Consider the following 72,089-nt stretch of genomic DNA (forward strand, 5'->3'; position numbering starts at 1 on the left):
TGACCCGAGCGACCTGAAAAACTTCTGCCCCATCTCTCTTCTGCCTTTCCCAGCCAAGGTAATAGAGAAGACCGTCAACAAACAGCTGACCACCTTCCTGGAAAACAACAACCTGCTCGACCCTTCACAAACCAGATTCCGAACCAACCACAGCACGGAAACCGCCCTCATCTCAGTCACTGACGACATCAGAACCCTGATGGACAACGGTGAAACAGTCGCCCTCATTCTCCTCGACCTCTCGGCTGCCTTCGACACCGTCTGTCACCGCACCCTAATCACCCGCCTCCGCTCCACAGGGATCCAAGGCCAGGCCCTGGACTGGATCGCCTCCTTCCTCTCAAACCGTTCCCGAAGAGTTTACCTCCCTCCGTTTTGCTCAGAACCCACCGAGATCATCTGCGGCGTACCTCAAGGGTCATCGCTCAGCCCGACACTCTTCAATGTCTACATGAGCCCCCTCGCCAACATCGTTCGCAAGCACGACATCATCATCACCTCCTACGCCGACGACACCCAACTTATACTCTCCCTCACCAAGGACCCCGCCAGCGCCAAGACCAACCTACAAGAGGGTATGAAGGACGTCGCAGATTGGATGAGGCTCAGCCGCCTAAAGCTGAACTCTGAAAAAACGGAAGTCCTCATCCTCGGCAACACCCCATCCGCCTGGGACGTTTCCTGGTGGCCCACGGCCCTCGGCACCGCACCGACCCCCACAGACCACGCCCGCAACCTCGGCTTCATCTTGGACCCTCTTCTCACCATGACCAAGCAAGTCAACGCCGTGTCCTCCGCCTGCTTCCTCACCCTCCGCATGCTCCGCAAGTTCTTCCGCTGGATCCCCACCGACACTAGAAAAACCGTGACCCACGCCCTCGTCACGAGCCGCCTGGACTACGGCAACACCCTCTACGCCGGGACCACAGCCAAACTCCAAAATCGCCTGCAACACATTCAAAACGCATCGGCACGCCTCATCCTTGACGTACCCCGCAACAGCCACATCTCCGCACACCTGAGACACCTGCATTGGCTCCCAGTCAGCTAAAGGATCACCTTTCGACTTCTCACCCATGCACACAAAGCCCTCCACAACAAGGGACCGGAATACCTCAACCAACGCCTCAGCTTCTACGTCCCCACCCGCCTCCTCCGTTCCTCTGGTCTCGCACTCGCTGCCGTCCCTTGCATCCGCCGCTCCACGGCGGGTGGGAGATCTTTCTCCTTCCTGGCGGCGAAGACCTGGAACTCCCTCCCCACCAGCCTCAGGACCACCCAGGACCACTCCGCTTTCAGGAGACTCCTAAAAACCTGCCTATTCGAGCAGCAGTAACCCCCCTTTTCCCCTAGCGCCTTGAGACCCGCACGGGTGAGTAGCGCGCTTTATAAATGTTAATGTTAATGTTAATGTTTAGCCACTCAACAGCTTTCTCCTTTCTCTGGGGTATTAGGATAAGGGTAAGAATTTGTCAGTTCTGTTGTGAAGGGATCTGTTGAGTATCATGCAATTCTATGTTGCTAAATTGTTAAAACTGTATTCTGCCAAGACAATATGCCAAATCAAAAGAGCAGGTAGCCCCTAGGCACCAATCTCCTCTCGACAACCTCCCACCTGGCACTCCTCCTGTTGGTGGACCTGACGGTCACATCTAAGGCAATCCCAGGCAGAGGGGGCTAGCAGATGTTCATGGTGGACAGTAGGAGGTGGATTTTTTCCAACAGCAGGTTGATGTGAGCCAGGAAATTCATGCCATTGAGGCTACTCTGGCTGACATGTCAGACTCACTACAGGACATGTGCTAACTCCCAAAATATCCACAGAATGACTGAGGTATTGTAGAGGATGGATATTTCCTGGTAATGCATGGGAAAAAAGGTAAATTACATCATGGTCGTACATATGGAAGAGAGTGCACGACACCATGCATTGGACGTTACGATGATGGAGGGCATACTGAAACTGATCCAAAGTCAGCCTTCACAGTCAATACATGGAAGGGAACCAACACATCTACCTGCACCATTTCACACCCAGCCCCTGGTATCAAAATCTTCAAAGGCACTCGCCCAATCTTCAAAGGGAACACTCACCATGCACATGCACCCCACTGCACAGTCACATGCACCACCTATAAAGCCACAATCACCCCCTATCCAGGCACCTCCCCACCTGTAGAGCCCTCATCACTTCTTGTCCAGGCACCTTCCCGACCTGTGCAGCCACTATCACCCCCTATCCAGGCACACCCCTCACAAATGCCTTTTTTTTTCTTAACTAGAAAAAATTAATGCAATTAAGTAACCATTCATTGGAAAGGGAAAAATGAATTCAAATATTGGTCTTCCTACAGAATGGGCAAGGGGACTTGGAAGGGGTTGGACAAAATAAGCAAAACGTCAGGAAACAACAGGGGAATCAGTCCATATACAATGAGTAGAAAAAAATGTCCACTGTCCAAACATAGTCCAGCCACTGGTCATCCTGGCCATTCTCCTTTGGTATGACGAGGGGATCCTCTGCCTCTGTGGCCTCCTCCTGGTTGGCAAGTGTAGTACCAGACACCCCATGTGAGTGTGATTCATGGGGAATACAAGGGGCACAAGAGGTACGAGGGGAAACAGTGTGAGTAGATGGACAGAGAAACACATGGAGGGTGGCATGGGAGGGACGCTGTGAAACGTCAGACAACATGGCTGCAACCAAGGAAGTGATGTTGCATTGAGGGTGGCCATGTCTCTAGCATGTTCCTCTTAGAACCTAAGCGGTTCATCATAGATCCATAGTAAGATCTTAGAGGACATATCTGGCTACCCCCCCAGATATCACCATCACTTCCTGGGATGCATCCCAAGGAGTGACAATACAGGGAGGGGTTTGGGTCACATGAGGAGTGTGGGGTTTTAGGGACAGAAATTTCCCTCGGGTCCTTTGGGCAGACACTTGGAGGGGGACTAGTGGCAGGAGGTGCAGATGGAGCCCCCCAAAAAAATGGGGGTCTCAAGAGACAGGGAGGGGGTCAGTGGCAGGCCCAAGTAGTGATAGGGTCTGCTCTGGGGACACCTCAGCAGAGTCCAGTTCTTGTGTGTTAGGGAGAGAGTCAAATTTCTCCCCTCCAGCCACAGGTGTCCAGATCGGTACGACTTGCTCAGTGTCTTCAGCCTCCACCTGATCTGTTGCGTATGTTAGTGACTCTGTCTGGGTGAGGGCACTACCCTTGCCTGATGATGTTCCAGGTCCCTCCTCCTCCTTCTCCTCCTCTTCAGCGGAGGAAAGAGGCTGTGCCCGCCATATCCAGAGGATGCCTTGCTCTGCCCCTGGTCCTATTCCTGGTGTTCCTGGCCAGGTCAGCTGAAATAGAAGAAAAAACATTGGGGGTCATTCTGACCCCGGTGGTCATGGACCGCTGGGGCCAGGGTTGGAGGGAGCACCGCCAACAGGCTGGCGGTGCTCCACAGGGTATTCTGACCGTGGCGGTTCAGCCGCGGCCAGAAAGGGAAAACCGGCGGTCTCCCGCCGGTTTTCCGCTGCCCTGTAGAATCCTCCATGGCGGCGCAGCTCGCTGCGCCGTCATGGGGATTCTGACACCCCATACCGCCATCCTGTTCATGGCGGTATGGGGTGTCGTGGGGCCCCTGGGGGCCCCACTTTGTATTTCAGTGTCTGCTTTGCAGACACTGAAATACGCGACGGGTGCCACTGCAGCCGTCGCACCTTCCCACTCCGCCGGCTCAATTCTGAGCCGGCGTCCTTGTGGGAAGGCCGTTTTGCACTGGGCTGGCGGGCGGCCTTTTGGCGGTCGCCCGCCAGCCCAGTGCAAGACCCAAAATACCCTCAGCGGTCTTTCGACCGCGGAGCGGTATTTTGGAGGGGGGAACTCTGGCGGGCGGCCTCCGCCGCCCGCCAGGGTGAGAATCACCCCCATTATGTAGTTGGTGTACTGTAGGAGGCTGGCCTGGTTTGTAATGGGTATCAGGGGTACTTACACCTTATACCAGGTCCAGTTATCCCTTATTAGTGAAATGTAGTGGTATTCTAGCAGCTTAGGCTGATAGAGGTAGCTATAGCAGAGCAGCTTAGGCTGAACTGGGAGACATGCAAACCTCGTGCAGTACCACTTATAGTTACACAGTACTTATACACAAGTAAAGCCAATACTCAGTGTTACCAAAAATAAAAGTAATTTATTTGGTTGACACAGTACCAAAAATATCTTAGAGGTAATACTCCTTCTGGGGGTAAGCATTATACACAATATGTACACTAGACACCAAAATAAGGCAAGTCATTAGTCATAGGCTAGTGCAAACAATAGGAAATGCTATAGAATGCAACCGGAGAAAATAGGTCTGGGGGCCACACAAACCATATACTAAGAAAGTGGAATGCAATCACGAATTCCCTCCTAGACAAGTGTAGTGTGTGCAGAATCTCTGGGAGAGAAAGAATAGAGTAAAGGTAAGTAAATTACCCCACCCCAGAGCCCAGAAAAGCAGGAGTAAAGAACTGCTAGTTTCCTTAGGACACACTACTCCTCGTGATTGGGATAAGTGCAAAAACCAACAGTGGATTCCTAGATCTGAAGACCTGCAAAAGAAAGAGACCAAGTCAAGAAGTCGAAAGAAGTTTCAGCAAGGACAGGAGCCCCTGCCAACACAGAAGAGGGTGCAAAAAAAGAGTCCTGGTTGGACGAAGACTGCAGAAATGCACCCTAGGAAGATGTCAGCGGTTTCCTGCATGATGCAAAGGATGTCCCACGTTGTGAAGTTGGATGCAGGCAAGTTTTGGTGCTGGATTCCTCCAACAAGCCTTGGTTCTAGCAAAGTTGTTTTTTTCATCAGCTAGGTGCTATCCGGACCCAGGCGGGACCTGGGGGCCTCAACTCTGTGTGAGGAGGAAGAGGGGGCTCTCAGCAATTCAAAGAGCCCTCAGGCCACCAGATAGCACCCACGGATGTCCCAGGACACGGGGACAAAGAAGGTGCAAAATGCGGTCAGTGCAGCACTACAAAGGTCCCATGTCGCTGGAGAACAACTCAGTGCTGGGAACCTGGACCAGGCTGTGCATGAAGGAATTTTGCAAATAGCCCACAGAGGCCTCAGGAGGTGAAGAAGACGTGATGCACAGGGGTACTATCGTTCTGGGGGAAGACAAGGTCTTACCTCCTCCAAATTGCGACAGCAGGACCTCAGGTCATTCTGTGTCGATGAGGTCCACCCTCTGTGTTCCAAGGAGCATGCTCATCGCTGTGAGAGGAGTCCAAGAGAACCGGTTGCCGACTTAGAAGGTGCCTGCGTGAGCAGGGGAGTGACTCCGTCACCCCACGGGAGATTTCTTCGGTCCTTCAGGTGCAGGGTGAAGACAGGGAGTCCTCAGAGCGTACATACCATGGAAACTGTTGCAGTTGCTGACTGGAGCTGATGTTGCAGAGGAAAAGTATCCTTTCTGGATACTTTGTTGCTATTACAGAGATTCCTGGAGCCGTCCGCGGTTGATCCAAGGTCAGAGGCTGATGTAGTAGTTGCAGAAGAATTCCTGCTGGAAACGTGCAAGTAGAATATGAAGAGAACCCACGGGAGAGACCCTAAATAGCCCAGAGAGGGGGATTGACTACCTTATCAGCTAAGGACCTATCAAGAGGGGTCTCTGATGCCACCTGCTGGCACTGGCCACTCAGATCCCTCCAGAGTGCCCCCACACCTTGCAAAGAAAGATGGCTGAAGTCTGGGACACACTGGAGGAGCTCTGGGCACCACCCCTAAGGTGGTGATTGACTGGGGAGTGGTCACTCCTCTTTCCTTTGTCCAGTTTCACGCCAGAGCAGGGGACAAGCGGTCCCTGAACCAGTGTATACTGGCTTATGTGAGGAAGGCACCATCTGTACCCTTCAAAGCATTTCCAGAGGCCCGGGGAGGCAACCCCTCCCCAGCCTGTAACAGCTATTTCCAAAGGGAGAGTGTGTAACATCCTGCTCCCAAATGAAATGCTTTGTTCTGCCTTCCTGGGACTGAACTGGTCAGACCCCAGGAAGGCAGAACCCTGTCTGTGAGGTGGCAGCCACTGTAGCTGCAGTACTGGGGGTCAATAGTGAAGCCCCCAGGATGCATGGAATTGGCTATCCAATACCAGATTTGGAATGGGGGACAATTCCATGATCTTAGACACCTTACATGGCCATATTCGGAGATACCATTGTGAAGCTACATATAGGTATTGACCCATATGTAGTGTACGCTTTCAATGGCGTCCCCACACTCACAAAGTCCCGGGAAAATGCCCGAACTATATGGTGGCACCTTTGCTAGTGCAAGGGTGCCCTCACACTTTGTAACTTTGCTCCTAACCTTCAGCAAGTGAAGGTTAGCCATATAGGTGACTTATACATTACTTAAGTGCAGTGAAAATGGCTGTGAAATAACATGTAAGTTATTTCATGCTGGCTGTAGAGGCAGTCCTGTGAAAGGGTTTGTCTGAGCTCCTTATGGGTGGAAGAGAAATGTTGCAGCTGATAGGGATCTCCTGGAACCCCAATGCCCTGGGTACCTAGGTACTATATTCAAGGGACTTATACGGGGGGTCCAATTTGCCAATTGAAATTGGTAAATTAAATCACTAGCCTATAGTTACACATTTAAAAGAAGATAGAGCATAAGCGCTGAGGTTCTGGTTAGCCGAGCCTCAGTGACACAGTCAAGCACTACTGACAAAACACACATTAGGCCACAAACTATGAGCACTGGGGTCCTGGCTAGCAGGATCCCAGTAAGACAGGCAAAACACACAGACATATAGGTTTTTATCTATGAGCACTGGGGTCCTGGCTAGCAGGATCCCAGTGACACAGTAAAAACACACTGACACACACTCACAAACAGGCCAAAAGTGGGGGTAACCATGCAAGAAAGAAGCTAATTTCTCACATGTACAATTCATGACAAAGCATGTAAGTACCTAAGGCAAGTGCTGACTTTGTTCTCCTTTGATCTCACTAACCAATTAGGTGTGCCTTGGAGCCAAAATGTATAAGAACTATTGCTGTGATGTCCTGAAATAACTCACATATTGATGTATGTCACAATTATGGGAAGGATACACTTTTGTACTGGCCCATTCTCACCTTCGGCATTATTGCAATCAGTGTTTCCTGACCTTGCTACCTAGCCATCTTTCAATGTCAGTCTACAAGTGGAGAGGGGACACAGTCTGGATGGATATGTCCGCTCCTAAGCATGGATCCAGGATCATCCTGGAAATTGCAGTCTTAACAGTCTTAAACTTACTAGCAAATGTCATCTAATGTGTAGCATGGTCTGATAATACACAAATGCTGGATTGGGGGTACATATACAAACAAGCCCTTGGATATGACCTTTGCTAATATGTGAATCTATGTATTGGAATAACCCTGACATCAGACAATCTATATGGCAAGTGCCACATTTAGCATTTCAAGACTGCTTGTTGACACTACACACTGGTTGGCACATGTGCATAGTTAGCGCAGCTAGCTAGACATTGCATATGACATATGAGCCACTGTTGGGAAGATGTGTGCATTTGGTCCCTTTTGACAATGTTGTGTGAGACAAGCATCCCACAGTCAACCTTTACTCCAAGGCACATGAAACAATATTTTACACTGATAAAACACACACAAGACATGCATGATACAGCATCCAACATCCAAAGTCTATTTGTCCCCACACTGTGCTTTGACTGGCCCATTCCTTTGCCTTTGCACACAACAGTTATAAGGCCCTTGGTTCACCAGTCATGGTGTTCACATTGCATTTATTCATTCACATGCAAGTTTGAGGTTTATTTCCTCAGTTGTCTTCAGACCACTACAAGTCAGAGGATGCCCTCCATTAGTGCATACAATGTGCTCCAATGAGGCATTGGCCTTGTAAGTACTGCAGCAATTACCCAGATTATGTGAATGATAACATGAGACCCATGATGGTATAGGTCTGTCACCACTCACATTATAGTACCAGACACATAATTCAGGCCATGCACTTATCAGGTCTCTACTGCTCATACTCCTCCAGCTAGGTGTGGAGGGTCAGCCAGGTTGACCTCAGGACCCCATGTACTGTGGTGTAAGGCAGGGTCTATGCACGTGGAGCTGGGAGGACTGGCTCAATAATTCCTGTGCCTTCAGAAGGGCCAAGCATTTCAGGTCCTCCCAGCACTTGTGGCATGTTCTGGACTGCCGGTGGTAGACGTCCACGGCACTGCAGCACTCTGCAATGTTGACCCAGAGTCGGGCTCACACTTCATTGTTCTTATCAGGTCCCTCAGCCATGTTGGGGGCAGCTTGGATAAACAGAGCAGCAGGATGTCAGAGGAGGTGAGGATGACTCAGAAAGACCATATAATGGCTGCCTGCAACTTCCTGCCATTAAATTTCTTCCTTGTGTTTCTTCTTTGTAATTTCCTGTACGAAAACATTGGGTTTCAGCCTGTGTTTGGGATCACCACCCCAGCGCAGAGTTTCCACACCTGGGTCATACTCTCCGAACCCAAGGCATAGACTGCACACTGGGGGTTGAGATTCAACACTTGGGACGGAAAACAAGGATTAATCTGTGCAAAATCTGAAAACATGTGGAAGAAGAGCAGGAAGTCCAATTCAGGGAGGGAAAACTGCTGAGGTACACACTACGTACATCCCAGCACAGTTTGCCCCTTTGCATTATGGTACATGCGGTCCACATTAGGCACTTATATCAAAGCAGATTGTAGTGTTTCACCAAATTGGAGCAGGTAGTGCTGTTTATCCCTAGACACATAGGGCCTGATTCACAAATGGTCTCTGCACTAGTGGGAGAGGCCCCACAGTCATGGGGGAGTCATTGCACTTGTGCAGAAACTCTACAATGAGATTTCCAAGTGTGAGGCCCATTGTGAATCATGCCAAGAAATGTAGGGAGCAGCAATCCCAACTCCCTTCAACACATAGAGGAGAAGACATCCTTTTTATGTTTATTCTGAGTCAGCCTCACCACAAAGCAGGATCCTCTGCAGGCATCTGCACTGTTGAATCCACCTATCCCAACCTGGCTGAGGGACCTTAGGACAAGGCACCCACACATTCTGTGGTACTGACATTAGCAGTCTAACTGAGGGGGTGCTACATAGTTAGTCTCTGCATCATGTGGGTGCAGAGGAACAGATGAGTGCCGCTGCATACAATGAGATCTGGGGGCTTATTACACATAAGGCACACTTCATTTGTTTGCACCATGGCAGAGCCTGCACTGCTTTGGGGCAAGCACAGTCAAGTGAAAAATGGAGCAACCTTAAAGTATCCACTCTGTGTACCACTGTGAAGGCATCAACCTGCATGCATATTTAAGGGATATTAGAGATGCTCTTTCAGGCAGGTGCAGTGGATGACTACACCCACCTGCAAGAGGATGTCTGGGGATCCATAGGACCACCTTTCTACCCTCCAGAGGGCTGCCATCAGGGGATACACTGACAGTGCCCCACCTTTTATGTGGCACACTGTCAGTGCACCTCCTGACCACTTATTTGCCTCTGCGCCTGCATCTAATATATGGCGCTGGTCCAGAGGCAAAGGGATTCCCTCATTTTCATGGGGCAATGTCCCCATGCAAATGCGTGGACAGCCGCTGGTGATAGTGCAGGTACTATATGTACGCCAGTGCTACCTATATACCATAAAGGGTAGCACAAGCGACTGTGGCCCTTTCTGTGTTTAAAAAAGTGCCCTAAGAGTGCACAGAGTGGGTGCACATTCCCGTTGCACACCTGGGGCACTTTGAGAGAACAGCCAATGGATTTTACTCACTGTGTGCTGCAGGGTAGTGACTTTGTACCTGCAATTGGTCTAGATGTGCCTTTAGAGTGTGTGTTTGTGTTAGTACAACAGACCATGGCAGACACTCCATGTGATATATCTTACAAGGTACCTGTTACATTAACATGAGACAGTGACATATCATCATAGGATTGTTTTAGACCTGCATGTGGGATGCATTCTGCATTTCACACAATACAAACTGCCTAGCCTTTTTTGAATGAGACCAATAGGTGTTAGTCTTATTCACGAGCATGACTGTTGCTAATCACACAGCCCTAACAAGTCTCCTAGGTTCATTCATGATGTGCTGATTCAGGCCAGATGCTCAGGATGAATTCTGGGACTTGTAGTCTTTTTCATTCCATAGTGAAGCAGGAACACAAGTTCCAGTTTCTACTATAATCAACCACAGGCCTGGAGTGGCACATCACATTAGCAGCTGCCAACAATGGCAGCTATGAGCATGGACTGCCCATGTCTTTACACTGGTCCACTTGTACCATGGTGTACATATGGCAGATAAGTGGCCACACTGCCACATGATTTTCAGTACATGCACTTGAAAAAGGCCTGATTCACAAATGGCCTCTACCATCTTGGCGGAGGCCCCCCAGTTGTGGGGAAGTCTCCGCACTTGGGGCAGGATATCTGCACTGTGAAATCTCATTGCAGCGATACCACCTTGAGTACAGAAACTTCCACTCTAATGTGGCACCTCTGCCCCAAGGGCAGAGGCCCTTTGTGAATCAGACCCATATTGTGAAACTCTCCAGGGAGGTCTCACACATGAACTGACATTTAAACCTCTGAGTCAATGGAGCCCTTAGATGCATTGCCCATGCTAATCAATGAGATGTGCACATAACGTGTTGCCTGGCTAATCTTTTGACTCTTCTCGCCGGCTGTTGTTTACCGACATCATGTATGGCTTACAAAGTAGTCTCAGGATGGAATCAGAATACCAAAACTGTGCTCAATGATGGCTCACACACACATTTGTGCCTTATTGTACCTCCGCTAAGGAACAGTGGTTGCACATCTGTATGGTGTGAAGAGATGCGGGATAGTACATATGCAGCATCACCAGAGGAGGAAAATGAAGTAATATTTGTACATGTCCCTCTTGCATCTGTACAGTATATGATGTATGAAATGGTGCACGCTGTGTCTGTGTGGCAGCATGTTTGTGGCATGAGGGTTAGTGTTGTATAATGATAGTGTATACTATAAAATAATTATACATATCATACTTATGTGGTGCTTGGTATTTAACCAATACCCACATGGTGCCAAATTCTCCTGCTGTCATCCCCAGGGCAAGAGGAGAACTGCAGAATATATAGCTGTCATGGGTTCTGTCTGGGAACACAGCATGCACATCAATAAAGCTGCCGCTGGCATCACAGACACCCTGCACGTTGATAGAGGCCCGCTAGTGTCTGTTACAGAAGAAGTGTGTATTGTGGCGAGGTCGCTGAAGAGACACATGAGTGCAATCAATATCACCTAGCACACACTGGAAGCAGGAAATAAGGCAGAAATCCTTAGCGACCCTTTGCCTTCTAGCCAGTGTATGGGGCATTCGTATGTGGAAATGAGCTCTCCTTTTGATGCAGCTCAGTATCATATGCAAGCACCAGGCTTGGGTTGCCTGAGAGATGCCCACAGGCTCACCAGAGACCCTCTGGAATTACCCCATGGCAAAAAATGGAGAACTGTTAGGATATTAACATAGGCTGGGATGGCGTGAGAGCGACCGGTCACAGAGTCCAGATCCTGCTCCAACTCACAAACCATTGCCAAGATGACATCAAGGGGAAAATGGTATCTGGCCAAGACTTCTTGACTGAACATGCGAACAAGGTTTATCCTTTGTTTAAAAATCCTACCTACTCCCCTCCTCCTCCACCTCTTTCTCCTCAAATCCTCCTGTCACATGGCAAGAGGCAAACCAACAAACACATTCAGAGACTTTGAAAGGTCTGAAAGTATTTGTTTGTGGTAGCTCTGCATTTAAGTGTGCAGCAAGGCTGAGATTGGCTGTTGGGCTAAGGAGTTTCAGCTGGAGTGGTGTGGGGGTGATGGTAGGCACTGACACAGGTGTGTCGTGATGAAAGATTACTTCCTCCAAGCGCAGAGATTCCATGTGGAGTCCCCACCCTGAGAATCTACCCCAAGTGCAGACATAAAGATACTACTCATAACTTACCTTTGTGAATGCCGAAAGTTGTCAACTTAGACTTTTGGTCTAAGTTTACCTTTGTGAATTTGGCCCTAAGTTTTTAACATCTCCCTGAAAATGTCATGATCCTCAGTAAGCCAAATGTCAAGCTGCAGTAAATTCCAGTGAGCAACAGCTAGATGGGAAAACCTTTCTTTTTTAAACCACTGTGTTTTAGCAAGAGCTAGATTCTGAGATCTCAGTTTCCGGGAAGGTTTGTAGAACTAACGTTTGGAACAAAGAATCACTAGGCCAACATTTTGAAGTGCCTTAGACGCATAGCAGAGCATTTTAAACTTTGCTCGTTCAAGCATAGTCATGCCAGTGTAAAGTTTTTAAGTGAGCCGATGATGAACTAAATTTGTCCTTATTACAAATGAGTCTGGCTCCTGCATTTTAAATTACTTGAAGGTGGGAAAACAAATATACCCTCTTTACGACGCTGGAGGTAGGGGATAAAGTGGCGGCAATATCGCAAATATGAAATTATGAACACGGCGGAAACCGCTCAGACAGACAGCCACTTTAACACACCGACCACCAGGGTGAAACCAACAGGCACCACGGTGGTAACCGCCTACAGCCGGGCGGAACACAATGTTCCGCCCACTGTATTATGAGACACCAATCCACCACCTTTTCCGGGGTGGTTCCAACAACATCAAAAGCCTGGCAGAAACAGAACACAAAAGGGAAAGGACTTACCTCTGGAGACTCTGCGAAGAACCACGCCACCATGGAGCCCGAGTTGCATGTGTTCCCCATGCTCTTCTACCTTCTGCTCCATTACGAACACCGATGCCGGCGAAGATGACCACGGTGAGTACTGCCGCCTAGCACGCACTGGGAGGGGGGAGAAAAAAGAGGGTGACACACACACGCAACACACAAACCCCCAAGACTATGCACGCAAACAGATGCAGTAACATTACATATTTACCCCGTACCCCTCAGTAATAATGCAAGGACAAAAGGAATTGATTAAAGTGAGTGTAATAAGATAAAATAGTATAAATATGTGCATCCAAATCAAAAAGTGTATACATATGTACAAATGTAGGGACACTGCCCAGTCCTCAATGTCCGTGGGCCACAGGGCCACATCATATAGTCCAAGGCCCCACTTTACTCCTGCAACAACACGGAGAGAACACTGCAGGGGCATCAGGTCGAAAATAGCCAGACACTGTGGTTGATCCTGGGGAGTGCAAGGCCACAGTCTCTGAAGTGGGTTATTTGCCCACTGCTTGGTTCTGGGGAGTGCAAGGCCACAGTCTCTCAAGTGGGTGATTTGCCCACTGCTTGGTCCTGGGGAGTGCAAGGCCACAGTCTTTCAAGTGGGTGATTTGCCCACTGCTTGGTCCTGGGGAGTGCAAGGCCACAGTCTCCCCAGTGGGTGACTTTTTCCATTGGTTCTGCAGGGGGAATTGTGCCCAGTGAGCTTCATCTTGTGGAGGATGGGGTGAGTGGATGGCTTCTCCACTGGTTCAGGAGGGGGCATTGTGCCCAGTGAGCTTCATCCTGTGGAGGATGGGGTGAGTGGATGGCTTCTCCACTGGTTCTGGAGTGGTCATCATGCCCTTTGATGCAGATCGTGAGTGCAGGGTCACAGTCTCTCACCTTGCTGTCAGACCCACAGGATTTGCATAGGCCAGGCCGCACAACAGCCCATGGACACAGGACTACACATTGTCCACCGGCGGTGAAGGCTGCTCAGTGGTGGGAGTGGTGCTGCTAATGGTGGAGATGGCAGTGGTGGGTGGAGGCTTCAGTCCTTCCCATGCAGCCTCAGATGGCTGCCCACTGGGGCTGCTACTGCTGGCAGTGGTGCTGGGAGGCTACAGCCCTTCCCCTGCAGCCTCAGATGGCTGAATCACCATAGTTGGTGGTGTGGGCCCGACTGATTCCCAGCACCAGGCCTCTTGTCCTTTCTGCTGCTGGTGCAGGTCCCTTGCCCTTCCTGCCAGCAGCTGCTGATGGCTCCTTGCTCCTTTTGGCAGCAGCTGGGGACTGCTCCTTGCCCTTCCTTTCAGCAGCCAGAGGTTGTTCCTTGCCCTTCCTTTTAGCAGCTGGGGGTGCTTCCTGGCCCTTCCTCGCAGCAGCTGGGGGTGCCTCCTTGCCCTTCCTTGCAGCAGCTGGGTATGCCTCCTTGACCTTCCTTGCAGCACCTGGTGCAGGCACCCTTTCAGTGTGGCTGCCTGGTGCCCGGGATCCTCTCCCACCTGGAGTAGCTGTGGACACTACTGTGCCCATGGACTGGGTGGCTGAAGTGCTTGCCTGGGTTTTGACCACCTTGGTCTGATGTGAGGGACGGGGGAGGGCTAGGTAAGAGGTCAATGTTGGGGAGGAAGGGGAGATGGTTTGGGAGTGGATGAAGAGGGAGTGGTTGTAGGAGGTGTCAGTCTGCTGTGTTTGGGTGCAGGTGCATGGGCTGAATGCTGTTGTGAGATGGATGGCTGTTGGGTGTCTGAGTACTTGCGTTTGTGTACTTTGGGAGGAGGGATCACAGACACAGTGGGAGATGACACATGGGACGTGTGAATGGATGTGGGGGTGGTGACTGCCTGTGAGGGACGTGTACTGATAGGTGTGCTGGTGATGGTGGTAGTGGGTGAGGATGTAGTGCATGCAAGGTGTGAGTGGAGATGCAACTGGGATGAGGAGGAGGAGGGGGCCACAGTGGAGGCAGTGGATGTTGGTATGTCTGCTTCTGGATGGAGTTTGTGTGAGTGCCTGTGGGATGAAGTGTGATGCTTGTGTTTGCCATGTTCACTCTTGTGTGTTGTCCTGGGTGCATGCTGGTCTGACTGTGTGTTTGGGATAGGTTGGGGTTGAGGGGAATGGGATTAGGAAGAGGAAGTTGGAGGGGGAATGCTTGAAACAGGGACAATGACTGCCATCAGAGAGTAGGCCAGAGCCTGGATTGATCTATCTTGGGCTGCCAAGCCAGTGTGAATGCCCTCCAGGAATGCATTTGTCTGTTGCAATTGGGCTGCCAGCCCCTGGATGGTATTCACAATATTTGACTGCCCAACAGAGATGGATCACATGAGGTCAATAGCCTCCTCACTCAGGGCAGCAGGGCTAACTGGGGCAGGGCCTGAGGTGCCTGGGGCGAAGGAGATACCCACTCTTCTGGGTGAGCGGGCACGGGAAACTTGCTGAGGGGCTGCTGGGAGGACGGCGCTGGTATGGGGGTGGTGGATGTACCAGTAGCTGGGGTGGTCACAGAGGTGTGCGCCACCACCAGGGAGCTTCCATCGGAGGAGGTATCCATGTCAGAACTGTCCCCTCCTGTCTCTGCCGTGGTGCTCCCCTCGCCCTCCATCCCACTGGTGCCCTTACCGTCGGTGGATACAGCCTCCTGGGTCCTGTGCGATGCAGCTCCCTCCGACGCCGGTGACCCGGCTCCTCCGCCAGATGATGCTAATGCACATAAGGAAAGGGTGACAAAACAAAAAGGGGGGAGAGACAGAGGATACACTTGGTCAATGGCGCCACCAATACCACGGTTGGCGTACACAACACACTCACACACAGGGATCAGCCCTACTCACTAGGCAATGCACTACCAGTCACAATGCTAGTCACCAGCCCATGGATAGAGACACCGAACGCAAATTGCAGCATACCTGAGACCCACAGACCCCTGCCCAGTAGTGGATGCCTACTAGCTTGGTAGGTGTACTTTCACATCAGAACCCTTCCCTACATGGGACCTACCCTGCAATGCCAGGCCTGGCCTAGAGCCACCCACAGGGCCCACACCCCACACCCGGATACCACTCCACCCGGCGTAAGTTGTAATGATCGGCACTGTACTCACCCCCTTGTGGCTGCTATGATACCCAAAAGCGCTCATCTAGCTCCGGACAGGCCACCACCAGTATGAGGGCCATCAGGGATGTCAGGGTTCGATTGGCACACCTTCCTCGTTGGGAGGCCATCCCCAGCTGGGCACCTGCCATCTTCAGTGCCCAGCATCTCAGGTCCTCAGATCGTTTCCGACAGTGGGTGCTCTGCCTGCCGTAGACCCCCAAGGTCCGCATGTCCTTGGTGATGGCACACTATATACCCTTCTTTTGATGGGCGCTGACCTGCAGGGAAATAGACACAGGGAAAGGTATTAGTCCGACCATCCCGCCTGTTACACTTATGGCCCACCAGGCCCCTTACCATCCCCATTAGCACAGACATGCCCCAGCATACATGCTGCACGCTGCCCAGGGCCCATCCACCAACTCCCCCCTACACGAGGCCTTCACACACACCACTCCATGGATTCACACCTCATGCATTATGCTCACAGTGTACTCACCTGTTGGTCTGGAGGCCCATACAGCAGTCGGTACTGGTGTAGGACCCCATCCACTAGTCTCTGCAACTCTGCTGAGGTGAAGGCAGGGGCCCTTTCCCCAGTCATACAAGCCATGGTCGGTTCCAGACACAGGTCACGCAGCACTTGCAATGTAGGTCCTCTCCTGTTGAAGGTCAGGTAGCAAGTGAGTGCACAGATAGAAAATTGAAGTCACGTCCACAGCGGTGCGTACCGTCACGCCCGGCGTACATCACCATTGACCACTGTACCCCATAGGGCCCAATTATAACCAAAGAGGAGTTGCACTGCGGTTCTCGACCGCCTCCCGCAACGGTGCACAACGTCAGCGGAATTACCTCATTTCCACCTGTCCCTCCATACAGGACAGGTGGACGCCATTTCAGGGGGGTGCGGGCCATGGATCCTAACTGTGTCAGTACACAAATGCACCATTTGGTTATCTCCAACAAATTACTGTTATAATCACAACATGCATTGAACTGTAGTGGTTGAAACGTAGAGATAATGCCCAGCTGCTCACTCTTTTGCTCCCTAGATTGCAACCGTTGCTGATGAGTAGTAGATGGAGACATCCCCCGTGTATAGACCCCTGGTGGACTTGGCAACAATGGAGGACAGGCACATTATCCTCACCTATAGACTTGACAGGGCCACAATCACGGAGCTGTGTGCCCAATTGGAGCCTGACCTAATCTCTGCTATCCGTCACCCCACCATGATCCCCCCTCTTGTGCAAGTGCTATCTGTGCTCCATTTCCTGGCAACTGGCTCCTTCCAAGTGACAGTGGGCTTGGCAGCAGGAATGTCTCAGCCAATGTTCTCAATAGTGCTGACCAGAGTGTTGTCTGCCCTGATTAAACACATGTGCAGCTACATCGCTTTCCCCCAGGTGGAGTATTTGGCCACATTAAAAACAGATTTCTGTGCAGTGGGACAGATCCCCAACATTATTGGTACTATTGATGGAACACAAATTGCATTTGACCCCCCCCCCGGCAAAATGAACAGGTGTTCAGAAATCGAAAGAGCTTTCACTCTATGAATCTGCAGATGGTGTGCCTGGCAGACCAGTACATCTCCCACGTCAATGCAAAGTGTTCTGGGTCTGTGAATGATGCTTTTATCCTAAGAAATAGACCAAATGCAGCTATACAGAGGTGACAAATATGTATATATTCTTTTATCACAGTGAAATTATCATTTAGTCACTGGAATTGTTTTTTACTTCTTTCCTTCTTTTTATTTTTGTTTGTCTCTCTTTCTCTCACACTCTTAATTTATGACATAAAACATAAAAAAGACATATCTTATTTAAGACAATCAATACAAATAACAGAATTAACAAAGTACTCCTCTGACAGATAGTCAACGCTTTTCGGCCTTTCAACTTCTGGCCTCCTCAGGACATAGGAAACAGTGCCTATATCTACAATGTTACAGCATATTACTCCCCAATTCTAAATGCCTTAGAGCCATAACCGACTTTACCACCAGGGTCTTTACAAACCCTGCTCACCATTATCTCATTAGCACCTTTAATCACCAAAAACTTTTTTCATCCTTGCCTCAGGGGCTCGCTTCCAGGTGCACTTCATTATCTTTGTACTTATAGGTAATTTGTTGTGGCAGCACTCTTTTTAGAAACTTCACTACCCACCCAGTGGATACATGCATTATACTCCAGTGTCTCGTATTTTGCCTCTTTTCGTGTACTTTCTGTTCTTTTTACTCCCCTTGTTTTATTTAATTTAATCATAAACATGCTTCTTTCCTGACCTTATACTTGTATCCAAATGGTCAGTTATTTCTTTCACGAGATTTCAAACAACTCAAGTACCATTGTTCAATTGGCTAACTGTTAACATTATTACCATCAGGTAACCAAAAAATGTCAACATCATCATTTCATATTCTCTATCTCTATGATTATCCATAAGTCCAAAAACATTTTTCACTTACATGTTGCGTTTAGTATAAACAACCATGAGTAGTATTGTTCAAAACCTCTCATCTCGCTAGAAAGCCTCTCACTTCTACCATCAGCGTGTGTTCTATGTTTCAGCATCCATTCAAATGGTCCGCTTCTGTCGAGTTCAAGGGAATCTCGCTAGAAAGCCTCTCACTTCTACCATCAGCGTGTGTTCTATGTTTCAGCGTCCATTCAAATGGTCCACTTCTCTCGAGTTCAAAGGGAAGGCTGCTCCCTTCCCATGTGACTCAATTCACTATTTCGGTGGCGGCCATCTTCAAATGCCTAACGATCCACTAATGAAGCCCTCCTATCAGGCCTCATTCTTTTCATATAATTTATAAAACGTACATAGCCCTCGCTACTTCAAACAATAGGGCTAAATGTTGTAAATGCATGCACCCGGTCTAATCTTTTCACGTAGTCTCAATTATATGAAATCTCTAACTGCAAGCTGATATGTGAAAGGGCTATTACCTTTATATGTCACTTCATTAGCTGTTTTTTTGTTTTTTGGTGGCCGTCTTACCATTTCCTTCTGTAATGTAGTGACGGAATGGAATCATTGTATCAAGCCACTTTTATTCATTATTTACTATATATATATTTATATATATATATATATATATATATATATATATATATATATAGATAGATATACCAGACCTCACATTATCATTAGATCTTATCGACGCATGTCGGCCCATGAAAAGAAGTTCTTTTATCAGCATCAAAAAAATTATTATTATTTACCGATCAAATCCCACGTTTCATTGAGGTCATTCAAACCTTGTCTTGCTGTACCATAATTTTCAATAAGTCTCGCCTCCATTCTATCTAGAATGGAAGTACACTTATTTGATGTTTGTGTTGCTTCTGCTACATACAAAATAGACCACCATATGTCTTCATCTTTATGACTTTTTTCTATATAAAGTTCTACCATAGGTGCACCACGTACTTTACATCTGATCCTTGACATATGATGTAGAATCCTCACTTTTACCGGTTGCACTGTCTGTCCTATATATATATGTCAATGTACAGGGACATTTAATACAGTAAATCACGTTTCTTGTGTTTCAATTTGGAAAACGAAGTTGTTGATGTGTTTTTCCATTCACTTCTATGTTCTTGGTATTTTCTGTGTATTTAAATGCCGTGCAATTATTACATTTAAAATGGCCAGTCAACGGAGGAAGATCTAACATTTCTCTAAGATCATTTTTACACTTTCTGACATCAGGGGAAGAGGCTTGTACCAAGGCATCCCATATATATTGTCCTCTTTTAAATGAAAACAAAGGGTTCTGTATCCCTAATGGATGTCGTATTTTCCCATACTTTTCTATAATGGACTTAGGGGGTCATTCCGACTCCGGCGGGCGCCGCCCGCCGGGCGGAAACCGCCCAAACACCGCACCGCGGTCAAATGACCGCGGCGGTGATCACAACTTTCCCGCTGGGCCGGCGGGTGATCTCAAGCAGATCGCCCGCCGGCCCAGTGGGAAAGCCACAGCAAAGATGAAGCCGGCTCTGAATGGAGCCGGCGGATTTGCTGGGGTGCGACGGGTGCAGTGGCACCCGTCGCGATTTTCAGTGTCTGCTTTGCAGACACTAAAAATCTTAATTGAGGCCCTGTTAGGGGGCCCCACGACACCCGTTCCCGCCAGCCTCTTCCTGGCGGTGTAAACCGCCAGGAACAGGCTGGCGGGAAGGGGGTCGGAATCCCCATGGCGGCGCTGCATGCAGCGCCGCCATGGAGGATTCCCTGGGCCGCGGCTTTACCGCCAGGGTCAGAATGAGGGCCTTAATCCTATTGGCTTAGGGTGATACGTCAAAACACAAGTAAGAGGAATGTCCTTTTTCTTTTCTCTTGGGGCAAGTAAACATTCTTTAGGATTGTACCATGCCCTCTTGCATACTCCTTTAATCCTGAGGAATAGCAGCATTCCAAATGTGTTGGCCCAACTACAGGGGCACAGGGTGTGGCTATTAGGTGAGCACTGGTTCCCACCCAGTATATGTTGGTGTATGGATATGGTGTGGGCCCTAAGGGTTAGTGTGTGGCTAACAGTGGTCCCTTGATATTTGAGGTGACTCTGGTTACCCCAACCTCTCATGGCTACTGACCACTGTGAGGAATCCCTGGACAAGGGCTAAGGAACCTTACAATGAGGCACAAGGGCAAACAAGGATTATAGAGAGGACCTTTGGCCTCCTGAAGGCCAGATTTTGTTGCCTCTATCTGACAAGTGGATCCCTATGCTACTCACCCAAGAAGGTTTGCCAGATCATCGTGGCATGCTGTATTTTGCACAACTTTGCCTTGCATCGCCAGGTGCCTTTTCTGCAGGAGGAGGAGGCTAAAGATGGCTCTGTGGCAGAAGTCGATCCTGTGGACAATGAAGATGAGGAGGCAGAGGATGAGGATGAAGACAACAGAAGTGCAATTATACGTCAATTCTTCCAATGAGAAACAGGTAAGACAGTGTTGATACACATATAATTGACAGTTTGATGTGTGACATTGTCACTGGCAGGCTGTGTATTTCTACTTCTATGCCCACTCACTGTACCCTTTGGCATCTCTTTTTGCAGATATTGGTTCCCCACTATTGCTCCTGGTGTGTTCTGTGCAGCCAACTACAGGTCTTTCCAATGTAAACATTACTGTACAGTTGAATTGCAATGTTTAAACCTTGTTAAACGAATACATACTTGAATCAATTGACATGTTCCATACTTGTATTTTATTAAAGGGTGTTTATTTAGGTGCTAAGAAGTAGAGAGGCAAGTGCAATGGGCTGGGGTGATTATGGAGGAAAGTCCAGGTTGGAGTCCAGTCTATTTGTATCACAGGTGCATTGTCCAAGGAGGCATAGGAAGAGGAGCGTTGGAAAATAGGTTATTGGTAAGGGCAGCTAGGTACCTACACTTAGCAATAGGCCACTAACCTCCACTTAGGTCCAGTTAGGTCTCAGTAAATTAAACCCAGCTCAACCCTTGGTAGCTTGGCAACAAGCGAGAAGGCTTAACTTAGGAGACAGAGTGTAAAGCATTCAAATATCACAAAACAGTAATTAAATAAAACAGAGGAAATAGTTTAAAAATCCGAAACCAATTTATAAAAATAGATTATATTTTTATCGTTAAAATGACACAAAAACAAATAAAATTGGATAAGGGGAACCGTAGATATGAATTTTTTAAGAATTGTTTTTTTTAGCGCCTAGAAACAAAAAGCGCCAATCGGGTCATCTGGTTGCACCTCGACCGGGGCAAAGTCAAAGTTTAAGGCCGACCGCGATAGAGCTCGGCTCAGCTACAGGCCGCGGGAGGCCTCGGTCAAAAGCTTACCTCCGCACTTAGTCGTTTTTTGAAAGATTTTCTTCAGCGGGACGAACCTGCCAGTCCAATCCGACCTCCTGGAACTCTTCTCCGGATACGCGTCGTGGGAATCCTCAGTGGAGATTTTTACCTTCGGACGTAGTCATTTTTCGAGGTGAAAATCCTTCGACTGGGGTAAACCTGGATCTTGATCCGAAGTTCTTGGAGAAATCCTCGGATACGCTGGCTAGGAGGTCCCGGTCAACTTTGTACGTTTGGACTTAGTCTCTTTTTTAGAGATTTTCTTCACCAGGACGAACCTGCAAATCAGGCCGGGTCGCGGTTGAGGCAAGCCGGCTAGAGTTGCCGTGGCGGGTCGTCCCTCTATGGAGCTTTGTTTCAAAAGTTCTCCAAACTTCTCCAAACTTCTGGATCTTCTCCCAGATGTTCCTATAGGGTTCTTTTGGGGTCCACAGATCACCCCAAGGGTCCAGAAGCTCTGAGATGATCCTTGAGGGTGTGGATTACAACTCCCAGAATACACCTGGAACAAACTCCTTTTTGGCCACTGGGCAGTGGTCAGCTGGTTGATTTCTTCAGGAGTTGGTGCAGGGGACTCTGGTTAGCAATTTTTCCCCTGTAGCAAACAGGGAGTACCTCCTTGAACCAGTTGAAGCCAGGCAAAGTCCTTCTTGTGGTGAAGCCCAAGTGTGCAGCTGGTGCAGTCCTTCAGAGTGCAGGTTCCAGGTGCAGGCCAGGGGTCCAGCAGGGCAGTCCTTCTTCTCCTTTGGTTCTTCCTTGTTGGAATCTGATGGTGATCTGAGGTATGAGTGCGGGTCTGCCAGTTTTATCCTTGTTCCTGGGTGAAAAACAGGGGGGTCCTGGTTCTCCAATCAGGGGCACGGTCCTTCCCCCTGTGATGACCACTTCCTGGGAAGTGTGACAAAAATCAATCCCAGGAGGCAATATTCCTCAAAAATCCATCATGGCTGAAAGTGATTTTTGGAGGTTACATCTGGCTGGGCCCACCAACTGGTGTGGCTAAAAATCATAAACACTCCCCTCTCCTGCCCTCTCCTAATCTAATCAAGGGGGCACCTAGTTTTCTGGGGTTACAGGATGTGGGGGTGTTGCTGGGTTGCTCCAAATGTCCTTCTCTGACTTTGAAGACCAGTTTTGCAGCCCTCCCCCTTCCTGCTTCACCATCTGTTGGTTGAGGGGAGATCCCCTCCCACAGGCACATCTCTTTGTGTGAAGCCAGGCCACTTCACACCTCATCAAGGCAACCTGGCCAGGCTGCCAGAGGCTGGCCAATTAGAGCACAGCAGCAAAAACACTGCAGGGCTGAAGTTGGCAACTTTTTAGGTAAAGTTTAAAAGTCTTTACCTGAACAAGTTATATTAAATCCCACAACTGGAAGTTGTGGGATTTATTATACCAATTAATTTGATACCAAGCTCTTGGTATCTGTTACTTAAGGGGACTTTTAAAATTAAAATAAAGTCTCTGCATTCTAGACTATGGAGGCCATTCACTACAATGAGGGAAAAACGAATTTGGATGTTTTACCTCACCAGGGCTTATAAAACTATTTTTAGAAGGTCCCTGCTTATAGTTACATGGCACCCAGCCCTAGGAGCACATAGAGCACACCTTAGGGGTGACTTATATGTAAAAATAAGATAGTTTAAGACTTTGGAACTACTTTTAATTCCAAAGTTGAATTTGCATATAACTTTAATTAAAAGCAGCCAGCAAGGCAGGCCTGCCTTTAAAATGACACTGGACACCTCAGCGGTGCACCTATGGGTGCATTACCTATGCTGGGGTCCCTAAACCTACATACCCTACCATATACTAGGGACTTATAGGTAGGTTGACTTAACCAATTATAATTGGCCTAATTTGCATACTGATTTTACACAGAGCACAGGCCCTGGGACTGGTTAGCAGTACCCAGGGCACCATCAGAGTCAGGAAAACACCAGCAAAAATTGGTAAATGGGGGCAAAATGTTAGGGGGCCTCTGCAATCAGCCCTGTTCTCTCACAAGGAGAAATTGCAGTTAAAGGTGGACAGGGTGACAGAGTGGGACACAAGGGTGACATTCAGGAGAGTCTTATTTACTGGGGGGGGGGTCTTGGCAATAGTCTCTGGCTTCTGCCTGGATCACAGGGAATGTTTGTGGGGTGTTTCTCCTTTCGCAGGGGGATGGGTGCTGGTGGCCTCTTGTGCCTGTGGCGGGGCCTCCTGTCCGCTAGCGGCAGCGGAGGTGGAGGGCTGTCCAGCGGTTTGTCTAGTGTCAGGGGCCCGGTGGTGTGCCACTGACTCCCTCATTGTGTTGGCCATGACTGCCAGCACCACTGCAATAGAGACTGGGGTGGTGTTGATGTCTTTCAAGTCCTCCCTGATCCCCAGGTACTGTCCCTCTTGCAGCCACATGTTCTTCTGCAACTTGGCAAGTATCTGGCCCAGCGTGTCCTGGGAATGTTGGTATGCTCCCAGGATCACAGTGAGTGCCTCCTGGAGAGTCGGTTCCCTGGGCCTGGCCTTCCCCTGTCGCAGAGCAGTCCTTCCAGCTTCCCTGTTGTCCTGTGCCGCTGCCCCTGACCCCGGGTCCCTGATCGTCCTGTGTTTGTGGGGTGCTCTGGGGTCCCTGTAGTGGTGGACACACTGCTGATTGAGGTGTCCAGGGAACAGAGGTATGGGCCCGCTGGGTGGGTGCAGTGGTGGTGTTTCCTGAGGGGGGAGGCTCTTTGGTGGTGTGAGACTGTAGTGAATCCTAGTTTGTTTTAATGGGATAACAGGAATTAGCCTAGCCTTTGGCTTGCGGACTCGTGCCCCGTCACCTAGTGACTTTTAACCTACTTAGCTTGCTCTGTCTTAGACCATTTATTTAATTAATTCTTCTAAGACGGCTGCCTTGTTTATAGTTAGGCCCTTTTGTTTAGAGTTATGTTATGAGTGTCACCGCACTAAGGCGTCAACTCATGCAACAAAGACAAACAAAATGTAGGTGCCCATATTCGAAAATTACCGTCCCAAGCATGCAGTGTTATTTATTGTTTTGGAACAACCTACGTAAGGGGTCCAAGTAGATCTTTATAAATACATCACACTTTAGACAGATAATCAGAGGGATTCGGACCAGATACCATTGCTGCTATTGAAGCTGCACGTCGCCTTGACGCTGACCGGGACTTCGTGGGACTTGGCATTGGCAGATTAGGTTTAACATACCCAGCTTTCTTCTAGGTAGAAGGTTAGGCCTATCACAATAGGGTACTAGGACATATTACATACGTTATGTCTTTCCATGCAACCGTGAGATGGTGGGGGTCTTCATAGTCATGACTCTCGTCTTTACAATTCTAATTCTTGCACTGCTCATTATCTTAAGCATTGCAGCCCATGCGATTTACCGCATTGTATTAAATAAAAACTATTGAAACATTACTGCATCTTCGTCATTGCCTGTGTTTGGTTAAGACATGATATATTTGTGTGAAAGGGGTAATCTCCGTTTAACCACGATAATCCCTGGGATGTCATACTTCTGAGTCCATGCGTAAAGGCTGCCACAAATCACTTTTAACTGTTTGGGTTTTTGTTAGGAGGTACTGCTAGTGAGCCGGAAGGGTTGGGACTACAGTTGCGACTTGTTGCAGGATAGGCATAGTCACCTACAAACATAAGTACTGTCATACTTGAACCAGCAGTCTTACCCAAAGCCAGAGTCCAAACAACAACAAGACTGTGCCTTGGTAACCGACTGTCCGGAGATCCCTGATGGGCCAGGTTGGTCATCCAGATCCAGGCGACCAGAGCTGCTGTCATCACTGTGGGCCTCTTCTTGGGGGGGACTGGATGTTGGTGGCACCTCTTCGCTGGTGACATTGGGTGGGTTACCTGTGGGGATGTAAATGCAGTGTTATTGTTTCTGTGTGTGACATATTGTGCATGGGTGGGTTGCCCTCTATGGTTGTTATTGCCCTGGCAGCTTTTCCTTGCATGAGTTGTTATGTGGTGGGCAGGTGATTGTCTCTAGTGTGCATGCAGTGGTGATTGGTGTCCATGCAGGTCTGTTAGGGGTGTCCATGCATTTGTGTTGCATGCAGGGCGTGGCATTGGGATGAGTGGGTTTTGATGGTGGGGTGTGTGGGAAGTGGTGGAGATATGGGAGTGAGGGTGAGGGTGGGGGTATATGATGGCATGCAGGTAAGTGGGTGATAGTAGTATATAGTTGACTTACCAGAGTCCAGTCCTCCTCCTACTCCTGCTAGGCCCTCAGGATGCATGATTGCCAAGACTTGCTCCTCCCATGTTGTTAGTTATGGGGGAGGAGGTGGGTGTCCACCGCCAGTAGGTCTGTTAGGGGTGTCCATGCATTTGTGTTGCATGCAGGGCGTGGCATTGGGATGAGTGGGTTGTGATGGTGGGGTGTGTGGGAAGTGGTGGAGTTATGGGAGTGAGGGTGAGGGTGGGGGTATATGATGGCATGCAGGTAAGGGGGTGATAGTAGTATATAGTTGACTTACCAGAGTCCAGTCCGGTGTCCACCACCAGTCCTCTGTACTGCGAGCTGATGTCTTGCTGCTATGGAACCTACCTTCCCCTGTAGGTCGTTCCACCTCTTCCTGATGTCATCCCCTGTTATGGGGGGCTGTCCCACGGAGTTGACCCTGTCCACGATTCTCTGCCATAGCTCCATTTTCCTAGTGTGAGAAACTAGGGCTGATTGCAGAGGCCCCTTAACATTTTGCCCCCATTTTCCACTTTATGCTGGAGTTTTCCTGACTCTGATGGTGCCCTGGGTACTGCTAACCAGTCCCAGGGCCTGTGCTCTGTGTAAAATGGATATGCAAATTAGGCTAATTATAATTGGCTAAGTTAACCTACCTATTAGTCCCTAGTATATGGTAGGGCATGTAGGTTTAGGGACCACAGCATAGGTGGTGCACACATAGGTGCATTGCTGAGGTGCCCAGTGTCATTTTAAAAGCAAGCCTGACTTGCTGGCTGCTTTTAAATTAAAGTTATATGCAAATTCGACTTTGGAATTAAAGGTACTTCCAAAGTCTTAAACTACCTTATTTTTACATATAAGTCACCCCTAAGGTGTGCCCTATGTGCCCCTAGGGCTGAGTGCCATGTAACTATAAGCAGGGATTTTATAAAAATAGATTTATAAGCCCTGGTGAGGTAAAAACAGCCAAATTCGTTTTTCCCTCATTGAAGTAAATGGCCTTCATAGGCTAGAATGGGCAGACTTTATTTTAAATTTTAAAGTCTCCTTAAATGTTACATACCAAGAATTTGGTATCAAATTGATTGTTATAATAAATCCCACAACTTCCAGTTGTTGGATTTAATATAACTTGTCCAGGTAAAAAGTTTAGACTTTACCTAAAAAGTTGCCAATTTCAGCTCTGCATTGTTTTTGCTGCTGTGCTCTGATTGGCCAGCCTGCAGCAGCTTCTGCCAGGCTGCCTTGATGAGGTGTGAAGTGGCCAGACTTCACACAAAGGAATGTGCTTGGGGGAGAGAATCTCCCCTCAGCAGATGGTGAGGCAGGAAGGGGGAGGGCTGCCAAACTGGTCTTCAAAGGCAGAGAAGGACATTTGGAGCACCCAGCAACACCCCCACATCCTTCAACCCCAGACAATTAGGTTCCCCCTTGATTAGATTAGGAGAGGGCAGGAGAGGGGTGTGTTTATGATTTTTAGCCACACCAGTGGGTGGGCTCAGCCAGATGTAACCTCCAAAAATCAGATTCATCCATGTTGGATTTTTAGAGACTGTTGCCTTCTGGGATGGATTTTTGCCACACTTCCCAGGAAGTGGTCATCACAGGGGGACGACCCTGTCCCTGATTGGAGAACCAGGGCCCCCCTGCTTTTCACCCAGGAGCAAGGATAAAACTGGCAGACCTGCACCCACGCCTCAGATCCCCTCCAGAATTCAACAAGAAAGGAACTAAAGAAGAAGAAGGACTGCCCTGCTGGATCCCTGGCCTGCACCTGGACCCTGCACTCAGAAAGACTGCACCAGCTGCACACTTGGGCTTCACCACAAGAAGGACTTTGCCTGGCTTCAACTGGTTCAAGGAGGGACTCCCTGTTTGCTACAGGTGAAAAATTGCTAAACCAGAATCCCCTGCACCAACTCCTGAAGAAAGCGACCAGCTGACCACTGTCCAGTGGCCAAAAAGGAGTTTGCGCCAGGTGCATTCTGGGAGTTGAAGTCCGCACTTCCCAAGGACCATCACAGAACTTCTGGAACCTTGGGGTGAGCTGTGGACCCCAAAAGAACCTTGAAAGAACATCTGGGTGAAGCCCCAGAAGTTTGGAAAAGATTGGAGAATTTTTGAAAAAAAGCTCCATAAAGTGACCGACCCGACGCGGAAATTCTAGCCGGCTTGCCTCAACCGCGACCCGGCCTGACTTCGTGGTTCGTCCCGGTAAAGAAAAACATCCAAAAAAGAGACTAAGTCCGAACGTAAAAAGTTGACCGGGACCTCCCAGCCATCGTATCCGAGAAGGGCTCCATGGACGTCGGATCAAGATCCAGGTTTACCCCGGTCGAAGGATTTTCATCTAAAAAAAACGACTAAGTCCGAAGGTAAAAGTCTCCACCGAGGAAACCCACATCGCGTATCCGGACAAGGGCTCCAGGAGGTCGGATTCAACTGGCAGGTTCGTCCCGGTGAAGAAAAACTTCAAAATAAAGACTAAGTCAGAAGGTAACTTTTTAACCGAGGCCTCCCGCGACCTGTAGCCGAGCAGGGCTCCATCGCGGTCGGCCTGAAAGTTTGACTTTGCAACCAGATGACCCGATTGGCGCTTTTTGTTTCTAAGCGCTAGAAAAGTAATAATTCTTTAAAAATTCATATCTCCGGTTCCCCTGAACCGATTTTAATCGTTTTTGTGTCATTTTAAAGATAAAAATATAAACTATTTTTATAAATTGGTTTTGGATTTTTAAACTGTTTCCTGTGTTTTATTTAATTACTGTTTTGTGATATTTGAATGCTTTACACTTTGTCTCCTAAGTTAAGCCTTGACGCTCGTTGCCAAGCTACCAAGGGTTGAGCTGGGATTAATTTACTGAGACCTAACTGTACCTATGTGGAGGTTAGTGGCTTGTTGCTAGGTGTAGGTACCTACCTGCCCTACCAATAACCCATTTTCCAACACCTAGCAATGGATATCTGCTGCACCTGTGATCCAAATAGCTGAGGATGTACCCGGACGAGTTCTTCCACCATGACCCTCAGCTCCCCCTCAGAGAATCTGGGGTGTCGTTGTGGTGCCATGGGTGTAGTGTGAGTGGTGTGGATGAGGGTGTGTAGGGTGATATGTTGGGGTGTGTGATGTGAGGTGCGTGTGTGGTGTATAGTTTATGGAGGTATGTGGCTCTGGTTGTGTGAGTGCTCTTGCTGTCTCTCTCTGGTGGCACTTGTTTGTAGTTTTAAAGTGTTGTGGGTAATGTGGGTGTGTGTTTTATATTGGTGTGGGTTTGTGGGTGTGGTATGTGTATGTGTGTCAGGTGTGTGTAGTTTGAATTGTCAATGTGGTGTTGTTTTGTTTGAGTATGTGTATTTTGAGCGCAGTAGTTGTACCGCCAATGGTTTACCGCCATTGAATGTCCGCCTTGCTGATTTGTGGATCATAATGTTGTGGGCTTTGTTCTGTTGGCATAACAGTGTGGGTACGGATACCACCACTGTATCACTGACCTTTGACTGGCGGACTTGTGTGTGTGGCTGTATAGTGACGAATTGGTTTGTGTGTGTCATAATATGGTTGGCGGTTGTCTGCCGCGGTGGGGTTAAATTGGCGGCAGTCGGCATGACGGTAAGCGGGATTTACCGCCAATGTCATAATGAGGGCCACAGTCTGCTATGCAAGCATAAAGCTCATTCCTGTAGTCCAATGACTTTCTACTAAGGTCTGTACTACAGTCCTGCGCAGATCCACAAGAATCCATTTACAAAGTTTCCTCAAAAGCTTGAGCATACCAAAGCATTTCCCACAAGTAGAAATTACTTGTTCTTTCTCTTTGAAAGATTGTTATTGATCAGAATGCACAGGTTCCTTGCTACGTTTTGGGTTAAGAGGGTGAACCTAGGGCAGACGGACACCAAGAAGAAATTCCAAATCTGTTGGGCTCTGCCAAATAGTAGTATCTCGGCATTCAGTTTCAGGCAATGTGCCCTCAACCAGTATGACCCCTCTATTAGGCACTCAAAAAGGGTTCTCCCTAGTTTCCTGATGATGGTCTCCTATTGAGATAACTAGTTGAGTGTCATCCGCATAGGAACTGATTCCAAATCCCAATTTCATAACAATTTTTGCTATGAATGACACATACACATTAAAAAAGAGTGGGGCTCAACGAGGAGCCTTGGGGTACTCTGCAGCTGGAGACATGGGGAGATGACCTGAAAGCATTGAACTGATTGAGTTATTTCACTCAGGAAGGAGCCCAGCCCTTTTAAGGCTTAATAATTAATTCCAAACTCATAAGAACTCTTTAGTAGTAAATAGTGAGACACCATATCGAAGGCCGCTGACAGGTCAAGTAAACTCAGGACTGTGAGCTTGCCTTGGTCGACGTTGATTCTGTGCTATTGTTAGCTCTAAAACCTGTCTGTGAAGGATCAAGCAAGTTGTGAAGATGCAAAAATCTTGTGAGTTGCATATTAACCAGCCTTTTAAGAACTTTAGACATGTATGGTAGCAAAGAAATTGGGCGATCATTTGATTATATGGTTAGATCATGTATGATTTCTAAGCCTAGGGGAGTATCAAAGTTGCTTTCCTGCATTGGGGTATTCAGCAGTGGAAGAAGATAAGTTAAAAAGTAGTGTTAAAAATGCTGCAGACTGGAAGGACAGTGTTTACACTGCCAGCTCGAGTTCACCATTTAAACAATTGGCAAAGCCATCCCTTCCCGTAACAATATATGCAAGTCTCCCCTAAGGAAGGCCTATAGAGCCCTATGGCAGGGAGCTGTGTATTGTTAAGTAAGACATATATTCTTCATATGTCTGAACAGCAACACTTTTAAATTGCTTTTTTGATGCAGATAGGTTAGTAGCCCCATTTGTTAACCCTGGGTTACCAGTTGGCACCTCAAGCCTGGCTAACTTCTGAATGGGACTACCTAACTGTGTCATCTAAAGTAGGAAATTAATCATGGCATTAGAGCGGACCTGATGCTGAGGTAGAATGTAATGTCACAACTGAAGTTAAGCTCCTTTTAGAAAGCTGCCACACTGACCTCCAGCTAGCCCAGTGCCTCACAAATTCCCTGGGACACAGATAGCTTTCTGCCCACCTGGGGAGACATGTGAATGACTCCCAGGCTTAGGAACAAAGGCAGTTGCCATAGAATAAGGTGTTACCTCCTCTCCCAGGATGGCCACTCAGGATGTTAACCCAAAAGGCGAAGTCGCTTTCATGAGGGAAGTAGTGACCTTCGAGCAGAATGCCTTTTGTTCCTGAAGAAAAAGTGGAAACAGAGCCACAAAGGGAAAACCTGTCCCAAAACCTGTTTTAGGTGGGTGGGTAGCCCTTTGGTAGCCACACTACTAGGGTGGGCTGCCAATCTCCTGGCAACCAAAGAAGGGTTGTGCCACCTTGAAAGGGGCAAGAGTGTTGCATGCTGGTATAGCCAGATGCTGCAAATCAAAGATTGGCAAGTGACCGAATGGTCACCTTGGGGTTCTATTCTAGGTTAAACACTGCAACCCTGGCACCCTGTCCATCAGATCATGATGGATTTGAGAGAGCACCGAAAAAGGACCACAAAGCTGCCTTTGGAACTTCACAGAGAGATGCTGCACTGTCAGAAAGACTGAGCCTGATGCACTTTGAGGTCATGAAGTTTGGACTGTGCTTGTGGCTCCTTTGCTCAAGGAAAAGTCAATTTTTGCACCCAAATCAAAGTAGTTACTCCAAGGATCATTTGTCTGATCCACTGCAACCATCTCCAGGGACACAAGAGCTGAAGAAGCTCAAACTGAATAGTTGGTAGCCACCGCAGAGGTTTTGCCCCTACCATTCTCCAGGCTCCCAAAAGCAAAAGCATAAATCAGTGACAGCCAAACGTTGCCCCTGAGTTTGCCTGACTCTGGAGTGCTATGCAAGTCTTGATTTGTTGCACCCAAGGAACTCTTGCCCTCAACTAAGGAATTTGCCCCAAACATGGTGCAAGGAGACCAGTAGCCTAGAATAGACTGGCCTGCTATTGCAACATAGAGGACTTTTAGGGACCCTGATCTCTGTGGCAAAAGTCACCCCATTTCACCTGTGAACCAAAGAACAACCACAAAAACACCCTTGTCAACCACATCACCACCTGAACACCCTTTGAGCATATTTTGCTTACATCCTCAGCATCAGGATCACTGCATTGATGTCTATAGTGGTTGTTTTGTAAAGTTTGGAACTAGCCTTAAGAATGCCCTGGTGGCCAGGTAACTGTCCAAAATACCCACTCTGGACCTCTAGACCTCTATACTGGTGGAATTGATCATCCAACCTGGGCCGATGTAGTTGAAATACTTCTTTCAAACCTTTAAAAGTTTACAAACTTTTTGTTGACAAATGCTTGTTTGTGGTTTCATTTAAAAGTGAAAATATGTGCTCAAATCTGGATCCCCTGGATCTCTCCAGGTGAATTTTTTTCATCAAGGTCTCTAAAAATTCTTAAAAATATAACCTATGTTTATAAATTGATGTCCAATTTCTTTTGTGTTGTGTGAATTCTTTGTCTTCTTCTATCAGAATGCTTTACGCTAAGTTCCTTTACCAAGGCTTACTGCCAAAGATACCCAGAGTTGAGCTTAAGGTTAGGTAAATAAGGCTGACTGGACCCAAGATGGTATTTGCTAGTATTCTTCACAGTAAGGCCCCACAGCCATATCATATAGTAAACCTAAATCCTCACATTTCTCCTCACAGTTGGCAAAACAAAAGGCTTGAGTGTGGGGAGCTCATTTTCTTCATTGAACAGGATGGCCTGGGGATTGTACCAGCCCTTTCAACAGCTTCAAAGAGTGCCTAACCTCTTAATAACTGTGTAGCTCATACCAAGGCCTGCCTACTTTTGTCTTCCTAATCAGCTTGAACACTAACCTGGTGGGCAGGGGGCTGCCCTAGAACTGGTTTAAAGTGATCCACAAGAGAGAGTGTAGTCAGTGTCTAGAAGCCAGGCTGTCTAGAGGTAGATGTAGGCAGAGCAGCCAAGGCTGAAATAGGAGACATGCAAACCTCTTGCAATACCACTGTAGTCACACAGTACTTACACACAAGAAAGACAATACTCAGTGTTACCAACAACAAAGGTACTTTATTGTAGTGACACAAGGCCAAATATATCTCCCTTTGGAGATAAGTATTATACATAAAATATACACTAGTAACCAAAATAAGGTAAGAAACCAGTCATAAAATAGTGCTAACAGTGGAAAACACCATAGGTTGCAATGGGCCTAGGGGGAACACAAACCATACACTAAAATAGTGGAATGCAAATGTCAGTTTCCCACCTAGGCAAGTGTGGTGTGTAAAGGGGTGCTGGGAGTGTAAGAAAACACCAAAGGTAAATAAAATACCCCACCCCAGAGGCCAGGAAAGCAGGAGTAAAGTACAGCAAGTTTCCAAGAACACACAAGTTGTGATAAAGAATAATGCAAAAACCAAGAAAGACTGCAAGACACCAACAATGGATTCCTGGACCTGAAGACCTGTGGAGAGAGGAGACCAAGTCCAAGAGTCACTCAAGAGTCCAGGAATAACAGGAGCCCCTGCTAACCCGGATGAAGGTGCAAAAGTGAATTCTCCAGTTAGAAGGAAAAGTAAGAAATGCACCAAAGAAGACAGTTGCGGGTTCCTGCTTGGTGCAAGAGATGTCCCACATTGAGTAGATCAACGCAGGCTGGTTTTCATCATTGTTTTCCACCAACAAGCCTTGGCTCATGCAAAAGATGCTTTGGGCGGAAAATGGTGCTACCTGGGCCCAGGAGGGACCTGGAGGTCTCAACTTGGACTGAGGAGACAGAGGGGGCTCTCAGCACTTCAGAGAGCCCTTAGAAGACCAGGGAGCACCCACAGGAGTCCCAGAACATGGGGACAAAGGAGTTGCAAATGGCAGTTGTTGCAGCACTACACACAGGGACCCCACGCCGCCGGAGAACAACTCAAGGAGCTGAGCATCACAGGATAGAGTGCTGGGGACCTGGGCAACGTTGTGCACGAAGGATTGCTTGGAGAGGCGCACAAAAGCCCTAGGAGCTGCTAAATACGCATTGCACAGGGGTACTATCTGGCACAGGAAGGCAAGTTCTTACCTCCATCAAATTTGAACAGCTGGTCATTTGGACAGTCAGGGTCATTTTGGTCCACCACCTGTGTTTCAGGGATCACACTCATCATCAGGATAGGAGTCTTAGAGTACCAGTTGTCACTGCAGAAGGGTGCCTGCTGAAGCTGGGAAGTAACTCCTTCACTCCACAGGAAATTCCTTCAATTCCTCCAGTGCAGGCTGAAGACAGGCAGCCTTTTGAAGATGCATAACCTGGAAACTGTTGCAGTTGCTGGCAGGAGCTGAAGTTACAGAGTTGCAGTAGTTGTCTTGGATACTTTGTTGAAAGTTGTAGAGTTCCTGGAGCAGTTCTGCGGTTGATCTGATGGCGGAAGGTGAAGCAGAGGTTGCAGAGGATTCCTGCTGGTGTCTTGAAATCCAAATCTAACAAAACACCCAGAGGAGAGACCCTAAATAGCCCTGAGAGGGGGATTGTTCACCTAACCTGGTAAGCACCTATCAGGAGGGACCTATGACATCACCTGCTGGCACTGGCCACTCAGATGCTCCCAGAGCTCCCTGACCATCCTGAAATCAAGATGGCAGCACCCAGGGACACTCTGAAGGAGCTCTGGGCACCACCCCTGGAGTGGTGATGGACAGGGGAGTGGTCACTCCCCTTTCCTTTGTCCAGTTTTGTGCCAGAGCAGGGACTGGGGGTCCCTGAACCAGTATAGACTGGATAATGCAAGGAGGGCTCCATCTATGCCCTTCAATGCACTTCCAGAGACTCTGGGAGGCTAACCCTGCCATGCCTGTAACACCTATTTCCAAAGGGAGAGCGTGTAACACCCCTGTCCCAAAGAAAATGATTTGTTCTGCCTTCCTGTGATTGAGCTGCTTAAGCCCCAGGAGGGCAGAAGCCTGTCTGTGAGGTGGCGGCAGCTGGGGCTGCAATAAAAACCTCAGAAGACTGGTATGGCAGTACTGGGGGTTCATGGTGGAGTCCCATGGGTGCATGGAATTGCCCCCCAATATCAGAATCTGATTGGAGGTACAATTTCCAGTTCTTAGGCACCTCAAATGGCCATATTCGGAGTTACCATTGTGAAGCTACATATATGTGTTGACCTAAATGTAGTGCACACTTATAATGGTGTCCTCACACTCATGAAGTCCAGGAAAATGGGCCTGGATGACGTGGGGGCACCGCTGCTAGTGTAGGGGTGCCCTCGCACACAGGTAGTACGCACCTAGCCTTTAGGGTCTGAAGGTTAGACATATAGGTGACTGATAAGTGACCTGGTGCAGTGAAAATGCCTGTGAAATTGTGCTTACACTATTTCACTCAGGCTGCAATGGCAGTCCTGAAGAAGTGTTTGTATGAGCTCCTTATGGGTGGCACAAAAGAAAACGCTGCAGCCATAAGGCTCTCCTGGAACCCCAATGCCCAGGGTACCTACGTACCATATACTCGGGACTTATAATGGGGGTTCAGTATGCCAATTTGGAGTGGAATACTGGGTTACCAGTATGTAAGTACAAGTGTGGAATCAGAGAGAGCATAAGCACTGGAGTTCTGGTTAGCAGGACTCCAGTGACACAGCCAAGCACACTGACAAAACAGTAAAACATACTGACATATAGGTCACAAACTATGAGCACTGGGGTCCTGACTAGCAGGACCCCAGTGAGACAGTAAAAACACACTGACAAACACTGACAAACAGGCCAAAAATGGGGGTAACCGTGCTAGAAGAAAGCCACCTTCCTACAATAGTTTACAGTAAACCAGGTAGGAAATGCTGCAAACCTTAGTAGGGCCACCCTCTTGGAACTTTTATCACACTGGTTAGGGAGTAGTGGGGAGCTGACCCCACCCGCAGGCTAGCACTGGGAATAAATGTGGCAACCCCAGTACCCTTCTCAGAACACTTCTGGAATTGTGAAGACCAGAAGGACTGTCCTACTGTCTGTCTGAAGGAAGACTTGACCTGCTTGCCTTGACCCCAAAACCACAGAAGTGACTCCAAGGGTCAGTTGACTCACCTTTTGTTTAAGCTACAGAAATACAACAATCTTACAGTGGCCCTTTCCTGCAAATGCCCCACTGACCAGAGCCAACTAGACATGCTCTGGATGCTGCTGCTGGGCTCTGTTAGAGGGAGTACTAACCCCATATGGTGCACCTCATGTTATGAACCTTGGTGTGATATTAGGGCATACTCCTCCAGTCTAACCCTAAGATCCAGGACTTTTTTAAAGATTTTTGCTTGGAGAACCAACTGAAGAACAGGGCCTGCCTGTAAGCCAGTTCGCTGAGGGAGCTTCACCATTGTGCCTCATTTCACTGCAGCTACCACTCCATTTTTCTCTGCAGCAGCAAACCCAGATCAAGAAGACCTATCAACAACAATATCCAGCCCTGTGGCCTCTCTTTTGCCACATCCCGCAGCCTTGTCCCACTGAGGGAACTGGAGCTCCAGGAAAATAATTTCTGAATCAAAAGGTAGAAATCTTCACTGAGCTCAACACCAAGCAGCACTACATCAACTACTGCAACTTCCTCAGTGTGAAATCTTTACTTTTCTCACTCTGAGCTTTTTCTATCATCTCTTGATGGCTTCAAGAGACTTCATCCAGTGACGCCCTCTCATCAATAACCGCATCTCCAGATCCAGCCTGCCTCCTTGTATCCACAACTCACTCCATCGAGGGGGGCTGAACCTGTGACTTTGACCTAGTCCCAGGGAGCCTGATAACTACTGTTGACACATATCTTCCTTTCAACTTATTTGATTTGTATCACATTGGTGTCATTTTATTTATCACAATATGCCCTATTTTTCTAAATTGGTTTGGGTTTTTAATTTATTGTGTCTTGTGTTCTGTGTTGTGTTTCAGATTTTTCCTGTACTCCATAAATACTTTACACATTGTCTCCAAATTAAACCTGACTGCTTTGTGCCACGCTACAAGAGGGTTAAGCACAGATTTATTTAGTTACTTTTTTGGTTCACCCTTGACAGGGATTGTGTGTTAATTGGCTCCCGCCTATTCAGTACACCTGGAATTTTTCACTTTTTGGATCACCTTGTTTTAGACTTTTTACTGTGGGTGAGTCTCACTACTGGTGTTTCACCCACGGTAATCACATGGCAAATTGACTGCTCGTGTTTACCACCAGTGTCTGCCTTTTATGATAAGGTCAATGTGATGCAGCAAGGATAAGGGGCACTTGGCTGGTTACACATGGGCACCCTGGTATACACACATGTGGGACTTGCGCATGGAAGACTACTGTTGTGCGTAGCCCCGTAATTGCTCATAGGTAGCCTGGTGCAATAGGGACTCTACAGGGTTACATATTCACCTGAGATGGGCCTTATAAGGTTAGAGTACACTAATAGGGAAAGTTAGTGCGATTTACTGTTCTGTCTATAGTGACACTTTATTATACACATAGGGAGAGAACTGTCTTAGAGTGCAGTTTTGCTCCCACTTGGCCTAAATAGACCATTGACGTCTTGAATTGGGTTGTAACCTGTGCTGAAAAATCAATTTTGTAATTTTCAAAATGATATCTGTAAACTTTATGGATCATCCAGAGTTTCATACTTTTGCTCAGCTTAGGATCAGAGCCCAGGCCTTTTGTCACCCTGCTGTCTCCTTTTAATTGAAATTCTTTCCAGCAGCAGGAACAAAGGCTTCGCCAAACAAAAAGAGCAATTAACTGTAGTTCAGCCAGCTTATGAGGAGGAAAGAGGTTGGGCGGAATGATCTGTATCAATCACTCAGCTGTCAAACTGCACCACGGGTGGGCCTGCCCAAGCCTAATAAACAATGCAAAGAACCCAGCCAACTGGAGCCAACCCAGAGGGGAAGGGGGATCTCTGTGAACCCCTGGTGGTCAAGGCACTGGCAGGGATGTCGGCAAGGGGCGGAGCTGAGATTCAAGAAGCTGATGTGATCAGTGACTCATGGATGATGCCATTTTGGACTTTCCCAGCATGCTCTGCAGGAGGGTTGGGACAGAGGTGGAGAGGTGACTTGGCACCCTAGGACTGGCTAGGGGTGCTGACTTCTGGAAACTTCCTCTCCTCTTTAAAAACTTTTGCACAAAGTGGAGACTATATCTTGCCTGTGCATTTTTCTACACTTCATTGCTGGATCCTTGGAGCTCTGCCTTGCTACCCTGAGAGTCAAGTGCTACAATGGGGTGTTTGGTTCCTAGTATGGGGATTGTGGACCTATTACTTGTACAGGCTACACAAGGCTACACAACTAATAACCCAGTTTCCTACCGATTGTGATCTTCGTTTGAGGTGGACTCTCACCCTTTCAACTAATACTCCAATATCTTACAAACCATGTGAGAAAATCTGCTCTAATTGGCATGTTTGTGAACATTCCTGAGCAGGCTCACAAACAAATGTTGATGAACTCTTTCAAACTCCTCGATTTGTGAATGTTAACAAAAAGATTGCAGGTAGGTTTGTAACCTAAGCACTCCTGTCAAGGGGAGGGGTGAATCACTTTTCTAGGCATGAGCCAGGATGGAAAAATCCACAAAATAAGTAGGGGTGCAAAGAAAAACAAAAATACTCCCAAATAGCAACTATGAGCCATGACATTAAAAACATCTGTTTATAACTTGTCAGTTTTGTAACTTGACCAATACATTTTTTTTGATGCAGTGATCTAGGAATTATAGTTTACGCTTCATTTTTTATTGGATAGGGAACAAAAAGGAACGGATAAGACAAAAAGCACATGGCCATACTGATGGCGAGTCTGCCTTTGCCTCACTTGGAGTTCATTTTTCAGTTACTGGAGTCAATTGTAAAATGTCTTAAATCACTTGTAAGACACAAAGGGGGAGGCATTAGAAATTGATCGCAGATGAGCAAATAAGTTGGTCAAAAGGGCTTTATTACCAACTAATACACAAACACTTGTGATGCTTGTGGCTCACGTGTTTGTAAATAACCATTTCTAGAACATAGCCTTAATAGTTAAGTGTGTTAAGTGATCGATATTTGTAAACCACTTTTGATTGGTAATTTGCAGAAAACCGGAAGAAGTCAGAAAATTGGGTGAATCTTAGGCCCATATTTACACTTTTTTAGTGCCGCATTTGTACCGCTTTTTGGCGCAAAAACGGCACAAACCTACAAAATACAATTGTATTTTGCAAGTTTGCTCCGCTTTTGCGAATGAGGCGCCAAAAAGTATAAATATGGGCCTTAGAGTGTGCCAATGTAGAGGTTACCTCCACACGCGATGCACATAGTTGTTCACTTCTTTTATTTCAAAATTCGTAGTTCTTTATCAGGATGATTGCTTACATCTAGACTACAATTAATAGCAGCACACATTGATACAATGAATTTAGAAGTGCTCTATAGGCGCTGTGTATTGCCTTTTGTTTACTTAAACGCACTGGGGTGTGAAGTATTTAACCAGTGTCTGTGTTGTAAGACCGGAGATGCGAGGAGTCCGGTTAGTTGTGCGATTGTACCAGTTCTTGGCTTTCTTCATTTGTAGTGCCTACTCTGCATGGACATTTATCAAGAGCGGATTTATAACGATTTTTTTTCGGGCACTTCCTGAACAGCATAAAAACATGCTCTGCCCTTGGTGTTGGGTTGCCCAACTTTACAACAATACGTTTTGTGCATATCGCAAAGGATATTAAACTTGACCCTTTCTTCCCGAGGAAGCCAACTGAAGTAGTTCTGATTTTATGTGGTAATTAATTTAGAGACGGAGGTGCTATCCCATTTTAACATATTTTCATTGCGCAATGCTCGATTTCCAGGTTCTCTGCTAAAGCATAACCATTTCTTATCACAAAAAGCATTCATTTTTCGGTGTCCTTAAACGTATTGATGATTTTCAGAACGCCTTTTACTGTTAACAAAAAATAAAGACAACATGCACTAAGATTTGTTCCTTAACTGTTTGTGTTAGGAAGAAATCTTCCAAAGCGATGTTGCCCCATTCAGCTGTATGCTAAGAAAGAAACGACGAAATTCTAACTTGCCCCAGATTTAGCTTTATGTGGAATTGCAGAAAAAAGGACTGCTTCGCTCTTATTGAATAACCCTACAATTGTGGCATGTGCAACATTATTATAAGATATACCCTGAAGACCCTTATCGGGCTTGTCACCAATTCTAGGAAATCTCTTCGCTGAAGTCAGCCACAAACAGAATTCCATTTCGTTGCTAGGAAACCTCTGCAGTCGAACCAGCACAGAAGCAGAAAACGATCAATTTACATAATTGCTTAAAATGTATACATGTATCATGGTTAAGGATAGAAAATTGTTCCAGACATTGGATGTGAATTTCATACCTAGGTTTCAAACACACCCCATCACAACAAGATATAAAACCCACTGTCTGAAATTAGATCCGTTTTGAAGGTGCAAAACATATCTTTGTGTCCTGCCGGTAAAATGAATTGTTATTTTTCTGGGGTAGTATTATATTGCTTTCGATTCCTTGACCACCAAAGCGCTGCAATCATTTTACTGCAATTTCCTGTGCCTTCTTGATGTCAAACAGATCTTTCTAGCAGGCATCTGGAATATGTAGGTAAAACGTGCGCCGTTTTACTGCAATTTGTGTTTAAGAATCTAATATGTAGTGCAGGTGTTTCTGCTCTAAGTTATAACAAAATGGCTCTTCCAAATAATGTGCGTTGCATTCCCTGCTGTCTTTTTGCAGATGTAAATACTTGTTCAAAATAAGCAAGATAATTATCAGTTTTCATCCATCCATCTATTAAATAGCAATGTTCCCACTGAGCAGTTTGATTTTGTGTTATAATAAGGCAATCATTCTGAGATGACAGATGGGGTTTCATTTTGCCAGCAGTGTGTTAAAGTGCTTTGAGTTGTGATGTGTTTGATTTTATTAGAGATCAGATTTAACACATGCATACCACATAACTGCAATAGCATGCCCATTTCTCATCTGCAGGAGAAAATGAAACTGTGATGAAATGTAATATACTCACCCTCCAGCAGAACTAGTGGGATTGGGAATTGCAACATAATAAATCGAATGGATATTACACTACAGGACTCCAGAAATTTATTGTTATTATGTGCAGGGAAAAAAACTTGTCTTTTTAGAACTTGCCTTTATGTATCTGGCACCGGGACAATGTTACAATATCTTTTTGCCATTGCATCCTAATAAAGACGTTTGTGGGTTTTAAGTTCAAAATGCAGGTTATAAAAGAAACGTAAGTGGAAACTGAAGTTAAACGACAGTATGGGAGAAAGACAGCATGTCTAGACAAAATAACTGAAATGATTCAATGTAAACACACGAAAATACATCGCCAAAATAATAGCTTTGCACCTACGAAGTTACCATATTATTACATTGCAATAACACCTTTCTATACAAAACATAATTTTTATGTTGCTGTGCATTAATACTCTTTAGTTAAATGAAGTGATCTGACCTCCGTTAGAAATCCATTTATCTGTCATCTATCTGTCTGTCTTTTGCATCATCCTCACTTCAATGATCCACTCATACTCACTGCCCAGTACGGCTCCTCCGCTAGGGTGGAGAAGCGTCACCCCCCCACAAGCAGCGACTGTGTTACCAGGCTTGAGAGAGCCTGCACAGGCACCCAGTCTGCCTGGGAGTGCCGTGGCTGGGTGCTCCCAGCCAATCCTGACGCTGCTCTTAGCAGCGTCAGGATTGGCCGCAGGGCAGGCTGGGAGTCTGTTCCTACAGCATCAGGACGACAGAGAGGAGAGGAGCGGCCTGCGGAGCGGAGGTAAATTAAAAAAATATATATTTTATTTGTATGTTTTGTGTAAAGTCTCCCCACCCCCACCCCACGGGCCAGCCATCCTGCCCACTGTGAACCCCACAAGCCATGACTGCCCAGAGGCTATTTTGTTCTGTAGTATCCAAGGCCACCAGAAATCAAATCTTCCATGAGAAGAGATGAAATTATCGTAACAATGAAAATAACATTACTGTCCATGATTTTTTTTTTTTACTGTTATTACATCACTTTCCCCAATAACAAATTCATTTCCTGCATGAGTTTTTCATTACCTTATGTCATGATTCCCACATACTAATCTCTCAAGGAAAGAATCTGACCCAATGCCAGAATTGTTGGTTTGCACCTTTACTGGCTATCATCAAATATCCGAAACACCTATGTATGTTTGAGATTTGCAAATGATGGGCGGTTTTGTGAGCGCATGAATTTTGTACTAATATTTTCTCCATATGAAATCATACTTATGTTTCGATATATTAGTCATTATATATTAATTTTATATCAAGTTGAAAATTGTGACCTACATAGTGGCCGTCATAGTGTAAAAGGCCTGTATTTGTTTTCTAATGCTAAGTTAACATGGTGATGAAAATATTCTGTCTCTTTAAGAGCATGTTCTTTGCTAAAGTAAATGCTGAAATAAAATGCATATTTTGTGGTCTCTGCAGTCTGAAGCAGAAGCAAGGCCACTGTGCAATGTTATCTGTACAAAATATTTCTAGTGTATTACCACATTTCCATAGCCTAAAGGACCTCATTCATTGAACTTGCATACTTGTCTGTTATTTATGTTTCTAATTCATGTGTTTTTCAGTTGAGGAAATGGAGCAGTGAGAAATGTTCCCACATTTTGTAATCATTGTCCTGTAACAGCATATTCCAAAGATGCCAGGCAATGGGCCTACAGATGCAGCCGGAGAGGGGGATGTTCAAGATACAATTGTATTAGTTTAAGTTTCGTCAGTGGGCTGACAGCAAATAGAAGAGCTTAGAGCTACAATTTTTTATAACTTTGATATTTGTTAATGTTCTTATTGGACATAATCTTCTCACCTCATACTCTAAGCAATTACAAGAGTTTATCAAGTTTAATTTAATGTCCAGTCACCATTATTCATTGTCTCTTTCCTTCTTGGGTTTCCTCATGTATCGTGAATTCCAAAGATCTGGTACTCTGATCTATCACTTTGACTTTTCATGTTTTGCTAGACAGTCTACTGACATTCTGTTTTTTTATTATTTTCTGAGTTTATTATGTCAGTTCAATACTGAACTAATGCTTTGATGGTATAGTAATCTTATAGTCCAAACTCTAAACTATCCCACTACCCTTGTTCCTGATGCTGACTTTGCTGACCCCTTGATGAAGTAGAAGTTGTTGCTGAATACCTTAGAGATTGGGTAAGTGTATGAACTGTGTATTGTTATGTGTCTTTTGTTTTTCAGGTACCAACTGCCAATGTTTAATACTGCTGCCTATTTTTGATAGCGCCTTAGCTAGATGTTTTCTACATTTATGTTACTAAAATCTCTTACATGAAGTCCAATATGTTAATGCTAATTAGGGGTTAGTGAGGTGTTACTCTCATGCTCATTGAATGGTCATTGATTCATTTCATTTGTTATTTCAATGTACTCAAATTCTCTTGCCCAAATTCTATTATTATGGTTTTGTGTATTATCCATTGAGACATTGCTTTTAATTGCATTGATTGGACTTAGATACATTTGCTGACTAAATCAGCCTTCATTTTTTCTTTACATGTTTCATTTGTGTTTGAGGATTATTTTCATTACTTTAGCATTGTTATTATAGGGAAATAAACCGTATAACTTTTTAATAAACTGGTGTGGTTATTGATAGTCGAATTGATCATGGTGTGCTCAATTTGGTGTTTTATGGTGTATTTCCTATGATGTTTTCTTTGAAGCAGATTCGGTTTGGTTCATCAACCCAAAGTATGAAATCTGCTATCTAGTCTGCTATGACTAAAATATAGCAGAGATTTCTGCTTCAACAGTTTTGGTAGCAGAATTTGATGGTCATTATCTCTTTAAATGACGTAATTGGTTACATTATAAGTGGTGCAAATTTGATTATTGTTTTTTCAGATTGTTGTGTAACATGGATAAAATGAGTCCTTAAATGCCCAAAGTGACTTTCCCCGGTCCTTGGAGTCTGCCTATGTTGATAGGGAATGTTCTCAGCATTCAGTTGTTAGATTGAATGAAGTAGGTCATTCGCTTGCACAGCTTTAGCTAATTTGCAGTTGATTGAATTATTTGTTAGATTTTAGGGGACTTGGCGTACTCCAGAAGATAATGTAAAAGAATGATCTGAAGTATGTGAGTAGAGAAGTCAGTGAGCTTCATGTGTGTGTGGAACTTGGCCCAGGAAAAATTGTCCATGTGGTTGTTGGTATAACGACCTCACAGGTTAGGTATAAGACCCCAGAGTATATTGAAAAGTGTAATGAGGCACTTGTTTTTTGTTGTTATTTGTCTATTTTGTAGACCAATCGAGTGTGTTTGGTAAGTCGAGTTTAAGAGTCAAATTGAGTGTTTGGTCCTTTTTGAGTGAGATTTGGCGGATCCTATGTGCGCCACAACAGTATCCATCGATCAGTTGAGAATGAAATGTGCAGGGCGAATTTTGCTTGCGAATCTGTGGAACTGAGAAAGACGAAGAGCTGCAAAAACGGAAGCCGACAGTAAAAATCTGTAAGGTTCCTAAAGTGGTCGTGATTTCTCCTACCTGCAGTAAATAGAAAAATTTGTTTTATTATTGGTTTTGAAGGAGTGCTCACAATTAATTTTTTAATCTTTTTGAGTGTTTCTGAGTTTAGGAGGAAGAGCCGTAAGACTTTGTCAGTTGCTGTGTGTAAGTGTGACATCATTTTTGTGCAGTGCTGGGATAGGTTGGTTAGTGAGAAGGGTCACGCACGGATTGGTGGGCAACCGTGAAGCTCAATTGGTTGGGAAAGGAGATGAAGAGGATTGTGGGATTACAATCATTTCCTTACTATTGATTTTTTAAATACATTTTTGAAAATGAAGTTCTTCAAAACTTCAAAAAGTGCTCTTGGAGGAGATGAGAATATTCCTGGTAGGCGAGGAGAAATTTGTCCACCTGAAGGAACTCTGTTTTATATTGTAATTGAAGAGAAAGGTACCGGAGCATGTCTTTGGTTGAAACATTAGATTACAATCACACAGAAGGAATGGTGTTTAGCGTTTTCAGAAAATGGTACATTTAATTGGAGAATTTTGGAGAATCTGAGACAGTTGATGTATGGTCTAAGACCTCCACCAAGACAAGCTCAGCTCGAAGCATTAGCGATCAGGAAGCTAGTAGCTAGACAACAACAAGCTTTGAAATGTGAGCGAAAAATGAATAGAGCAGAGAAGAGAGAGAAGCTAGATGGGCCAGTGAGCAGAGACAGTGGAGACTCAATACCTTACATGGTGTTAGGTTGTTTCCAGCAATGTCTAAAGACAGTGAGAAAGAGACAAAGAAAATGTCAAAGAAGTCTAAAAAGAGTTCTTCATCAGATAAGGAGCAGACATCAAAAGAACCTGAAAGGACTTTGATTAATGATGAGAAATCAGAGGATGATGAGTTTATTACACAGAGTTTGAGAAATCGTCCACCACCTTATGTGGCTCTAGAAGGTTCAAGTACTAGTGATGCAAACTCTACTGCACCAATACCAGTTGCAGTGACACAGAGTCCAGTACAGAGTAACAATAACATAACTGAGAGTTCTTTACACTGTAATGCTGACATGAACCAGAGCTCAGTACAGACTAGTCCTTTAGTGCAAATACCAATGCAGAGCAGCTTCAAACAGTAAACAGAAAATAGACATCTGCCAGAGCTTAATGTTTTCTAGGATTTATTCTGATGTACTGATTGTAAATCCAACTACTAATTTAGTAGTATCCTCAGGACAGAATTCACAAGAGCCGATGTTGGTTCAGACAGAGCTGACTCCGAAGTTATTGCTGCAAATGCAGAGTACAGGAGTAATACAATCTCAGAATGTAGAAACCGGAAGCCCAGATGCAATATCTTGTGAAAACACCAGGATAATGTCACCTATAAGACAGACACTAAATGGATCAAGGTCTTTATTAGATTTAACTCCTGTTAGAAATTCTGAAATGGCTGGATCATGCAATGGCCCGGAGTTAAAAATATTGACTCCTCAACATGTGAGCCAAATGCAGCAACAGTTACCGACTGTACAAACTGGTAATATTTTACTACAGGGTCTGACTGCACAGCAATTAACAAAGTGGTTGGAAGACTTAAGTGTTTTAAATGTCTCAGAGAGTCGGTATAAAGGAAAGGAATTTTTAAACAAAACAAGGCTGTCAATGGAAGCAGGTGAGCTTCTTGAGGGGACAATGGGAGTAAACTGACTTGAGTCTTATACTGAAGCACAGTTGAGATATTTGTGTCCATTAATTACAGATGGAGCAGCTGAAGTGCATCCTCAAATACAAGAATTTTCAGATAAATATGAAATAGATTTTGTGAAAACAAAAAGTCTGAAGAAAAGTTATAGATTAAATTTAGAAGCTGATGATTTTGAACACATGAGGTCTGCAGGGATGAAAACACATCTTAGAGAATTACTCAAGAGAGTACAAATTTGGAGAGCTTTGGAAAAATGTGAAGGGAGATTCGTCAAAAAAAGAGAAATGCAGAGGAAAGGTTCAGATCCTCCACCTGTAGATGTAACACAAATTAAAGAGCTAGTAAAAGTTTTGCCAATTTGAGAGATTCCAAGAGGGAATTTTGTACATGTCCCTTGGCGCAGAAGTGATAGCTTGTCATTTTCAAATGACTACCACAGGTTGAGGGAGAAACCAGTGGAATGGTACCAGCAGACAGATGGCTTTGTGGAACTTTCAAGTTACCTGTGGGAGGATTTGAACACTCTTTTAGAGATTGTTGTCCCAGCAGATTTGTGGATCGAGTGCAGGAGGAGTGTAGATTGGCCAACAAGTAAACCACCAAGCGATCCAACAATGGGTGCACCATCACCTGAAGTAATGAAGTATGCTGGAGACACTGCTGGTGGAGACGCTGGAGACACCGGAGACGCTGAAGCCGCTTGATTCGGTGATGCTGGTGCCCAGCGGGAGAGCAAAAAGGCTTCGAGGCAGTGAGGACCCCTGCATGACACCCACATGACCCCTGCATGAGGATCCCCGAACGAGATGGACTTCCACGCTCTCTGTTACATCAGCTACATGAGCTCCCTGGCCCCATTTACTGTGGGAGCACCCACGTCTGGGAAATGCAGCGGTGTTGTTCACCAGCCGGTAGCGCAGCAGTGGTTGGAGGTGACTCCTTTGTTGGAATTACTGTCTGCCCCACCTCCGCTCCACTGCCTGGCTTGCCTGGCTTGCCTCTGGTTCCTTTGGGCAATTGTTGCTGGTTCCCGGCTCCTGGGCTCCTGAGCTCCTGGACTCCTGGGCCTGGGGGCGCTGTGCAAGGACCTCGCTGGGTCAGCCACTCCATTTCATGACGGACGGACCCCTTGGTGGCCGCAGGAGAGGATTCTGGGCCTGGGCCAATATTGACCTCCTTAGGACTTCTCAGGACTGCCTGGGTGGGAGCTACATAGAAGATGCAGATTAAAGCTACACAGACAGGGATTCAGGGAAGTTTTCAGCCTCAGCAGCATCAGGGTAATGGCATGTTTCAGAATGGAGGCAGAGGTAGAAGTCATGATGGAATGACAATGGGAAGTGTCAATTGAGGTGTAGATTTGAATTCTGTGATGATGCAAGGTGAGCCGCAAGGAAAAAGGATGTTTCCTTGTCATATTTCTGGAGGCGTCAGACATTGGAAACGACAGTATTATATCAGGGAAGTGTTGTTCAACAAATGAATGGTGTCAATGCTTTTCAGAATATGAAAGGACTAAGAATGAGAGATCAAATTCTAAATTTTCAGAATAATACAAATTTTATGCAGAGTTTTGAACCCTTACAACCCATGCAGCCTGTACAAAATGTACACCTGCAGGTGCAACAAGTACAATTACCACAATTACAGCAAATGCAGCCACAAGTGAAGATGGTGCTGCACAACAAATTCAAATGCCTAGACTATTGCAAGTGCCACAGAGTCCTATGGATCAGCAACAGGTGATGCTTTCTCATGTGCTCACAAGTCAGAGTGTCAAGCAAAATAACAATGCAGTACACCAATTTCCTTTACATAGTGAGAATGGAGTAAACAATGTATGGCTGTCAGATAGTTCAGATAAAGAAGAGTGTCTGATGGCTGGTTCTTTAGAAGTGGATTCAAAAGGTCCTTATGTCAAGGAAAAAGTGCATGGTCCCAAAGTTTCTTTTCTGGTGATACTGGAGGTACACGCTCAAAAGTGAGATCTGCAGAGGTTCCAGACCTGCCCTTGTCAGGAAAGACAGTTCAGAATGTGCGATTTGCAAATCAGTATTTGACAAACCCCATTATAGAACTAGTTTTGGTTAAAATTGGAAATTTTAAAGGATTGCACAAGTTTCTGGCTTGTGATTCAAGTCCAGTGTCTCTACTGGGAAGGGATTTACTGTGAAAAACAAGATGCTCAATGAATTGTTCGGATGAGGGAATTGAAATTTAGACAAACAGTGATAATGAAGAAGACTCAACACTTAGGCCCTCATTCGGACCTTGGCGGGCGGCGGAGGCCGCCCACCAAAGTCCCGCCGTCAAAATACCGTACCGCGGTCGCAAGACCGCGGCAGGTATTTTGACTTTTCTCCTGGGCTGGCGGGCGGCCGCCGAAAGGCCGCCCGCCAGCCCAGGGGAAAACGACCTTCCCACCATGAAGCCGGCTCGTAATCGAGCCGGCGGAGTGGGAAGGTGCGACGGGTGCTACTGCACCCGTCGCGTATTTCACTGTCTGCTATGCAGACAGTGAAATACTAGCGGGGCCCTCTTACGGGGGCCCCTGCAGTGCCCATGCCATTGGCATGGGCACTGCAGGGGCCCCCAGGGGCCCCGCGACACCCCCTACCGCCATCCTGTTCCTGGCGGGCGAACCGCCAGGAACAGGATGGCGGTAGGGGGTGTCAGAATCCCCCATGGCGGCGCAGCGAGCTGCGCCGCCATGGGGGATTCAAATGGGCAACGGAAAACCGGCGGGAGACCGCCGGTTTTTCCATTTCTGACCGCGGCCAAAGCGCTGCGGTCAGAATGCCCAATGGAGCACCGCCGGCCTGTCGGCGGTGCTCCCGCCCCCGTTGGCCCTGGCGGTGCAACACCGCCAGGGTCATAATGAGGGCCTTAGTGTCAGCAATGAGTCAGTGTCCCTAGACTTTTATTTGATTTTTGATGAGCCAGTGGTTGAAGAAGCTCCTTTGATTAGTTTCTTTCCAGTTTTTGAAGTGAAAGCTCTTCCTGTCAATTTGCAAAAAACTGTTAAGTCCAAAGTTTGGGATCTTTCAGGAAAGGACATTGGGTTGATTAAAGGAATAGAACCAGTTAGAGTCACAGTGAAGCCTAATGTGGTTTTTCCTCAGACTCCACAATATCCAATGATATTTGAAGCAATCTAAGCTTCAAAACCTTTGATAGAGCAGTTTGTGGAGAAAGGAATCCTGAGCCAGGCTGGCGGTGCTTCCTGGGCCATTCTGACCGCAGCGGTAAAGCCGTGGTCAGAAAAGGGCAACCGGCGGTTTCCCGCCGGTTTACCCCTGGCCCAAGGAATCCGCCATGGCGGCGCTGCTTGCAGCACCGCCATGGGGATTCCGACCCCCTTCCCGCCATCCTGGCGGTAAATACCGCCAGGAACAGGATGGCGGGAACGGGTGTCGTGGGGCCCCTGGGGGCCCCTGCACTGCCCATGCCACTGGCATGGGCAGTGCAGGGGCCCCCTCACAGGGCCCCATAATGATTTTCAGTGTCTGCAGAGCAGACACTGAAAATCGCGACGGGTGCCACTGCACCCGTCGCACCCCTTCAACTCCGCCGGCTCTATTCGGAGCCGGCTTCAATGTTGAAGGGGCTTTCCCGTTGGGCCGGCGGGCGGCCTTCTGGCAGTCGCCCGCCGGCCCAGCGGGAAAGTCAGAATGACCGCTGCGGTCATTTGACCGCGGTACGGTCTTTTGGCGGTTCCCGCCAGGCGGGCGTCTTCCGCTGCCCACCGGGGTCGGAATGACCCCCATAGTGATTAAGTGTTGTCCAATTGTGCCGAATCCACCTGTGGTTATGTTTCAGATCCCATGTGATGCTGAATGGTTTACTGTGGTAGATATATGTCAAACATTCTTTTCCGTGCCTCTTCACGAGGACAGCACATATCTCTTTTGCTTTAAATTTCTGAGCAAAGTTTACTATTGGTGTAGAATTCCACAAGGGTTTTCAGAGTCACCATCCATTTTCAACCAGATCTTGAAAACGAATTTGAAGTCATTAGTGATACCATAGCAGTCAACACTAACGCAATACATTGATGACTTGTTGATTACGTCCAAGACAAAAGAAGGGTGCAAATATGATACAATTGCTTTGCTAAATTTCCTGGGAGACAATGGACATAAAGTGTCCCCTGGTGAATTGCAGTACTGTCAAAAAGAGGTGAAATATTTGGGTCATCTGACTGAGAAAGGAACTAGAAAAATTTCCAGAGAGAGAGTTGCAACAATTTTGAAGATGGAAGTACGAAGTACACAAAAAGATTTGAGGATGTTTTTAGGAATGGTTGGTTACTTTCGCCAGTGGATACTGAATTTTTCAATTCCTTCAAAGCCTTTATAGAAGCTGACTCATAAAGATGTTTCTGATCCTATAGTAATGGATTCAGTTTGTATGAAACCATTTACTGACCTGAAAGAAAGTCTGTGTCAAACTCCAGCTTCACGTATGTCTGACGACATCAAAAGTTTCTTGTTGTTTTGTCATGAACATGATGCATGTTCTTAGTCTGTTTTGACTCAGACTCATGGTGGTGTAAATTTCCCAGTAGCACATTTTTCAGCTACTTTGGATCCGGTCCCAGCAGCCTTACCGGGATGTTTGCGGTCCGTTGCAGCAGTTGAGCAGAGCCTCACTCAGAGTGAGTGCGTAGTAATGGGTTATCCCCTTATATTATGGTACCTCACTCTATTGAGATTTTGCTTACTTGTTCCAAAACTCAGTGTCTGACCAGTTCTAGACTGACCAGATGTGAGACCACAATCTTGGGGTCTACAAATGTAACAATTAGGAGATGTACAGTGTTTAACCCAGCAACATTACTCCCGATTGAGAATGATTTGCCAGATAGATTGGATGATTCAGAACATGATTGTCTGGAAATTACAGAGTTATGCACATAACCCAGAGCAGATATGAGAGATACCTGCCTGGAGGAAAATGACAAAATTATTTTTGTTAATGGTTCCTGTCTGAGAGATAATGTGGGTACATTAAGAGCAGGATATGCAGTGTGTACTATCACTGGCATACTAGAAAGCATCATGGCTTTGAGGAGTGTTTTCAGCACAGGTGGTGGAATTAGTAGCTCTTACAAGAGCCTGTCACATTTGAAATCAAATGAAAGTGACAATTTACACAGATGGTCAATAAGGATTTGGCATTGTGCATGACTTTGGCCAAATATGGTCATAGAGAGGATTCCTAACTTCTTGTGGTTCACCAATAAGAAATGGTGAGAGAATTAATGAATTGGTACAAGCTATTCAGAAGCCAGAGAAAATTGCTGTGGTGAAATGCAGTGCACATCAGAGATCACAAGATAACTTGTCATTGGGAAATGCATATGCAGATCAAGTCACAAAGTTTTGTGCCTTGACTGACATATCCTTCAAAGGAAACTGGGAATTGTTGACTGAAATTGATAAGGTCTATGCGAATTTTACAGTGCAAATTATTGACACTTTGGAAGAGCTGAAGGCTCTACAAGATAATTTTCCTAAAGAGGAACGCAGAGATTGGATCAAGCTTAAGTGTGTCCAGAGGGATGATGATGTCTGGATTACAGGAGAAGAGAAGGTAATTATGCCAAATAGTCTACTGACTCAAGTCCCCAGACACTATCATGGACAAGCTAGCGCAGGGAGAGATGCTATGGTCCGCAGTTTCAAACAGCATTGGTTCAATCCAAAGTTTAGACAGGTTGCCAAAGCAATTTGTCATAGATGCATTGCTTGTCAACAGATGAATGTTGGCAAAGGGACTGTGGTCAATATGAGACATATTGGCATGGCTGGAAGACCATTTAGCAGAATGCAAATGGATTTCATTGAGACGCCTGAGTGTAGTGGTTTGAAGAATGTGGTGGTGATTGTGTGCATTTTTAGTCACTGGATTGAGGTTTACCCTACAAGAAGAAATGATAGTCTTACAGTAGCAAAGTTACTACTAGAAAGTTAATTCCATGTTTTGGTTTTCCGGTCTCTTTGGAATCAGATAGAGGAAGCCCCTTTAACAATGAAGTGATTAAGTTGCTATGTTCAGCTTTAAACATTGAGCAGAAACTTCATTGTAGTTACCGCCCAGAAGCTTCAGGACTCGTAGAGCAGATAAATGGCACCCTGAAATCGAGATTGGCTAAAAAGTGTGCATCCACGAACTTGAAACAGCCAGATACTTTGCCATTGGTTCTAATGTCAATGGGGAGCACGCCTAACAAGAAAACAGCACTGCCACCCCATGAATTCCTCATGTAAAGAGCTGTGAGATTGCCAGCTATGCTCTTGTGAACATTACAGATGATATGGTGTTAGACTACTGAAAGGGTCTAGCTGATGTGGAGTGATCTTTCATTCATCATGTGGAAGCTACCACACTTCAAGTGTCTCATGGCTAAGGACACAACCTGAAGGCTGGTGATTGGGTTGTGATTCGTAAGCACATGAGGAAATCATGCTTGGAGCCAAGGTGGAAGGGACCTTACAACGTGATACTAATAACAACTGTAGGTGTGAAGTTTGCAGGACTTCTGAACTGGATTTATGCAAGCCACACTCGGAAAGTAAATAATCCAACAGAGCAAGAAGAAGAACTGAGAGAGCACCAGCCCATAGAAAACCTGCTCAGAGGAGGGTATCCTCAGAAGCAGATGGTCTGATGAACCAGACTGAGCAAGTGACTGACCCCATTGGAAAGGGAGTTGAGACACATCTAAGTCAAGAGGGTTTGACTCCTCCTGAACCAATTGTGGGAACATCAAATGAGAAGAATTGAAATTCAATTCTGAAAGAACATTAACGAGAAGACCTTTAAAAGGTGACAACTGGCCAGAGAAAAGCTCAGAAGCAGGGAAGATCAACATGGTACCACCAATTCAGGATGAAAACGAGTTGAACAGAGAAGATCTCAGTGTAGGAGAAGCTAGTAGTGGTTGAAGATTGAAAAGAAAAAGAGTTGCCAATAAAAGATACTCTGGTCCTGAATGCACATATGCAACTACAAAAGAAAAGCAAGAAGAATTTTGGGATTTTTGTTTTGACAGAGAAATTCCGAGTTTAAATTTTGGCACGTGAGAAAAGCTGATGAAGATTTGTTGGATGGATAATTGAGAGCTTGAACACTAAATGAAATACTTTATTGAATTAGAGTTGAAGAGGCTTTAATAACCTAATTTGACAAGCTCGTAAACTGTTTTTGACCATTTTTATTAAACTTTGACAAAGGGTCCAGATAGTGTGAATGAACTTTTGGAAAAACAAATAGGAGGGATTGAAGACAGAAGATTGAAAGTTGAAGATTTGAAGATTTTTTTCTTTTTTTCTTTTTTTTGTTTTGATTTTTGCTGCATAGCCATATTTTTGGTTTTACTTTACTTTTGATTCTTTACAGAATATGGGAAACTTTTGTGATCAACAAACTAAGGCGGTCATTCCAACCTCGGCCGTAAAAGGTGCTTACCGCCAGACAGAAGACCGCCATAACACTGCCGCGGCCGCGGTAAACCGCCACGGTCATTCTGACCCACAACAGGCAAACCGCCAAAATACCGACATCCACAAAAGTCCGCCACACCAAAGGTCAGCGATAAACTGGTGATGACCAAACCACATCACCCACAAACCCCTACGACCAGAAATTCTGAGAGAAGGCGAGAGAGAGACACCACAGTCAACTACCAAGCATCCACAGGCACACAATACCAATACCCACAGAACTTCCACGCACCTCACACAACACACCACTAAATAGCACCCCACCTATCACTACACACTCCACCCCACACATCATCCACACCACCCCATGGCACCACAAAGACACCCCAGGTTCTCAGATGCTGAACTCAGGGTCATGGTGGAGGAAATCGTACGAGTAGAGCCCCAGCTGTTCGGGACACAGGTGTAGCACACCACCATTGCCAGGAAGATGGAGCTATGGAGCAGAATAGTCGACAGGGTCAACGCTGTGGGACAGCACCCAAGAAATAGGGACGACATCAGGAAGCGGTGGAATGACCTACGGGGGAAGGTGCGTTCCATGGTATCAAGGCACAACATTGCGGTACAGCGGACTGGCGGCGGACCCCCACCTCCGCCCCCAGAATTTACAACATTGGAGGAGCAAGTCTTGAACATCCTGCATCCTGAGGGCCTCGCAGGAGTCGGTGGAGGAATGGACTCTGGTAAGTCTCATCTTCACTACTTCATCCCCCCCACCCCACCTGCATGCCAACTCATACCCCCACCCTCACCCCTATCACAACTACCCCTTGCAAATGTCTCACCATCACAACCCACCCATCCCAAAACTTAGCCCTGCATGTGGCCCCAAAGCTTGGACACCCATCACCAAAGCATGCCCAATGCACATATCCATCACCCCCCCAAAACACCGTCACAACAGCCCCCACAAAGGAATGCAAGCACTGGGGTACACGGGCACCCACCCATTGCATGCCATTGGCACACACAGAAGCAATAACCATACTTTTATACCCCTGCAGGACCCGAACGCCAGGTCACCGCGCAGGAGGGTCCACAAATGTCCACTCCACCCCCAGAAGAGGCCCACAGTGATGACAGCAGCTCTGTCTCCCTGGATCTAGATGACCAGCCCGGTCCATCAGGGACCTCGGGACAGTCGGTTCCCCTCAGACAGGCACAGGCCACAGCAGACCTTCCCCCCTCTGGGAACACCAGCACAGCACCCACCCAGCAGGCCCATACTCCTGTCCCCAGGACACGTCAATCAGCGGTGTGTCCACCACTACAGGGAACCCAGGCTAACCCACCACCCCAACAACAACAGGGACCTGGGGGCAGTGGTAGTGGGCACACGGTCCAGGGGACGGAGGCCCAAGGAAACAGGGGAACTGGGAGGGCTGCTGTGCGACAGGGGGGGGACAGGCCAAGGGAACCCACTCTCCACGAGGCCCTCTCCTCCATCATGGGAGCATTCCACCGCTCCCAGGAGACGATGGCGACGGTCCTGGCCAGGTTTCAGGAAATCCAGCTTCTGCAGGAGCAACAGTATATGGGGTTCAGGGAGGAACTAAGAAACATCAGTTCCGCCCTGGGTACCATCGTAGTGGCCCTGAATGAGTTAATCACCACATTGCGGACCACTGTGGCACCTCAAAGGGCCCCTGACACTAGCATGGACCAAGAACTGGCTACCATCTCCGCCGGCGCTAGTGGACAGGAGGCCCCGACAGAAGACCAACAGGCCACCAGAACCCCACCCCCTGCAGAAGGAGAACCACCCCGCAAGCGGGCCCTGAGATCCAGGAAGAAGACAGAGTAACATGTCAAGACCCCCGCCAGCAAAGGATACCGCCCTGATTGTCATCCCACTGTCCCACATTGTCACCCTGTCCAACCTTAAACTGCCCCTGCTCCACTTCCCACAGGCATTTGGACAATGCAGCTGTGAACCTGATAGTCTGTACTCTGCCATGGACAATCCTCCACCATCACCCCTCACCGATTTGCAACCACCCATCCAAATTAGAGCACTTGAATAAACACACTTATTGCACATAAACAATCTGGAGTCTGTCTGTGATTTTAACAAATGTATTAGACATGACAGTGCCAAAATTGTTATTCACATTGTGATGCCAACAAACCGCTGTCACACAGCTGTAGTCCTTGGGGAAACAAAGCAGGTGTCACACAGTGGGGCCCACAGCTCTGAAAACGGAAGGGAAAGTCACAACACAGTTACCATACACTAGGGGAAAAAGTCAGACAGTAGAGAGGTAGGAGTCTTTAAGTAAATGTAATATGCCGGTGTGTACTCTTACCTGTGTGTCACTGAAAATACTGCTGTATTACTGTGTTCCTGTTCTCTATGTCGTCCCCGTCGGCTTCCTCCTCTTCACTCTCCACAGGCTCCACAGCTGCTACAACACCACCATCTGGACCATCCTCCTGCAGAAAAGGCACCTGGCGGCGCAAAGCCAGGTTGTGAAGCATACAGCAGGCCACGATGATCTGGCACACTTTTTTTGGTGAGTACATTAGGGATCCACCTGTCATATGGAGGCACCTGAACCTGGCCTTCAGGAGGCCAAAGGTTCGCTTGATCACCCTCCTAGTCCGCCCATGGGCCTCATTGTACCGTTCCTCTGCCCTTGTCCTGGGATTCCTCACTGGGGTCAGTAGCCATGACAGGTTGGGGTAACCAGAGTCCCCTAATAGCCACACCCGGTGCCTTTGGAGTTGACCCATCACATACGGGATGCTGCTATTCCGCAGGATGTATGCGTCATGCACTGACCCAGGGAACTTGGCATTAACATGGGAGATGTACTGGTCAGCCAAACACACCATCTGTACATTCATGGAATGATAACTCTTCCGGTTCCTGTACACCTGTTCACTCCTGCTGGGGGGGACCAAAGCAACATGGGTCCCATCAATGGCACCTATGATGTTGGGGATATGTCCAAGGGCATAGAAATCACCCTTCACTGTAGGCAAATCCCCCACCTCAAGGAAAACGATGTAGCTCCACATGTGTTTCAGCAGGGCAGACAACATTCTGGACAACACCTTGGAAAACATAGGCTGGGACATCCCTGATGATATGACCACTGTTGTTTGAAATGACCCACTTGCTAAGAAATGGAGTACTGACAGCATCTGCACTAGAGGGGGGATCCCTGTGGGTTGGCGGATGGGTGACATCAGGTCTGGCTCCAGCTGGGCACACAGTTCCTGTATAGTGGCTCGGTCAAGCCTGTATGTCAGTATGACATGTCGTTCCTCCATTGTCGACAGGTCCACCAGCGGTCTGTACACGGGAAGATTCCTCCATCTCCTCGCATGTCCCAGCGGACGGTGTCTATGAAGGACAACAGCGAGCACAGAGTCAAGCAACCCACAGGTATGTAACCACAGCTTGCACATAACACTTTTCCCAATGCATTGAATGGCTTGTATGAGTGTTGGTGCAAGGTCTAGGTATGTGTGACGCAGTTGCTAATTAGGCCATGTGGGCCCTTGAAATGGCGGCTGCCTGACCTGTGAAGTGCGACAGTGGGATATGAAGTCAATGCGCTGGCGTGGCACACCGCATTGGTTAACATTGAACCCTATGGTTTTCAGGAGCCAATGACGATGTGCGCCGGCGGTCGCGGTACGCACCGCCGCGGGCATGACCGCCATTTTCTATCTGCTTAATCACTCAATACCTGATCTTCGACAGGAGAGGACCTACACTGCAAGTGCTGCTGTGACCTCGGTCTGGAAGAGACAATGGCTCATGCGACTGGGGAAAGGGCCCCTGCCTTCACTGCGGAGGAGTTGGAGAAACTTGGGGATGGGGTCCTCCCCCAGTATGTGCTACTCTACGGTCCTCCAGACCAACAGGTAAGTACACTGGGACCATGCTTAGTGGGCAATGCCTGGGTTGAGTGGGGTGGATGAAAGATGGTGGGGAGGGGAGTGATTGAGGCATGCATCAAACGACAGATGAGAGCATGTGCCACATGGCAAGGGTGGGGATGGGGGGCCACTCACATCGAGCATGCAGAAGGTGATGACAATTTTTCTCTCCCTGTACATGTCACATAGGTCAGCGCCCACCAGAAAGTCGCGATTTGGCGTGCCATCGCCAAGGACGTCCAGACCCTGGGGGTCCACAACAGACGGGGCACCCACTGCCGGAAGAGGTGGGAGGACATCCGACGCTGGAGCAGGAAGACGGCGGAGGCTCAGCTGGGGATGGCATCCCAACGTAGGAGGGGTGCCAGTCGTCATTTGACCCCCCTGATGTCCCAGATCCTGGCGGTGGCCTACCCCGATTTGGATGGGCGCGTGAGGACATCACAGCAGACACAAGGGGGTGAGTACAAATACATTCTGCTGACTTTGCGCGCAGTGGAGGTGTCTGGGTGGGGGAGGAGGGCTGTGGGTATCCCTAGGCCAGGGTGATTTCTGTAGGATAGGCCCCTCCGTAAGGCATGGCCCAGTGCCCCCGCCCCCCACCTCTGTAGGGTGCCAAGTACAGGTATCCATGGCCCTGTGTCATCTATGTGTGCAGTTGTCGTCCATAGGCTTGTAGGCCATGTCCCACGGATTGCGTAGTGGACCCCAAGTGCGCGGCGTAGTGCAGGGGGCTTCTGTGTCTGTCTTGTCCGCCAACGGTAGCGGTAATCCATGCACTCAACATGTCTTTATTTCTCCCCCCCCCCCTTTTTTGTGGTCTTCCTGTTCATCTGTGCATTAGCATCATCAGGCGGAGGAGAAGTGGCATCGGAGCACGAGGGAGCTGCATCTCACATGGCCATGGCAGGCCATGCAACTGACTCGGATTTCACCAGTGAGACGGAGGGCGAGGGGAGCTCCACAGCGGGGACTCGTGCTGATGTCAGTGACAGCGACTCGTCCTCTGAAGGGAGCTCCCTTGTGGTGGCGGCAACATCCGTGCCCCCCGCAACAACAGGTACAGCCGCCACCCAGTGCACCAGCACGGCCCTCCCAGCAGCCCCTCAGCGTTTGCCCGGTGCCCGCTCACCCAGGAAGGTGGGCATCTCCTTCTCCCCAGGCACCTCAGGCCCTGCCCCTGTCACCCCTGCTGCCCTCAGTGAGGAGGTCATTGACCTCCTAAGGACCATCATTGTTGAGCAGTCTACCCTTTTGAATGCCATCCAGGGTGTACAAAGAGAGGTGCACCAGAGTAATGCATACCTGGAGGGCATTCATTCGGGTCAGGCTGCCCATCAGCGATCGTTCAACGCTCTGGCCTCAGCACTGACGGCAGCAATTGTCCCTGTCTCTAGCCTCCCCCCTCCAACTTCCTGCACCCAGACCCAATCCCCTGTACCTCTGCCTATCCCAGACACACCTACAGACCAGCCTGCACACACCTCAACACCCAAGGGAAGCTCATCCAGACATAAGCACCACACATCACACAAGCATTCACACAAGCAACATCCACATGCAGACATACCAACAGCCACTGCCTCCACTGTGTCCCCCTCCTCCTCGTCTCCCTCCTCCCTCCCTGTCACGTCTCCACTCACACTTCAGCCACTACGTCCATCACCAGCACACCCACCAGAACACTCCGCACACGTGCAGTCACCACCCCCACTACCATTTACACGTCCCCTGTGTCCTCTCCCAGTGTGTCTGTCACCCCCTCTTCCAAACTACACAAACGCAGGCAGCCACCCACCCAACAGCCATCCACCTCACGACAGCCTCCAGCCCAAGCACCTGCACCCAAAGACACCAGACTTCACACTCCTACAACCACATCCTCTTACTCCACTCCCATACCCACTACACCTACCTGTCCCTCTCTTTCCAAATTGCTTTTCTTTTCCAAACTTGACATCTTTCCTACAACTCCCCCACCCCGTCCATCTCATAAGACTCCAATCAGCACCTCAGCCACCACAAAACCGGGACCTGTAAAGACTGTTGTCCATGGACTGTGGAGCCCCCCACCCTCAAGGGCATCCAGTTCAGCTAGGAGCCAAGGCACGGCCAGCCCACCCCCGGAAAAGCATCCTTAGATTGCCAGTGCCCGGTGCGAGCGACCAAAGACCCCAGGGACAAAAATCCCTACATTGGCTCCGGCAGGAAGTCGGGTGCCACCTGGCACACCGCCAAAGGTGGGAAAGGGCCACAAGCGTACAGGGAAGGGTGGGAAGGGCAGCACGCCCGACAAGTCCGGCAGCAGGCCAGCTGGCCAGGAGGGCCCCACCAGCCCCATCCCAGGTGTGCAGGAGGACACCCACAGGCCCGGTACTGCAGTCCAGGAGGGCCCCGCAAGCCACGTCCCAGGTGGGCAGGAGGACACCCACAGGCTGAGAACTGCAGCCCAGGCGGCCCCCGCAAGCCACCAGACAGATGGGCAGGAAGGCCCCGCCAGCCACATGTCAGGTGGCGAGTGACATCCATGCCTGGGCCGGATCCGCTGACCAGGACACTCATCTCAAGCACCGCTCCGCTGGGCACCGCCGTCTCAAGCACCGCTAAACAGGGCACCGCCATCTTAAGCACAGCTGAACTGGGCCCTTCATCTCAAGCACCGCTGAACTGGGCCCTTCATCTCAAGCACTGCTCCGCTGGGCACCGCCGTCTCAAGCACCGCTGAACAGGGCACCGCCATCTCAAGCACCGCTGAACAGGGCACCGCCGTCTCAAGCACCGCTGAACAGGGCACCGCCGTCTCAAGCACCGCTGAACTGGGCCCTTCATCTCAAGCACTGCTCCGCTGGGCACCACCGTCTCAAGCACCGCTGAACAGGGCACCACCATCTCAAGCACCGCTGAACAGGGCACTGCCGTCTCAAGCACCGCTGAACAGGGCACCGCCATCTCAAGCACCTCTGAACTGGGCCCTTCATCTCAAGCAGTGCTCCGCTGGGCACCGCCGTCTCAAGCACCAATGAACAGGGCACCGCCGTCTCAAGCACCACTGAACTGGGCCCTTCATCTCAAGCACCGCTGAACTGGGCCCTTCATCTCAAGCACCGCTGAACTGGGCCCTTCATCTCAAGCACTGCTCCGCTAAGCACCGCTGTCTCAAGCACCGCTGAACAGGGCACCGCCGTCTCAAGCACCGCTGAACTGGGCCCTTCATCTCAAGCACCGCTGAACTGGGCCCTTCATCTCAAGCAGTGATCCGCTGGGCACCGCCGTCTCAAGCACCGCTGAACAGGGCACCGCCATCTCAAGCACCGCTGAACAGGGCACCGCCGTCTCAAGCACGGCTGAACAGGGCACCGCCATCTCAAGCACCGCTGAACTGGGCCCTTCATCTCAAGCAGTGCTCCGCTGGGCACCACCGTCTCAAGCACCGCTGAACAGGGCACCGCCGTCTCAAGCACCGCTGAACTGGGCCCTTCATCTCAAGCACCGCTGAACTGGGCCCTTCATCTCAAGCACCGCTGAACTGGGCCCTTCATCTCAAGCACTGCTTCGCTGGACACCGCCGTCTCAAGCACGGCTGAACAGGGCACCGCCATCTCAAGCACCGCTGAACAGGGCACCGCCGTCTCAAGCACCGCTGAACAGGGCACCGCCGTCTCAAGCACCGCTGAACTGGGCCCTTCATCTCAAGCACTGCTCCGCTGGGCACCGCCGTCTCAAGCACCATTGAACAGGGCACCGCCGTCTCAAACACCGCTGAACTGGGCCCTTCATCTCAAGCACTGCTCCGCTGGGCACTGCCGTCTCAAGCACCGTTGAACTGGGCCCTTCATCTCAAGCACCGCTGAACTGGGCCCTTCATCTCAAGCACCGCTGAACTGGGCCCTTCATCTCAAGCACTGCTCCGCTAAGCACCGCCGTCTCAAGCACCGCTGAACAGGGCACCGCCGTCTCAAGCACCGCTGAACTGGGCCCTTCATCTCAAGCACCGCTGAACTGGGCCCTTCATCTCAAGCAGTGCTCCGCTGGGCACCGCTGTCTCAAGCACCGCTGAACAGGGCACCGCCATCTCAAGCACCGCTGAACAGGGCACCGCCGTCTCAAACACGGCTGAACAGGCCACCGCCATCTCAAGCACCGCTGAACTGGGCCCTTCATCTCAAGCAGTGCTCCGCTGGGCACCGCCGTCTCAAGCACCGTTGAACAGGGCACCGCCGTCTCAAGCACCGCTGAACTGGACCCTTCATCTCAAGCACCGCTGAACTGGGCCCTTCATCTCAAGCACCGCTGAACTGGGCCCTTCATCTCAAGCACTGCTTCGCTGGACACCGCCGTCTCAAGCACGGCTGAACAGGGCACCGCCATATCAAGCACCGCTGAACAGGGCACCGCCGTCTCAAGCACCGCTGAACAGGGCACCGCCGTCTCAAGCACCGCTGAACTGGGCCCTTCATCTCAAGCACTGCTCCGCTGGGCACCGCCGTCTCAAGCACCGCTGAACAGGGCACCGCCGTCTCAAGCACCGCTGAACTGGGCCCTTCATCTCAAGCACCGCTGAACTGGGCCCTTCATCTCAAGCACCGCTGAACTGGGACCTTCATATCAAGAACCGCTGGCCCATTGGCGGAAGGTGAAGGCCCGCATCTGTGTCGGGCAGGGCTGCACGAAGCACTCTGGGCACTAGTCCCCCTCCAGTACCAGTGGAGACTGTTATCCACTTGAGAGACTGTGGCTTTGCATTCCCCAGGATGGCACAGTGGGCAACCCACCCACTGTAGAGACTTGAGAGACTGTGGCTTTGCACTCCCCAGGATGGCACAGTGGGCAACCCACCCACTGAAGAGACTTGAGAGACTGTGGCTTTGCACTCCCCAGGATGGCACAGTGGGCAACCCACCCACTGTAGAGACTTGAGAGACTGTGGCTTTGCACTCCCCAGGATATGGCAGTGGGCAACCCACCCACTGTAGAGACTTGAGAGACTGTGGCTTTGCACGCCCCAGGATGGCACAGTGGGCAACCCACCCACTGTAGAGACTTGAGAGACTGTGGCTTTGCACTCCCCAGGATATGGCAGTGGGCAACCCACCCACTGTAGAGACTTGAGAGACTGTGGCTTTGCACTCCCCAGGATGGCACAGTGGCCATGGAGGCCCCTCGTGGATCTGGCGTCGTGGACTCATCTGGCTGAGGTGCCCCCCCTTCCCTTCCCCCTGAGGTGCCTGTAGTTTTCCTATCTGATGCCCCTGCAGTGTTCTCTCCGTTGGAGGCAGGTATCCTGTGTGGGCTTTGCCCATGTGTTTTGGCCCAGTGGCCCACGAACAATGGCTGATAGACATATCGGACTGGACAATTTATGTATATAAAGTTATAGATGTGTGATATATTTTATACTCAGTCTTACAATATAATTCTATATTTATAATCATTTCCTTTTGCCTTTGCATTCTTCCGGGGGGTTTGGGGGTGTAATTGTGATGTGTTGCTATGCATTGATGTGTGTGTTGTAGTGGGTGAGGGTCGGTGTGTCGCGTATGTGTGTCCCCGTAATATTTTCTCCTCCCCCCTCCCCTGTGTCGTAGGTGCAGTACTCACCGTTGTCTTCTGCGCCGGCGTTCGTGCTCCTGGTAGAGGAGCAAGAATACAATGGCTGGTAGGATGTGGAGTTCGGGTTCCATGCTGTCCAGATTCCTCGTGGGGTGTATGGAGGTGAGCGTTTTCCGTTTGAAATGTCTGTTTCCGGCGTGTTTTTATCGGTGGGGCTACTGCCCCGGAAAAGGTGGCGGATTGGTGGGTTGTGATAGGGTGGGCGGTACATTGTCTCCCGCCTGTCTGTTGGCGGTGACCGCCGCACTGTTTGTTTGTCCCGCCGTGGCGGGCGGTGTGTTAAAAAGTGGCGGTCTCAGTTGGCTGTTTCCGCAAGGGTCGGAATTGCATTTTTTTTACCGCCAGCCTGTTGGCGGTTTGGCCGCCGCTTTAACACCGACCGCCAGGGTTGGAATGACCCCCATAGTTTGGGGCACATAGTCAGTCAGGAAACAGCACACACAGCACAGTCAGCCACCACATGCCCCTCAGACCAGATCTGGACACATACTTGCTGGTCCACATTGTGTCATTGCCAGGTCAGTCACCTGCCTTTACTATGCGGGATTACATTTATGACTCAGTGAAAACTGTTTTATTACACCCAGAAAAATGTATAAAAACCTGTTTCAATCCAATGTACAATGGAAGACAGTCTCAAACCCCAGTTCAATAACTGTTCTCCTGGCTATAATGTTTAATGAAACCTGATTTGCCAGGCACCCCTTTGTCTTTTGTTTTTTAAGGCAAATTGTCATTTGAGCAAAGGTTTGCATCCTTTGGCAGGGCTGCAGAATGAGAAGGGCACATCATAAATACTGGGGTTCTCTATTTTCAGAGTTATTTCCAGTTAAGGGCAGAGATAGGCTTTCGATCCTTCCTAAGGAAGTGGCTGAGTCCTACACACATATGAAGGAGGCACTCATAGAAGGGGTTGGACTCACCACAGAAGAATATAGACCATGGTTTAGGGATACCCAGAAAGGTCAGAACCAGACCTGGGTAAACTTTGTGGACTGCTCAGTCAAAGCACTGGATGGCTGGATAAATGGTGACAGGGTTAACACACATGATGGGCTTTATGATTTGATTATTAAATTAATACATTTTGACAAACTGTACCTCAGATATGTTGCACCAGGATCTAGTGAATTCATCACTTCCTAGAGAGTTAGGTGAGAAAGCTGAAAAGAGGTCAAGAATATGCAAAAAGATCCAGGGGGGACTCCAAGAAGGTGGAAATAGGCCCACAAAAAGCAAAGGAGGGAGGTGGTAAGCCCACCAATGAGAATTCTTTAGGATCCCACTACTCTACAAAGGAGGAGAGTAAGACCCAACCCAACTCTGACAAGCAGACGTAGGGTGACCCAGGGCTTAAAAATCTCTTAGATAAGAGGCTGTGTTTTGACTGTCATACGAAACGGTGGTGTAAGCAGTAAAATCAGTACCAGCGTGAGTCCCATTCAGCACTAAGGATAGCTAGAACAACTGTGCCCAGACCACACAGACCAGGTAGAAGTGTACTGACTGCTGTGACCTAGTCCCAGGACCCGTACAACCTTAACCCTGTGAGGGCCCCCCGCTGCTCTGACCTCTAAGAGGTCGTCTGTCTCCAGTGGTTTCCCTGCCATTCACTTCAACGCGAGTCCCGTTCAGCACTACGGACAACCAGGACAACATTACACTCAGGTGCCACAGGCCAGGTAAAACTGTACTGACTGGTATGATGTTGTCCTAGTGACTGCACAACCTTAACCCTTTAAGGGTACCAAGCAACTCGCTTTCTAAGTACGATTTTGAAACCAGTGGTATTTCTGCCTTAGACTTTAATGCAACGTTTATATGTCAGTTCTGCTGTGATTTAATATTGCTCCTCAAATCTATAACTACAGTTATACTTATTCAATTCTGTTTGTTTTGGTGTCTAAATTAAGATAAAAATAATCTCTATTTTTTATAAATTGTGTCAGATTTCTTTCAAGTCATGTAAATTACTTATCGTCCATGTTGGTGCTCTGAAATGCTTAACGCATTTTCCTCTAAGTTAAACCTAACTGCTCTTTGCCTCTCTACCAGGATTGAGCCAAGGATTTACTAATGTCCGGGACCGTCTTTGGGGTATTGTGGGAGTACTACACGGTGAGGACTAACCACCCTACAGCATATATATTAATCACCTTCCTACACTAGGAACCTGCATCACCACTGAGGCGCAATGAGTTTTCAGCCTCTGGGTCATCCAAGACAATCTTTGGTGTTTTGATCTTCTTCTTGGTCTCCACTGGAGCCCCTTCACTCATGGAGATCTCTGAAGTTGTTCTGAGTCACCACCCAGCAGCTTTGATGGTGTGCCGTTCAGGTATTGGACAGCTGAGTAAGAACAACCCCTGTGCTTCTTCTTGGGTCTCCCCGTCCTGGTCTGAGTTCATAATACTCCACTTATCAAGACAGGGGTAAGAGCAATAGCAGTATGTTTCTTTTCTGCTTGTTCTGTCAGCCAGCGCCATTACTCTTAGTAGTATTTGGCATCTTATGATTGTCTTTATCCGTGCTTTATAAGCCTGGCTTTATCCACCTCCAACGTTAACGCTCTGTACAATGTATAACTTTATTTTGCGTGGCAGTGCAGTACCTATCCACATGACCTTGGTTGTGACTTCTTGACCAACAACGTTTCCATTAAGCTCTCTATTCATTCAACTGTTTCGCACTGGCTGGAGTTGTGCTATGACTCCGGATGAGCCAACCATTGATTCTGGAAGGTGGCACGCACAAGCAGTTTGCTTGGACCATTGCAAACTCTCAAGGTGAGCACTTTCTTCTTTGGGTTACTTATCTCCTATCTGGTAGTCAGTTGTAGTGTCTTTCCCATCCTGGTACTCGCTAAATGACTAGGCCACACACTGAGCTGTAAATCACATGTCTTTATTCCTCTGTGTGTACCTGTGAACTCTTACATTCTAAGCAAAGCTTTCATTACATTCTTTTTTACAATGTTGTCACTGTGATTCAAAGTCCACATAGAGCCCGAAAGGTCCTGTTCTAAATGATGCAGGACATTACACTAGTTATATTATGTGTAATTATGCAAACGACTCCTCATTCATTTGGTTAGTCCCAAGCTTTGTCTTGCTTGAGGAACAGTTATAATATTCACTGTCATGTTTATTAACTTGTATTGTGCTATTTATGTATTTGTGTTTTTATTTATTGGTGTACCTGTTTGCGGCACAATTGCATGCTACTTTCAACCATAATGTAGTCTTGAGACAGTGAGTGGCGCAGCTTAGTCTTCTGCACTCTGAATGCCATTGGAATTGGGAAAATCAATGAATGGAAGGTATCATATTGTATGTGGGAATGACAAGACAGATTCACATATCTTCCAAAGAAAATGTCGGGGCCCCTTAAAGAAGAGAGGTGATGTAGGGGCATATTTACACTCCGTTTGCGCCACATTCGGCGCAAACCATGCACCATATTTATACTATGACGCCCGACCTCGCGGATGTCAAAATTCCTCCGTGTGCATCATTTTTTGGATGCAAGAAACTGCCTTGTGTTAATGACCTGCAAGGTAGGCGTTCCCGCCCACAAAATTACTTTAAGGCCTGTGCGCCTTATTTATACTCCTGCGTTATTTTGATGCACAGGAGGAGACAGCCTTAAAAAATGGCGCCCAGCCTGATGAGCGCCGTTTTTTAACACCTGGGTGAGGGCAGGCGTGAAGGGAACTGTGGGTTCACTTCCATGGTCTCTGGCCTTGGAAACAGTCCAGAGGTGCCCTTCTCAGCCCCCCAGGGACACCCCCTGCCACCCTCGCCGACCCCTGGAGGACACCCATGGATGGGGGGACCCATCCCAGACAGGTAAGTTCAGGTAAGTATTATTATTTTTTTAAGTGGCATGGGGGGCCTAATTTGGGCCCCCCTACATGCAACTGTGCCCAATGGCCATGCCCATGAAGTCCCCCGGGCATGGCCATTGGGCAAGGGGGCATGACTCCTGTCTTTGCTAAGACAGGAGTCATTTCAGTGGGGGTTGTGCGCCAAAAAATGGCGCAAGTCCGGGTTGAGTCATTTTTTTTTACTCTGACCAGCCCGCAGCGCCAGCTAACGTCAATCCTTAAATATGGCGCCCGCATGGCGCGTAGGAATGGCGTTAGCCGGTGGTACATTTTTTGGCGCAAACCAGCGCCAGCGCTGGTTTGCGTCAAAAAGTATAAATATGGGCCTCAGTGTTTTGACGATTTTGGAGGAACATCTGTGACAATGGTATTCGTCAAGGTCTTGTTGCAACCAGTTGGTTATAATGAGCTTTTAAGTGTGGGTTTTGGCTATTAAATAAAAAAGGAAGAATGATATCATGTTCATGGCTTTCCTCTTTGCATCGTTTTCTTGAATTTGGGCTTGCTTATGGACTTTGGGATGCTGAATCTTTTGTCCCTGACATGGGTTTACTTGGAGCTAGTTTCTGAAAGCACCTAATTTCATCACACACATACACTTAGGGCATGGTGAAGCAGACATTGATCTTGCTTCAATTCTCCAACAGGACCAATTATTCTGAATTTGGATTGGGTGCACTATGACGTTAGATTCCTGGGCATTGTAGCTGTTCATTATTTATCTGTATTTGATTTTCAGCGGTTACATGCTTTAACAGTGGGCAGTGCACTACACAGAATCACTTAGCTTGGAAATGGCACTAATAGATTTTTGTGCTTCTTTACTGTTTCCCATGCTGGCACTCAATGTTGTGCAGAAGGAAAACTACATTTACTGGTACTCCACTGACATCCCCAAGTCATTTACCTTTACCTTTTCCTCTTTCTAATGCTCAGCCCAATAAGAGGGCTGCATGCATTCAGTGCCTTTGCTAATACCCGTTTGGGCTAATTCAAGCCTTATTGGTCCCCATTGTTGGCAGTGTGGAAAACACTGAATCCAAATGTGAAAATGTTGGAAGTTCTTTGGTGAAAGAGTAAAATCCATAGAACTTTCACTTCTTTCAACCTTTGACTTACCCATCAATTATAAACTGAATCTAAAGCTCAGATTAACTGCTCTTGCACAAATCCCAGATTGTAAATTACTCCAAACTATAGCCAAGGTGAAAACCTCAAACCACTTTACTAACTGGGTTTCTGGGAAAATTTGCAAAGAGCTGGCCAGATGCATGTGCTCTGTTGGACCACTCTGTTAAATTTGTTACTTTTAAAAGGGGTGTTTCCCTGACTGTCTGGAAATTGGAAGTCTGACCTATTTTCAAGAAACCCTCTGTTGACACTAATGGACTTAACACCTTTCAACCAACTTAGCATATCCATAGTAAAACTCTTCAAGGTAATTTTCAATCAGGATTCATATGGAGTTGCAGGATGGAGACAGCTCTTCTACACTTTGTAGATGCTGCACCTCACTTCCTAGACTCCACAAACACATTCTTACTGGCACTTCTAGATCCTTACACAGCCTTGGGAGGATACTGACAATCTTATTGCTATGGAAAACATCCCTAAAAACAATATCAATATAAGGTGTGTTGCTAAACTCGTTCACCCTTTTACTTATCAAACTAGTCCTAAATGTTTAAAATACATACATTTTTGTCTAGTAGGAATTGTACGCAACAAGGGTTTCTTCAAGGCTTCATGATCTTATCTACACTTTTTAATTTGCATTTATAACCACTGGGGCTATCCTTAGGAATTCTCGAATACATTATCATCAATATTTTGATGACACACAGCTACATCACAAGATTTATTTTCCAAATGACATATTTCTTGTTTCTGAACATCATTCATTTAAAGTCAACATCCTCAAAAACAGTCCTAGTAAATGGGTCAAAAAATCCAAACTGCCTGGACAATCATGGATCAATTTTCGTATTATCCTGAAGTTAAACCAGCTAATGTGGATAATTGCTTTGAGGTACCAGACAATGTATTCCCTAACAAGGCCTGAAGATGTAGGTGAAGCATGTATTCTCTTAAGACTATATCATGGAAATTTAGGCCCATATTTAAACTTTTTAAGCGCCGCATTTGCGTCATATTTTTACGCAAAAGCAGTGCAAACTTACAAAATACAATTATAGAACATCCTTGCTTTCTGCCCTGTTCTTACGGCTGTCTTGATACATACAACAATTCCACTCTCTGACTTTTTCCTTGTTCATTTCAATTTTACTGGCCTGCTACCCTTTTATGCTGTTACCATGTAGTACTTTCAGTTTTTGTTGTTCCCTAACTAGCGGCCCTTTATGAACTCTATTGACTATTGTATAAGACATCTATGTTGATTTACTGTGTTCTTATTTCCTCACATCTATTAAATGAATTGGTTCTCTCTTTCTCTGAATTTTTCCTACTGTGCTCCACCTTATATCGGTAACATAAATACCTCTGTCTAAGGCTCAATGATAATTTTGCCTACATATTTGATGTACAAAACCATCATTTATGCTATTATCTGTAACCAAATGAGTTCCTTTGTAAATTGCAGTTATTCTTCTGGACCACATTCTTTCTACAGAAATGCACAAATAAAATAATATATAAATGAGTTATGCAGCTGTCCTATGCTTTATGTTCAAGCTTACATTCACAAAAAGGAACCTGTCACTTTTAGGTGTCAATATTCAATCCATGGCATGTGATCACAGCTACTGCCACACATTATTAATAGATTGCATTTCTCAGGAAAGGAACACTCCCTTCATTATCCCTTTCAAGCAATCTGTGTGTGTGAGAATATATATATATATATATATATATATTTAAAATGACACCAAAACAAAACAAATCCAATATATGTAACCGGAGAGATTAATTTTTAAATTATAAATGTAAAAAAAGAAATGCTTTCTTGCGTCTAAAAAACAAAATTGCCAACCAGGGACATCAGGTCTTAATCGACCAGGGCAAAGTCAAAGTTTTACTATCGGCATTAGTCACTTTTTTAGAGCTTTTTTTCTTGTCATCGGGCGAGGCTCCCCTTCTGGATGGGCTGCGGTGTGTCAACAGCACCTTCTTCAGTGCAGGTTCCTGGTCAACTCCTAGAATTCTCAGTGATGGGGAAAAGCTCCAGAGCTTCAGCGAGCAGGACAAACCTAAAATTCAGGTTGGGTCGCAGTTCAATGTCTCCAGCTTGACTCTCATCAATGGGTCAGTCACCTTATGGAACTTTTTTCCAAAGTTGCTCCAAACTTCTCCAAACTTCTGGATCTTCTTCCAGAAGTACTTTGTGGGTCAGCCAAGTGTCCACAAACTTGCTCAAAGGTTCCAGAAGCTCTGAGTTGGTCCTTGGAAGTTGGGACTTCGGTTCCCAGAATGCACCTGGTCATAATTCTCAAACAGCCATTGGACACTGGTCAGCTGGGCTATTCTTCCAGGACTTGATGCAGGAAACTCTGGTCAGCTACTTTGTACATGTAGCTTACAGGGAGTCCACTCCTGGAGTTGTAGAAGCAAGGAAAAGTCATTTTCTTGTTGAAGCCAAAATTTTGCAACTGATGCAGTCCTTCAGAATGCTGGGTCCAGGTGAAGGCTAGTGGTCCAGAAGGGCAGTCCTTCTTCATTTAGTATCTTCTTCCAGCAGGGATCTAAATTGTGGGTCTGCCCTGTCATATTTATCCTTGTTTCTGGGGATGGAAATCAAGGGATGCTCCTGTCCAACGGGGTGCAGGCCAACACCCTCAGGGGAGACCACTTCCTGTAAAGTGTTGCAAAAATCAATCCAAGAAAGCAATATTCTTTAAAAATCCAACATGGATGAAATCTCTCCTTGAAGTTTGCATCTGGCTGAGCCAAACCACTGGTGTTGTCAAGTTCCCCTACCACACCTCCTCCAACCCCTCTCTTAATCTAATCAATGGGGCCCCTAGATGTCTGGGGGTGCAGGAAATGGGGCATGTTCAGTTCTTTCCCAAGTAGCTTTCCTTCATTTGAAGACCAGTTTGGCTACTCTTCCTCTATCTTGCCCTGCCATCTGCTGCAGCAATTCGCCACCCCCCAGATGCTTCCTCTGTGTCAGCCCAGGCCACTTCACACCACCTGATTTAGGCTGCCAGAGGCTGACCAATCAGGAGAGGGCACTATAGAGCTGAATTTGGTAACTTCCAGAAAGAGTTCTGAAACTCATTCCCTGTGCTAGTTATACTAAATTCAACATTGGCAGGTTGTTGGATTTATTATAACATTTAATTTGGTTTTAAACTTGCTATAGTTAGCTCACCTCTATTGAAAATAAGACTTTACTATTTTAAAATAAAGTCTCCAATGTTAGCCTAGGGGGCTATTGACTACAAGGGGGAAAACAAAGTTGGCTGTCTTTCTCTGACCATGGCTTATACATATTTTTTATAAAGTCCCTGATTATATTTACACTGCATCCAACTGCGGAGGCATTTAGGGTCGACCTTAGAGGTGAATTAAATGGAAAAATAAGGTAGTTTAGGACTTTGGAATTACTTTTAATTCCAAAGTTGAATTTGGAGTTGACTTTCACTAAAAAGCAGAGAGCATTGCAGGCCTGCCTTTAAAATGACACTGGGCACCAAAGCAGTGCTCCTATGGATGCACTATCTATACTGGTGTCCCAAAACATACATGCCCTACATATACTGGTGACTTACAGGTAGGTTGTCAGAGCTAATTATTATTAGGTCTCATTTGCATATACCATTTTACACAAAGCTGTGTCAGTCCAAAAGTAAGGGGTGATCAGGGAAAAAAAGATAACTTTCCCACATTGCCTCCTCCCAGATAAAAGGTGATGGGTACTGCCCTACACCCAGGTAGTCCTTATCAGCTAAGTGGAAAAACTTGGAATGTCCATCTGC

The sequence above is a fragment of the Pleurodeles waltl genome, chromosome 12 (assembly GCF_031143425.1).
Source record: "Pleurodeles waltl isolate 20211129_DDA chromosome 12, aPleWal1.hap1.20221129, whole genome shotgun sequence".
NCBI classification, from domain to species: Eukaryota; Metazoa; Chordata; class Amphibia; order Caudata; family Salamandridae; genus Pleurodeles; species Pleurodeles waltl.